This window comes from Humulus lupulus, chromosome 2 (assembly GCF_963169125.1).
Source record: "Humulus lupulus chromosome 2, drHumLupu1.1, whole genome shotgun sequence".
NCBI classification, from domain to species: Eukaryota; Viridiplantae; Streptophyta; class Magnoliopsida; order Rosales; family Cannabaceae; genus Humulus; species Humulus lupulus.
The window spans coordinates 240333768-240404718 of record NC_084794.1 but is presented as its reverse complement, the minus strand read 5'-3'; the positions used below and the strand labels follow the sequence as shown (position 1 = coordinate 240404718).

Here is a 70951-nt window from a genome sequence, read left to right as displayed (position 1 = left end):
TAGAGAAGAACTATAAGAATCAATACAGAAAGGAACTAGAATTAGGAATACCTTGAATGTTTCTATGACCGAACTATACCTCAAAACCGAAATACACTATAACCTTACTTCCCAAGTGTTTATTACTCTATAGTCTCACTAGCACCTGGAAGGCTCTGATCAATGCTTGAATAATGAATGAAAATGCTTGGTGCTAGGTCCTATTTATAGAGTTATAGGAATAAAAATCTTCTTTTTGGCTTTGAATAAAAATAATGAATTTAATTGAAAATATTTTAATATTCTTCAGCCAAAGGCTTAGGACTTGGTCAAATTATTTAGAGAGAGGTTTAAGGAGTCAAAGCTTGATTTTTAAAACAAAAATAATAAAAATAAATAGAACCCTAACTTCTAACTCCCTAAATCTCATAACTCTAAACTTACCTACAGTAAAATCAATATATCTAGAGTTTTAGAACTCCAATTTAGACTCTCTTTATAATGTTAGAAATCTAATTCAATTATCTACAACGTTTTAGAAATAATATTTTTCTAAATTCATAACATAACTGGGTCAAAAATAGGTCGGAAGTTACAGTACCCTAAAGTTACGAAAAATTTATTTACAACCTAATCCATAAATAAATAAAATTGTGGCAAATGTCATGCTCCTAACAGATTTTGGTGAAGACTAAGTCTTATATTTCCCTTATTTTATCATTAAAATAATAACTCCTTAATGATCATGCATATGACAAATGTCATAATCCTATTGGCTCTATCTAAACCTTAGGTTATAATAATTGTCATATTAATAACCAACAATATTAATCAAACCTTATGTTATAATTAATATTCTTAAACTATAGGTTAAACTTATAAAATCTATAAGTGTTACTACGAGTGTCCAACTAAGTCCCGACTTGAACCAAAATCCACAGTCATAAACATACTACAACAACTACAAGCAATTACTATTACTACTACTATCTAACTAGCTAAGTAAAGTTCTTGGACTCTACACATTCCCACCTCGAGGGGGAATTTTTCCAGGCTAAGCATTATTGGAGCTCGCTTTCTTCCCTAGCCCGCCATGGACTAGGATTGTCAGGCTCACTAGGGTGTTGAGCTCCTACCTCGAACGAATGGAGCTGCTACGCCCCAGGAGACAGTCGCCCCGACCATAAATTGAAGCTTGCGGCTTGGAGCCACAAGCACATGAAGGCGGGGGCCTTGTTGCCATTGAAGTCCTTTTATAAGGACTTTCTGGATTTTATTGGGCTCGCGCCCTTCCAACTCCAAACCAACTCATACAGGGTCTTGTCAACCCTAAGGTCTCTATACCACGAACTGAAGTGGGAAGGATCTTCGCCAAGAGAGATCCTGTATCTCTTTTGCCTAAAAAGCAACCCCTCCCGAGCTCGGGGAGGAGATGGCTTCTACTACCTATCGAGCTATCCCAGGGAGAAGAAGATCTTCGAGGACATGCCCAACCATCCTCCTAACTTCAAGTTGGCGTTCTTCTGGACAGATGGCCTGGCTCCCTCAAAATACTACTCGTTCAGAAAAATTCGTAAGTATATGATTCCCTTTCCTTTCATGCTCGATTTTTGCTCAAGCTCGAACCACTCCTAATGTATTCAATTCTTCAGCCAACTATCACGTCCTACCCCCACAGACACGATGAAGGAGCACAAAGAAGTTTTGCTCCAGCTTCCATACAGTAGGCGCTCCCTGTCTTATCTTCTTCACATAGATAAGCTTCGAGCCTGTGGTCTTCTGGAGCAGGACCAGTCAACAGATGATACTGCCTATCGGAAGTCTACCAATTGGGAGCATGTGCCACTCCCCACCGATAAGCCTCCTTCGAGGCAAAGCTCGAAAGCATGATCTCCAGCTCGCCGTTGCAGGAGTCCGTGTTCGGGGAATGATGCCAACGACGAGGCCTCGAGCTCAAGTGACAGAGGTAAGGTCATTCTTAGCTCGCCCTTGTGGTCTCCTTCCCTACTTAAGCATAAACCTGTCACCCTGATCTTATGCCTAGATGATAGGGACAACTTTTATGTATGTTCTTGGGTAGATGACAGGGTCCATAGGTCTGATAGCTGGCTAGGGAAATACGACACAATGTACAGTCTAAATGAGTTTTGGGATGGAATAGCCGTCCAATACGGGACAAACGACTATAGGGACTTTTTGAGGTTGACTTCCATGTATAGGGAAGGGACTCCCCCAGCCTCCTCTGAAGATAGGGGAATTACTTGGTCGCCGAGCACGAGCTCGAGGGAGAGTTCTAGTTAGTTTTCTTGTCACTTTTCTTTGTTTTCTTTAATTGTTTGCCTTACGCCTTCTTTAGAATTTTTAAGCTCGTTTTCTAATGTGATTTGCTTATTCAAGCGCTATGGATTCCGACCTCGAGAATCTGCTCACCAGTGGCTCGAGGGCCAAGCAAAGCAAGCGCCCGAGAGCCTCACAAAAGATTGGTCGACCCGCTAAAGTCCCTAAAAGCACCGAGGTGACTCCTCCTCCAGCTCCTCTTGCTGCGACCTCCACTCCCCAGGTCAAGATTCCTGCGATAGATGCTCCTTCTCCGCCTCCTGCAGTCCGAATCCTTCCAACCCTTGGCCCAGCTCCGAAGAAACCAGCTTCCACTCGCGAGCACCTGTTGTCGATTTCTACTCATTCTGATGAGTATGTTATCGACAACGCTGCCAGGACTCACGGGGCCACCCTCGGTTCGAACGTCCTGTCCTGAGTAGGCCAAAGCTTCAGCAGTCTCGGGGCTCCTCAATGGCAATTCCTGGTCAACGCTCATGACTCTAATGTCCTTTATGACAAGAATTCCGAGCTCATTTCCTCGATAATTTCTCTTACTTCGCTATTTATTGTGATTTTATTCGGAGCATGCTCTTATTCGATTTGTTTGTGTGTTAGGCTCTTGATGCAGTTGCTCAGCTAAATTACAAGCTGAACAATGAGGTTCACGCGAGCATGTCCTATGCTCAGGAGTCGAAGGATCTCCAGCTCAAGCTCGCTGATGATTTTAAGGCTGCAAGGTCAAAGCCGGAGGCTGAGATTAAAGAGAAAAACTCCAGGATCGAGGAGCTCAAGAAGCTAAATGCCAAGCTCGAGGAGGAGAAAAAGGCCACCTTCGAGATAATAGAGGGTGAAAAGGCTCATCTTCTCGAAGAGTTCAAGCAGAGGAAGGATCGAGCAATCGACATGGCCATGTACAAGATCTGGGCCAGCAACCCCGATCTCGACACAAGCTTCTTAGGCTCTTTTGAGGACGAGTTTCTGGCCAAATGGCAACCTCGACTAGAGGCAGAGGAAGCTGCTCGGGAGGATGCTGAGAAGGCTAAGGAGGGTGCTCCTGCCTACTAAATCTCGATCATGGGCTGTATCCTTCTGAAACTTTTGTAATAGTTTATAGCTTTTTTTTTCATGCCCTTGGGGCAAAAAAAATTTACATCTCGTAAAAGAGCTATTTACTTTTGATATTTTTAATACCATGTTTGACTTGACTTTAATATTTTTGCTTTACATCTCTCAGATCGAAATATATTAAGCAATTTATATTAACAGTTTGCTTTTATGTTTGTTTATTCAAACAAACACATGTTGGATTTAAGCTCGAGTTTCCATGTATTCTCGCATAGTTTGCTCGATATATCCGTAACCGATCTCATTATTTGTCAAGGTCGAAACTTACTTTTACCATGCACTCGAAAGTACTTATATGGCGTGTAAGATAGGTAGTTTAGTTATATCCTGCTTTTCTAGTTACTTTTCCTCATCCTCGGGTAGCTCCCCAAAGTTCTGAGGTCAAAACTATCTTTTTGCAAGATATTCCAGCCTCAATCTCGACTTAATTTGAAGCGGGTTTATTTATATTCCATCTTTTTGTCGATTAGTTTTAGCTCGTGTCTGGTTTGTAATCCATACACTTTCAATTTTAATAATCTAGTTTTGTCCAAACTATTTTAGCTCGTGCATCTGGTTATGTCCAGACACTTTATTTTTAATAATCTGGTTATATCCAAACTACCTTAGCTCGGGCATCTGGTTATATCCAGACACTTTTAATTTTAATAATCTGGTTTCGTCCAAACTATTTTAGCTCGCGCATCTGGTTATGTCCAGACACTTTATTTTTAATAATCTGGTTATATCCAAACTACCTTAGCTCACGCATCTAGTTATGTCCAGACATTTTATTTTTAGAATACACTTTTAACTTCTATGCCAGGTTAACGGCCCAGATATTTGCTAGTTTTTGTGTATGCTATATGGGAGTTATTTATTTTTTCAAACCAATGGTATATATACCACTGATGCCCCCTTAATATCCTATGAGTGAGATCATAGGTTATTAAACTAAGAGAGTTTGCAAAAAATTTAACACACTGAAATAAAAATGACTTTCAGTTGGAAATGAGCACTTTTTTAATAAAAAAATTTGTAAAAAACAAAACGCTTGGTTACAATGAGACATCATTCCTACACTATTGATAGTAAGGTCGTAGATGTTCGCCATTCCAAGCTCGTGGTACCAATTTTCCATTTAATCTTGCCAATTTGTAGACGTCAGGCTGAATAACTGACTCGATTTGGTAAGGTCCCTCCCAATTAGGCCCAAGCACACCAGCGGTCGGGTCCCTTGTAGCTAGGAACACACGCCTTAACACCAAGTCTCCCAATCTGAATTTCTTATCCCGAACCTTTTTATTAAAATATCGGGTAGCTCGTTGCTGATATGTTGCATTCTTCAGTTGAGCTTCATCTCACCTTTCTTCAATAAGGTCCAGACTTACTTCTAGCTAGGACTGGTTCGAGGCTTGATTATAAGCATGCCCACGTATAGTGGGTATTTCGACCTCATTTGGTAACATGGCCTCGCATCCATATGCCAGAGAAAAAGGGGTATGTCCTGTTGAAGTGCGAGTTGTAGTTCGATATGCCCACAAAACTTGGGGGAACTCCTCAAGCCATTTTCCCTTAGCTCCTTCCAATTTATTTTTCATAGAAATCTTAAGAATCTTATTTACTACTTTGACTTGGCCATTTGCTTGGGGATGGGCAATGGAGGAGAAGCTTTTTATTATCCCATTTTTTTTCACAAAAGTGGGTGAACAATTCACTGTCGAATTGGGTACCATTATCTGATACTATTTTCCTTAGCATTCCATATCGGCAGATGATGCTCTTTACCACAAAGTCCAAGACTTTTTTTGAGGTAATCGTTGCCAGAGGTTCGGCCTCGGTCCATTTTGTGAAATAATCGACTGCGACTACTACATACTTAACTCCACCTTTGCCGGTTGGCAACGAGCCTATCAAATCGATTCCCCACACCGCAAATGGCCATGGGAAGTCATCATGGTTAGCTCGGATGGAGGAGCTTGTGGAATTGTAGCAAACCGCTGGCATTTATCGCATTTTTTGACATACTCGAATGTGTCTGCTTTGATAGTGGGCCAGAAGTATCCTTGCCTTATTATCTTCTTTGATAGGCTATGCCCCCCAGTGTGGTCTCCACAAAATCCTTCATGAATTTCTTCTAGGATTTTCTTGGCCTCAGGTGGAGTCACACATCAGAGTAACGGCATAGAATATCCTCTCCGATATAACCTTCCTTCCACAATAGTGTATCTGGGAATCTGATACATCAGTTTCCGAGCCTTGTTCCGTTCTGCTGGGAGAATGTCGGTTTTGAGGTAATCAATTATCGGGGTCATCCATGTTGGTTCGAAGTCTATCATGCATACATCTTCCTGTTCGACGCTAATACTGGGTGTTGAGAGGTACTCAATTGGGACAACATTCAGCGCATCGACCTCATTGGATGTGGCGAGCCTGACTAGGGCGTCTGCATTTGAATTTTGCTCCCGGGGAACCTACTCTATCATATAGAACTTGAAATGTTCGAGTGTTGTTTTTGCTTTTTCTAAATATGCAGCCATCTTTGTTCCACGAGCATATTACTCCCCTAGGATTTGGTTGACCACCAATTGCAAGTCACTGTAGCAATGAATTGATTTAGCCTTGAGCTCCTTTGCTATTCGAAGTCCTGCCAATAGAGCTTCATATTCAGCCTCATTGTTAGATGCTTCGAAGCTGAAACTCAAGGCAGAGTGAAATCGACTTCCAGTTGGAGTGATCAATATGATTCCTTCCCCCGATCCATTTTCGTTGGAAGATCCATCAACATAAAGTTTCCACAGCTCACGGGCTGGGGTTATAACTTCGTCGTCAGACACTCCTGTACACTCCATAATGAAGTCTGCCAGGGCCTACCCTTTTATGGTCATTCTCGGATGATAAGTGATCTCGAACTGTTCGAGCTCAACAACCCATTTTAATAATCTACCTGAGGCCTCCGGTTTAGACAAGACTTGTCGTAGTGGTTGGCCAGTCAACAAGTGGATGGGGTGTGCTTGGAAGTAAGGTCGGAGTTTTCGAGATGAGTGGATCAGGCTGAGAGCTAGTTTTTCCATTATTGGGTATCTCGATTCTGCCCCCAGTAACCTTTTGCTGACAAAGTATACTGGTTTTGTACCTTTTGATCTTCTCGAACGAGCATGGTGCTGATGGCGTGCTCGATTGTAGCGAGATAAAAATATAGGACTTCTCCTGTGATAAGTTTCGACAAGATGGGAGGTTGCGCGAGGTGTTTCTTTAGCTCCTGGAATGCGAGCTCGCATTCCTCTGTCCACTCAAATTTTTTGCCCCCTCTCAAAAGGTTGAAAAATGGTAGACATCGATCTGTAGATTTAGAGATAAAACTACTTAATGTCGCCATCTGTCTAGTTAAGCTCTGGGCATCTTTGTGCTTTCGAGGTGAGGGCATGTTGACCAATGCCCAGATCTTGTCAAGATTAACCTCTATTCCTCGCGCGTTAACTATGAAGCCCAGAAACTTTCCCGAAGACACTCCAAAAGAGCACTTTTGTGGGTTGAGCTTCATGTTGTATTTCCGTAACACGGCAAAGCATTTTTCGAGGTCGTCCACATGGTTATTGGTATGTTTAGATTTGACTAACATATCATTAACATACACTTCCATGTTGTTGCCTATCTGCTCGGAGAACATCCTATTTACAAGCCTCTGGTACGTCACTCCAGCATTTTTTAGCCCGAAAGGCATGACATTGTAACAGTACAACCCTTTATCTGTTACAAAACTCATATGCTCTTGGTTTGGTGCATGCATGGCGATCTGGTTATATCCAGAGTAGGCATCCATGAATGACATAAGACCGTGCCCAGCTGTGGCATCTACGAGCTGATTGATCCGAGGTAGGGGAAAGCAATCCTTAGGGCATGCCTTGTTGAGATCGGAGTAGTCGATGCAAGTTCACCATGTTCCGTTAGGTTTCGGAACCAAGACCGTGTTGGTGACCCAATCAGGGTAGAAGGCGTCTCGTATAAACCAGTTCGCCTTTAATCTGTCGACTTCTTCCTTCAAGGCTTTCTTCCTATCATCATCCAGGAGTCTTCCCTTTTGCTGCTTCGGGGGGAAGCTCTTGTCAATGTTAAGTGCATGGCTTATCACATTCGGACTTATTCCTACCATGTCCGAATGTGCCCATCCGAAAACATCCTGGTTCTCCCTCAAGAAGCAAATTAATTGTTACTTTGTCTTTTCTGAAAGGTTTTTCTCCACCTTCACAATTTTTGGGGGATCAGCTTCTTCGAGCTTGACTTCTTCGAGCTCCTCTAGAGGCTCGAGGTCAGCCCTTTCTTCTATTCTAGGATCGATTTCTTCATCTATTTCAAATATTTTCCCATCCTTATTCTGAAATACAACGAGTATTTGTGCACTTGTCTGTTTTTTCCCTCTAACGAAAATGTTGTAGCATTCCCTCCCTGCGAGCTGGTCCCCTTACAGAGTCCCGATGCCATTAGAAATCGGGAACTTGATGGCTAGATGCCTAATGGACGAAACTACCCCAACCCTACTAGGGCGGGTCTCCCGAGCAGTACATTATAGGCCGATGGGAGATCCACCACTACGAACTCCATCATCTTGGTTACTGAGACTGGGTAGTCTCCCAAGGTTACAGGGAGTTCGATGGACCCCATACAGGCAATCGTTCTCTTGAAAAGTCGTACAACGTAGTTGCACAGAATTTTAGGTCGCGAAGCGTGAGTTTTATCTTTTCTAAAGTGGCTTTGTAGAGGATATTTACCGAGCTCCCGTTATCAATCAGGACTCAGTGTACCCTCTTGTTCTCGAGTTGAAGGGTGATGACTAGGGGGTCATTATGAGGGAATTGGACATGAGACGCATCTTCTTCAGTAAAGGTTATGGGCTGTATTTCAACCCTTTGTTGTTTCGGATCTCTTGATTCGGGTTCGTAGGGAGAACTGTCACCAGTTTTTAACTCATTGACATATCTTTTCTAGGCATTCTTACCTGAGCCTGCGATGCAAGGTCCCCCCAAGATGGTTATCACATCCTCTCCATCAATCGGAGGGGGTTGCTCATCCTCCCGAGGTCGGGAGTTATTATTTTGGGCAGGAGGTAAAACTGCTGCCCTCTAGCTGGCGGAAGCCTGGTTGGGGTTTTGATTTCTTACATACTGTCTGAAATATCCTCTCGAGATCAGTCCTTCAATCTCATCTTTTAATTGTCCGCATTCATCGGTCGTATGTCCGATGTCTCGGTGGAACATGCAGTACTTGTTGGAGTCTCTTTTCGCCTTTTGGTTCCTCATGGGATCAGGTCGTCTGAAAGGGACCTAGTTTTCATTAGCCAGGTAGATATTCTCCCGAGACTCATTGAGCTCGGTATACACCTTGTATACGGAGAAGTATCTTTCCCATTTCTTCTTCTTTCCCCCACCCGCCTCGGGATTATTCCATTCATTCTTCTTTCTTTTAGAAGGGCTGTCCCCGAGGGTTTTTGGTGTCGTAGGATCCACCGAGGTCGAGGCAGAGTATGTGTTTGTTGTTGTAGTTATGGGCTGAGGAGGTCATATTCAATGCTGACCTCGCCTCTTCTACATTAACAAACCTCTGAGCTCGTCAATTGAACTCGGTTAAGGACTTTACGGGCTTTCTTTGCATATCTTCCCAGAGAGGACTTCCAGGCATCACTCCAGCTCGAACAGCCATTAAATGACCACTATCTTCGACATCACGAGCTCGAGCGACTTCCAAGTTAAACCTTGTGAGACAACCTTTCAGCGACTCATTTGGCTGTTGTCGGACATTAGTTAAGGCAAAAGCCTTGGGCCTAATGTCAACCATGGCTTTGAATTATTTCTTGAAATCTCTCGATAGTTGATCCCAAGAAGCAATCGAATACCTTTTGTATTTTTCGAACCAGATTTTTGCTGGTCCCGTGAGAGAGGCTGGGAACAGCATACACCTGAGCTCGTAGCCCACATTACTGGCTCGCCTGATCGTGTTGAACGTGCTTAAGTGACTATATGGATCTGAATTTCTGTCGAATGGTGGGACATGAGGAATTCTAAATCCTTGAGGAAACGGGGTGCTAGAGATATGCGGGGCAAAGGGCTCGAGTTCTTCATCGAACTCCTCGTCCCGTTCCCGGCTACGTTCGTTTTGCAAGAGCCTGAATGCTCTTTCCCACTGTTCGATCCTTTCTTGGACTGGATCTACGGGAGGTCTGGCCTGAATCAGGGGGAACTGGTTATCATTGATTACAACTCTAGTTCCCCGCCTTGGTGCGGGATGCTTGCATCTGTTGAGATGATCTCTCAGGTCTGGATTCGGGGGATTATCACATCCCTGATTATGGTTTAAATGCTCCCGTAAATCTGGGTGATCTCCTCGATTTCCAGCATTCCTAGGCTCCGGGTTATATATACTCGCGGATCTAGTTTCACTCGAACTCTCGCTGACATGGCTCGTTGCATGATTATTTCGAGATGGGTTTCCTGCTAGCCTCCTTGTCTCAATAGTTTGAGATTGAGACAATTGGCTCCTTGTGGGATGAGGACCCCTACGCTCCCTAGCAGTTCCATCATTCCCACATCTTCCCCCAGCTCGCCTTTCCCTGTCGCGATGGGCCGGTTGCGCATCTCTCCGAATTGGCGAAGGATGCCTTATTGGCGATGGTGGATGCCTTATTGGAGAAGGTGGATGTTGTCTATTACACGGCCTAGAAGGCCCTGAATTTGCATGATCAGGCTCTGGCACATTCTGCGTAGCACCAGGATTTCGGGTCTGAGCCTTTGAGGGGGCTCAGTTATTCCCTACTCTTGCTGGTGCTTCTGCAGTTAGGTTGGCAGCAGCTTCGCCCTGGTTACCTCTCCGGGGTCTTGGTTGGACAGGCTGCCCTGTTGGCGGCGGAGGTTGCTCCGCTCTTCGGGTGGTTGTGTTTTTGCGCGGCCGTCCCTGAGGCCTACGCGGTGGGACGTGAACGTCTTACGGAGGCGGAGGCAGAGCCTGGGCATCTTGCAGAGGTGGGGCCTAAGCCGCCTGCGCTTCAGCAGCTAGTCTGGCGATTTTCGAGTTCCATGATTGGGACATATCTCTCGGGATTGTAGTACATGTCCTTGTCGGCCCTGGGAGTAGGTGGTCCTTGAGAGTCGGATGAAGCACTTCTTTCATCAGGATCAGGACTCACCATAGGCTGCTTTCCAAGGCACCGGGGGTACTCATCATCATCTAAAATTTACTCCTCAAGAATATTGGGATCATTTGCAGCCATTGCTAATTCGAGAGGCTTTCTGACTAAACAGATTCACGCACTGTTTAATGGCTCTCAATGAAAGCACCAAGCTGTTGACGCCGCTTTTCGTCCACTTGAAAAGGAGAGCAATTAAACAAGAAGAATATTAGAGGAAATGAAAGAAGATGAATACAAGATATTTTTACGTGATTCAACAGTTAAATCTGCCTAGTCCACGAGTCGTTGTTATTAGCACTTGGGAGTTTTCTGGAAACTTTTCAGAGAATAGTTGCCCAGAGTTTTTTCTCAAGAAATCAGAAATCGATCCCCTACAAATGAAGTCTCTTTCTCTATTTATAGAGGAGGTTATAGAATTCATTCCCACATATTTCGGGAAGATATTCCAGGAATCAATTAACATAATGCTATTTAATGCATTATTCCCTACGTCCACGGAAACGTCCCATAAAATGTGGGATCGGATAACAAACTTAACAATATCCCTTAAACATTGCGATTGTACAATAATAAATGTGTTCGCATGCAACTGATTAATTTAGATATGGGATTCATTACATCTCCGAGACTATTAGTCGATTCGAGCTCGTCACTTAACTTCGCCAATGCTCAGAACAAGTAACCCCTAACGAAGTCATCTCATTCGAGCCTACACTTCCCGAGCTCGAATCATTTCTTCAAAAGGTAAGATATGTATCAGGGAAATATATGCGTCCAACCATGGTTATTGCGAGCTCAGAGCATGTTCGAGTCTACATATCCTTGAGCTTTTCGAGGTCGTTATTTACTACAAAGAGGTCCGACTGAAGGATCATATGACGACCGTGTATATATCAAGCTTACACCTAACGAACCTAGATTTTGGGATCATAACTACCCATCTCGAAATCTGGGTGTAACAATGTATCTCTTCTATATAAAAAGTGTGTAGATAATGAAAATTCTTGATTTTAACGGTTTTTTATTTTTTTTCGTTAACTTTAACAGAATATTCTTATATTTAATAGAATATTCTTATATTTAATGGTAAATTGAAAACCTGACTTAAACTTAAATAAAAATAAATAAATAAATAATTAAACAAATTAAAATATGATATTTTTTAGATATTTTACCACGATGATTATTTAAAAATAATACAACCATATATTTAATAGCTTAAATAAAATTTAATCAAACTTAAACTTAATATTATATTAAACATATAATATATTATTTTTGTTGTCACTGCCAAATTCAAAAACTAGAACAAACATAAACTTAAACAAAATAAATTAATTAAAATAGAATATTTTTAAGATATTTTATGATCTTTAATTAATTAAATCATATTTATTTAAAAATAATAAATGCATACACACTACAAAAAAATAGTGTTTTAGCTACCAAAAAACTGGTAGCAAACTATGTCTTTTTGGTAGCTAATACCCTTTTTGCTACCAAAATTTTATGGTAGCTGGTTCGTAGCTAAAACCCCGTCGCTAAAGGTTTCTTGCTACCAAAAAAAATTGTAGCTAATTATTCTTATTTGCTACTAATTTTTTAGTAGCTAAAAATATTAAATCTAGTAGCTAAAACACCACTTTACGGGACTACTAGATGTTTTTTGATACTATAATTTGGTAGCCAATTGCATTTAAATTGGTAGCTAAAGAATTTGTGTCATTAAAATTTATTTTATTTTCAATCCACCAAAATCATTTTACTACCATAATTTGGTAGCAAACAATCACGAAATTAGTAGCAAATTATTAGTTTTGTACTTGAAAATTCAATACTTTTGCTACTAAAATTTGGTAGCAAAATTAATAATAAATTAAATAATTTTTTTAATATATAATTTTATTAGTTTTTTAATTTAATTATTTTATCAATTCTATTTTTTATTATAATATTTACAAAAAATACATTAATAAAATATCAAAATTAATTTTTATAAAATAGATAAACAAAATACAAACTAAAAAGAAAAATATTTAGTACAAAATCAATATAAAACATAATACAAAAATCTATACACGTCAAAAATTGTACAGTTCATATTTACATATATAAAGAAGTTGGCAGCAATTCCACTTCATGCTCCCTCTTGAAGTCATTCCTGAAAATACATCACAAGCATTCAGAATTCTAAAATATTAATTTTGTGGACAATTGCAAAGAATTGCCATCCAATTTCCCACAAAAGAACTGAATTTTGACATAGAAAAAAAACTCAAAACCTCTCTTAAAGCAGATCTGAGTAAGTGGCTCTTGGTTTTTCACTTGAAAATAAACATGGATTATGCATATATATATATATAGACACATTAAACTAAAAATATACAGTAAATTAGATGCCAAGGTATAAGCTAGCGACTCAAGATCATCCCGACGGCTCCCTGTTCTGCCTAAATGAGCATGTACACTCGCATAGCGTACAGTTCCCCTATCAAAAGTCAGAAATTATATCAGGCTTCCAAAAAAAATCATGTTAAGTGAAACAGACAAGTGGTTTAGCTTTCTTTCTTTCTAAGAACCATGTTACAACCTAACCATTGACCATGCCTAGCCTTACTAAAGGAAGTAGTACCTGAAAACATCCGACTTTTGGTCATATTCAACATGACGACCAGATGATGAATCTCTCCATTTTGATGCTGAAGAAGAAAATTAAGATTAGTTTGGTGCAATAATTATGATAGGTACAAAAGCAGATTGTCATGGTTTTTCTGTTGTCCTATTGATCCTATACATGTTCACCAGCAAACACTTACCCAAACCAAGATCAATAAGATACAACTTCTTCTCATTAGGTGTCGGGCAGACCAAGCAAAAAGTTTTCAGGTTTAACATCTCCATGCACAAAACTGGAGTCCAATTAGGAAACACAAAAATAATTAGAGTAGGATAAAGTAAAAGAAAAGATAAGATATAAGAATGATTAACAATGTACCCTTTGAAATGAAGTTGTTCTATAATTGATATAGCCTCCACTGCTATACAAGCAACTGTATCTTCAGACAACCTTTAAAAAGAGTAGAAATTTAGAAATAATCAATGTAAATACCAAAAGGTAATTATTCAAATATCTTTTTAGTTGGGAAATATGTGTGTATATTAAGAATAGATAATAAAATCTGAAACATTGGAAAGAGTAACTTAGGAGGAGGAAGAAAGAACACACAATTTCTTACATTTGGTTATTAGTGTTCCAAAGATCCCATAAACTTGGGCCAAGCATGTCCATGACCTATTTTCAAAATCAGGAAATCGTTAGTCATGAATATTTACTGGCAAAAGAAATTTCAAAACAACTAAAAGAATCACTACAGATAGAATGGAAACTGACTAAGATATAGTAGTCTCCTTGCTGGCCTCTATAATGGACAGAGGGAATTCCATAACAATAAGGTCATGATCGGCAAGACCCTTTATGACTTAAACTTCAAACACAGAATATCACACCAGCATAAATCAGAAAACAAACACTTGATGATCACAAATTCGGGCTGAAGTTAAGACCTTTTGTACCTATTGAGCAAAACCATGAAACACACTTAAATTGCTAGATGATTTCAATATTATTCAGATATGGCAAACAGACGCTTATGATGACCATTCTACATGAAATGCAGATTTAGTTGTCACCCACAGTTTACATAGTTCAGTCACTTGTATCAAAGGAAAAAAAACCCACTAGATTCCCTGCAAAAATATACTGCATTCTACGATCATCGTAAAAGGAGGAGGACACAAGCAGCATAATGTCTCAGAGGAAGCATCAAACTTTGAAGATTATTTAAGGTAATCTACTGTCATCCATGCTTAATTATCTATACTTAAACAGGTTTACGCATTAATGGGAATACACCAGAATTGAACAGAATCTCTACTAATCCTTGAATTAGAATTTAAAATAAAGCCTAATTGGCTAAAAATTATTATCCCAATAGTATAAAAACAGAACACATATAGCCTATTTTCTATCCAACTACTCAAGTTCATATGAAGAAAAATTGGACCTAAAAGACACCCCATAACTTAAAAAAATTCCAACATAATGCACTCAATGCAGTCACTTTATTCTTGTCCGACCAAGTTTCAACAAAGTACACATAAACCAGAACAGAACACCCAAAATCAGCTTTCTTAAAACCCAAGCTACCAAATACTCACTCACTTGTTCCATTACATAGAAAGAAGAAGTAGAAAACAGATGAAGAAATTTCAAATTAAAGTTTTAAGAAACTAATAGAATTGCCATCTAATTTCCCACAAAAGAACTGAATTTTGACACACAAAGAGAAAAAAAAACTCAAAATCTCTCTTAAAGCAGTTCTTCTCAGTAAGTGGCTCTTGGTTTTTCACTTGAAAACAAACATTGATTATAATACCAATAATGAAAAAGATGTACAAACAGAATCCTATAAAGTTGAATTCAGGAAAGCAAAAAAAGATTATCCTCTCTTGATTAGCAAGAAAAAACTATTAAGCTATACAAACCAGGGTGGTACAATAAGTCTGACAACTGAAATTTTACCCAGTGCATGGAGGAGCTGTACTTCTGCCATCACAACCTTTCCCACTTTCACCATGCTTGTAAATTCTTCTGCAGACACAAACAATGAAAAGCATGTAAAATTTTGGTACAAGAGAAATAAACTACATATATGCATTCCTCTATATTGATCTTTTTTTGGAATAAATATTCTCAAGATAATATTAATAGTAATATGACGAGCAATAAGAACTGAAATTAGAGATCGACGTACAGTACCCAAAAAAAATAACAAATACAAAATTATTATGAAAAAAGGGTATATTTCTTATAAGACGTGAACTACCACAATCATAAGACGACTTCAAACATCAAATGTGCTCCACAGAAAGTAAATCCAACAGATCAGTTGATAATCACAAGACAACTTCAAACGTCAAGCCTTGTACTGAGAACCAAATGAGCTCACAAACAGTTGATGTCTTGCTCTGCATACATCAAAAGTTGTGGGAAAATAAACGAAAGATATCAATCAAGAACCAGATATCTGACCTTATACTGAGAGCATCAAACCAATCCAACCGTACGAGTTCACAACTGTATGTTAATTCATGAAACCAACATTCTTACAAAAAGAATTTACAATATTGCTTCAAATCCAAAAGAGTAGCTTATTCAAATGAAAATTCAAAGATTCGGGAAATCAACTCAAAAGCTATAATACATAATACCCCATCGTGGCAATATCTAAATCCAGATCTCATAGATAATTCAAAAATTGGCCTCATCTGCATTAATCATATAGATAACCACAAACTATCCGTAGTCAAAATAAACTATCAGATACCAACACAACACATGAAAGATACCAAACAGAACCTCTGAACTTCTACTACATGAATGTAGATACTAATCCGAAGTCTCAGCTCAGTGTGCCAACCAACAATCGACAATGTTAGTGCTGGAAAAACTTTAAACCTTACAGTCAACAATCAATTGGTGACTGTAAGCCACAACTAGTAAAACTTTAAACCTTACAGAAATAAGCAGCCTCTGCTTCTTGAATCTTGAATAATTCTTTATACACATTCAACAACAATTATTTGACAATACAAGTGAACGAAAAACCAAAATCCTTGTGGACTTTTCAAACTCATCTTTGACATAAAAATTATGTTTCTTGCTTTGAATGTCTAAAACTCTAACCAAGTTTATAGGATTCTGTTTGTACACCAGAGAACCAAAAAAAGAGCACAAAAAAACTAAGTAAGAAGCATAAAGAAGAAGAATACTCTGTTCTTCTTCTCAAGCTTCAAGATTGATTTTTGAGTGAGAGATAGAGAAAAAATTGATAGAGCTTTAAATCAAATGGGAATTTGAGTTTAATGGCCTGGAGTTGGAGGGGAACTTTTGCATCTTCTGTGGAGCTTTAGAGATAAAAAAATCAAACCCACCTACTAAAAACTATAAAGCAAAGAATATATTCTTTTTGAGAGAGAAACCATAGGGAGAGTGACTCTCTCCACAAACAAAGAAAGAGAGCTCAGTAAGAAGATGATCAACAGAGAGAGAGAGTGGGCTAAAGCCTAAAGAGAGAGAGAGAGTGCATGATTTTTGTTTATGTTCCGATCAAGTTTTGCTTTGGTGGGTTAGAGTGATTACAGCCAAATTCAAATATATGACTCAGCAAAACTGATTCCTATGTATGGGTCAATAATACAAATATCTTTAACATAATTTAAAAAACTAACCTATTATATATATGCATATTCAGTTTTTTAATAATTAAAAAATATTTTACTTAACTATAACCACATATTTAGGAAACAACAACCATTCAGTATAAAATTTAAATTTAGTTTTAATTTTTGTAAAGTAGGAAATATAATAAAAAATTATTATAAAAAAACAATTTAATATTTTCAAATTTTTATTTCATTAAATATACATATCTCACGTATAATCAGCACAAATATAGGAAATGAAAGCATTAATTAAAAAAATTACAAATAACTAGTTTGAAATTTAAATTTTAGTTTTTCAGGGAGGATACTATCTAAGAAAATTAATATATATAGTAAGTATCTCTTTTTTTTTCACTAGTTCATCGACATTTTGTTGAGGTATGTATGGTATATACTGATTAAATATCATGGCTATATTGGTTTGATTGTTTAATTAAAAAAATTTCTTTAGGTGCTTCAACTGGGTGTAAGGAGAAGGTATTGACAAACAGGTTTTTATTCTCTCTACCATATTTCACGAAAACAATATGCATTGAAATTAACTTGGAAATAAAAACATTGATCATAGATATATACATCTCTTTTTTCTTATGAATGTTATTATACTTTCTTGAAGATTCATTAGGTGTTTTCTGACATTTTGATCAAACAAATCAAACACTCTTTGATGGAAATCTATAATCAAAGAAAAAAAAATACAAAGAACAAGTAACTAGTTCTTAAATCTGTCCGTGCAGAGCTTATATGTTTATAAATATATATATAATAAAATGTCAATTATTACTGCAATATAGAGACACTTCTATGGCTTTCATAATTCTCTATGATTAGAACAGATCAGAAAAAAAAAATTAGAACCAAATCCAAGCCTACCCAAGAACAAAACAAGAAAAAAAAAACCAAATTCATACCCAAGTATTGACTTAGTTCTCTATGATTAGAACAGATCAGGAAAAAAAAATTAGAACCAAATCCAAGCCTACCCAAGAACAGAACAAGAAAAAAAAAACCAAATTCATACCCAAGTATTGACTTAGTTCTCTATGATTAGAACAGGTAACCTCAGATAGATGATAACGGACCCAAAGCAGTTCTCTATGAATCATGTTCATTAGTTTCAGTGTATACTTCAGGAATAGATGATATATACCAGCAAGTAAGCAAACTATACCATTTACCAAGTCAAATGTCTAAAGATTTTACCGTGGGAATTGTTACAATAACAAATTCTGTTGAATCAATGTCCCGAAAAATCTCCTGCACTTTGATCATCCTCTCCCTTAGTCGCTCCAGTTTGTCAGTCTGCACCATAGATAACCTCAGATAGTCGATAAACTCGTGTAAAAGAAAACATAACGGCAGCTAGAATGCTTACCGCATCCTGCTTGGGCTGTTCTTGGCCAAAAACAGATTTGATGGCTGAGGTGGCTGAAGCAATCTTTTGCTTAAGCTGTAATAGACCATATGAAAATAAAGGATTAAAGTTAGTGAAATTTCAAGATGTTCTTTTGCATTGGTAAAACAAAAGAACCTTTCTAAAAGGTCCAGAGCAAAAGACAATGAGAAAAGGGGGAAATATATAATATTATGAAGAAAAATAAACAAGAGAGGCAGAGAGAAGTGGACATTCAAACCTTCAATAGCTTACCTATTGATCGAGTGAGAGGGAGACAGGAATACGAGAGAGAGGGGAAGAATAATGGGGTCTGGGGTTTGATTTAAACTGAGAGATAGAGAGATTAGAGTGAGAGAGAGCTAGGGATTTGAGAGTGTATAGGGGAATATGAAGAAGAAAATGAAATGGGGCTTTTCTTTTCAGCTGTACAAAGGGGTATGTCTACTACTGTCTAGGTCTGAGCGCAAGGCTTTTTTGCAAAGTGAATGGACATCATACCTATGATAACTTTCTCACATCTGCAAGATAAGATGTATCTGGTGCAGTAGCATGTTCCTCGAGGAGTCTCTGTGCCCTCTATTTCCCTTAATATTCATGTGCACAGAAGTATGGCTGCATGATAAGGAGACCGACAGATGCATGCGGTGAGGCATTTCAAATGAGGAGAAAATTCGGTGAACAAAATATTTGGCATGAATATTTGGCATCATCATATGAGAACAATCGAGCGAGTGAACAAAATTCGGTGGGAAAGCTGTTCTCTGCCTCCTGACCATGACCTAAAACATTACAGAAATCACATTTATTTAAGCCTTAAAAGCACTAAACATTTTCGATCTTTCCTTTATTTCATTCTCTGTTTATAAAAATGTATGTTTTTTAAGAAATAACTAATATTTTGTCATAAACATGTTAATTAGTTGAAACACAACTGAGAGATAGAGGGATTACGGAGAAGAAAGAACCTAGAATCAGAGACAAAGAGAGCTAGAGTGAGAGGGAGACAGGAATACGAGAGAGAGAGGGGAAGATTAATGGGGTCTGGGGTTTGATTTCAACTGAGAGATAGAGGGATTTGTGAGTATATAAACATATATAATGAAACTAACTAGCTAATTACCTGAGATGTGGAGAAGGTCCTAAGCATTTCAAAGGAGAAGCTATGATCAGTGCAGCTTCCACCAGACCTTCTTAGGGCTTGGAGATAGTCACTGTACAACTTGCTGAGGAAAGAGTTCGTTGCACTGAATTGGAGTAGTGTGAGATGGAGCTAGGGATTTGTGAGTGAGATGGAGCTAGGGATTTGAAGAAGAAAACAAAATGGGCTTTTCGGATGAGGTGCTGAAGCCCTTTATTTTAATTTAGAAATTCATCTCAAAAAAAAAATTAGAAATAAAATTAAAAAGAAAAATAAAATACTTAGAGAAAGGAAAATCACCACTTACTAATTTAATATTAATTTAATAAAATTACTTATTTGCCTAGATAACATAACACACTTTATATTCCATTAATAGAAATACCCTATTTGAATTCATAAAATTTCAAAGTTAATTATGTGGTGGTACATTTTTTCGATTGTGGAATGAGCTTCTTTATTATTAATTTTTCTAAAAAAGTATTTTATATTGTGTACAAACTTTATCAACTTTACTATTGTGAGACATTCTATTAATTTTTCCTTTCTTTTTGATAATTTTTTTAATTAAATTTGGAATTTAAGAAATCTTCTAGTGTTTGTAAAAAAAAATTGCAGTGAAATTACCCAATATTTTTTTATTAGTTTAAGTATTCAAGATTTTTTTTCGTTGAAACTACTCACGCATCTAAAAACTGAGATAGTAGTCACTCATTCTGGAATTGAGATAGATTTAATACTTGTTGACTGATTTTTTTGTCAATTACAAATAAACCAATAAAGCATAAAAAAAAAATCAAACACGTACGGGATTTAGGTTATTAATTAGTCCTAGTGCACGGGTTAATTATATTGAGAAATAAGAATTTGCAAAACTTAAGTTCTTTAGAGATTTATTAGGTCGCATTTTTGCATGCACTAAACAAGTGATACTCTAACCTTATTTATAGGCAGTTGAGAGGATTAAGCTCATTAGTGTCTGATTAGAATAAAATTCCGTTAATGGGTTTAAGCTTATTATTTTGGTTTTAGTATCATTGAACCTTATATATCTATATATTTAATTATTTTAAATTTGAATTTATAGTAGGATTTTCTAAAGTTTTTTGGTTTTTTGGTTTTTATTTTTATTTTACTTTAGTAATTGTTACCCAAAAAATTGGCATTGATGACGTGGCAAGTGATCCCTGGATACGTGGCTGACACCTGGAGGAACTCTGCTAATGTATCGACCAGAAGACGTATTAGAAGCAGTAAGCAGCCCAGTCATACCTGCGACCAGTCTGGTCGATATTTCCGCATACAATGTAATATTACTGTGAAGATCTTTGTAAATCCCGAATTTAACTCGCATAATCTCCTGAGTATCTGATTATTCAGGAGAGAATATCTGCAACAATCTTATGTAATCCCCCTTGAGCCTATAAATAGAAGGAGATAGCTCAAGGAAGGGGGACTTTTGGTCTTTTGAATTATTTGAGATTAGAGTAATTCACCTTAGAATATTGTATTGTTCTTCAGAGGTTAATGAAACTCATTGAACCCTTGTTCTTTGATCACTCCTTTGACTCTTATATCAATAACAATCTAAGTGGACGTAGGTCATTACCAAATCCTGGGGCCGAACCACTATAAAATATCGTGTTCTTATTACTTTTCGTCATTTGATTCTTGTCAACATATCCATTCACATCAAGCATATTCTGACTCTGTGTCAGTTGACCAAAATCTGGGTCAACATTCTAGTGCTTTCGTTGAGAGCTTGATTTATCATTGCTGAGAAAACTAATGGCGAAAACTGGAAGGAAAGCTGGACAGGCGGCCGCTGCTGCGCCATCAAACCCACCTCCTCCTCCCCCTGCGAGCGTGGCGGAGGATGAGCCACATCTAGACTTTGAGGAGGAAGAGATGGATGATGCAACGCTGAAGAGTACCTTGGGGGCGTTGCAGGAGGAGCTAGCTAGTCTAAAAGCCAGTCAAGAGACTGCTGCCAAAGTTGTGGCACGGCAGCAGCAGGAGATTGAACGCCAGCGCGCGGAATTAAGCGAAAGGCAGGCGGAGATGGACCGCCGCCAAAGCGAAGCCATGGCAGCCCTCGAGGCGGCCTTGCAACTGGCAAGGAATCAGGCTGCACCTGTTTCGCCGCCTGACCAACCTGTCAATGGGCCACCCCAGAGGGGTCCTAATCCCAGCCCACCGATCCAGCCTTCGAGTCCGCAAAGGCCCGAGCAGCCTCAGGTGCCCCATGACGATGTCCCGCTGGACCCTGAGGCACAACCACCATCCCAAGCTGGTCGCGGCAATCCCCCGCAACAGAGGCAGAATAGGGCTGAGCATCAGCCTCGTAGTCCTAGACGCCGTTGGGGCGATGAGCCAAACCTACCGAACAGAGGTCAGTATCCCCCTGGTAATAGGAGGGACTCAGAGTTAGGCTCTACGGTCTGGGGTCCCCCACGGCACGATAATGCACGGGGACGCCACGACCAGCGTAGGCTGCCCTCTAACGTTCGGAACGTTTCATCCAGGGATAGAAATCGAGGGAATAGTCAATCCCACCATAGCCAATCAAGGTTCAGAGATGGCCATGGATATAATGAAGCTGACTCAGGCAAGGGAAACGCTGGCCGAAGGAATGAAGAAAGAGGTAAAGGCAGAAGCCAGGTACCTCAAGACAACCAGCCCAATGGACGGGACGCTGGGGGGCAGCCCCAGCAAAATAATGTCTTCAACCGGCTCAGGGGTAGCGAGCAGCGGAGAAGAGACGAAGATTTGCGTGACGTACTCAACGATCGCCGCAAGCGGCATGGCGAGAACGTCCCCCCAGCAACAGAGGCCACAGCGATTCCTGCCGCTGTACAGGCCCAAATAGATGCCCTCAACCAAGCAGTGCAGCAACTGGTCGGGGGAAGGACGTCATATATCGACCACGATAGGAGGAAAGGCACTCCTTTTGTACAGAGGATAGCTAATGCAGAAACTCCAAGCAAGTTCAAAATGCCTACACTTCCAAATTTTGATGGGTACGGAGACCCAGTATCTCATGTCAATAAATTTGAGATACAAATGGACATTCAGAAAGTGTCCGAAGACGCTCGGTGCAGGATCTTCCCTGCAACACTTTCTGAAGCCGCCCAGGAATGGTTTTTTAAGTTCCCTCCTGCAAGCATAGTTTCCTGGGAAATGTTCGTAAGGGAGTTTTACGGACAGTTCTATGCAGGTCCTGTGCATCCGACCGAAGCAAACCAGCTGGTTGAAATTCGCTAGCAGGATGGAGAATCAGTGAAGGACTACATCTAGTGCTTTATGCGAGCGGCGGCTGGAGTGAAAACGGTGGGGGACGAAGGCAAAATGATGGCCATAACTGCAGGGGTTAAACGTCATTCTCCTCTCTGGAAAAGTCTCCGAAAGGAAGGAGTGAGAACTACCCAGGAATTTTTGGACCGGGCTGATCGCTACATCAAGCTCGAAGAAGCCATTGCCGACGATGGAAAACCCTCAAGCAAGGATAAGAAGGCTCCCGAACCCGCCAATGGGTCCAAACCTAATGGCAACGGCAAAGGCAACGGCAATGGCAAGAATGGTGGAAAACGGTCGTATAACGAGCCTTCCACCTCCAACAATAAATGAGCCAAGGGTAATCGTTATGAACCTTGGTTCACTAACTACACTGCCCTCGTTGAGTCTCGGGGAGAGGTTTACCAGGCCACAAGTTCTAGTGTGCCTTATAAAAAACCTAGCCCCATTCGAAAGGATATTTCGAAGAGAGACACTACCAAGTTCTGTCGTTATCATAACGACTACGGACATGACACCAATGAATGCAACCAGTTGAAAGACGAAATCAAGTTCCTAATTAGACAAGGACACTTGAGAAGATATGTACGGGCCTCGGGAAATTCCTAACAAGAAGCTCCGGGTAGCAACGAGCAGGCGCCCACGCACCAACGCTCGCCACCCTTACAGCCTGCCCCCGTGACTGGCACACTCTTAACCATCTGTGGAGGCCCGCACCTCGCGGGAAATAGCGGAAAGGCCAGGGAATGATATGCTCGGACTCTGCGCCACGACCAGGACATCGAGATGATGACTGTGGAGGACCGTGTACCAAAAAAGGCTCGGGCAGAGGAAGGTGAAATAACCTTCTCTGGCATCGATGCCCAACATGTCCGTTTCCCACATTTCAATCCGCTGGTCGTGGACATACAGATGGCCAACATGATGGTGAAGAGAGTGTTGGTCGATACAGGAAGTTCAGTGAATATCCTGTATAAATCAACACTGGAACGCATGAAATTGTCCGTTAAGGACTTGGAGCCCTGCAACCAAACGATATACGGCTTCTCTGGAGAAGGACTCGCCCCCTCCGGATTGATCAAACTACCAGTAATGACGGGTACAGCGCCTGCAACAAGGACATTACTCGCCACTTTTGTAGTGGTCGATTGTCCTTCGGCATACAATGCCATCATTGGAAGGCCTATACTGGTTGATCTACGGGTTGTCATCTCTATGTGGCACTTGTCCATGAAGTTCCCAACAGACGCAGGGGTAGGACGCGCGTTGGGGGACCAGAGGGAAGCCAGGGAGTGCTACAACGCCTCAATCACAAAGGCAAAGAATGGAACGCTGAAGAGCACTACCTCAGATAGGTTGTAGATGGCAGTTGATACACAAGCCCAATCCGGTGATGGAGTCACCAAATAGGGCGTTGCCCAAAGTGAGGATAGAGACTTAGATCCTCGCTTTGGGGATTTTGAAGAAAACGTTGGACCCGTCGAGGACCTGGAGGAGGTCCAGCGGTGGTCTTTGCGTTAAAAATCTGGCGCCATTATCTTTATGGAGAACGGTGCGAGATTTATACGGACCACAAAAGTTTAAAGTACTTCTTTACTCAGAAGGAGCTCAACATGAGGCAGCGCAGGTGGTTGGAGTTAGTAAAGGATTACGATTGCGAAATCCTATACCACCCGGGAAAGGCGAACGTAGTAGCCGATGCACTTAGTAGGAAGAGTTATGGGAATTTATAAGCCTTATCCGGAATAGAAAAGCTGCTACAGCAGGAGCTGATCAGTGCCGGAATAGAAGTAGTTATAGGCAAGCTGGCTAACTTGTCTATCCAATCAAATCTGCTAGAGGACATACAGATTGGTCAGAGACATGATGACACGCTAGCAGCATATATGGATGCAGTCAGAGAAGGCAAGACTACAGATTTCTCAATATCTAGCCAAGGCTTATTGAGATATAAGGATCGGGTATGTGTACCAAATGATCAAAGTATTAAGAAGACAATTCTAGAAGATGCGCACAACACCCCGTACTCAGTTCATCCAGGGTCTACCAAGATGACTCACGACATCAAGGCAATCTACTGGTGGCCAGGGATGAAGAGGGACATAGCAGAGTATGTATCTAAGTGTCTTGTATGCCAGCAAGTGAAAGCGGAGCATCAGCGGCCTGCAGGTTTATTGCAACCGCTTAGCGTACCAGAATGGAAATGGGACGACATAGCCATGGACTTCGTGACGGGTCTGCCAAAGACAAATAAGCAGCATGATTCCGCTTGGATAGTAATAGATAGACTAACCAAGTCGGCTCATTTCCTACCTATTAAGACTTCATACACGGCAGACCAATATGCAGACATCTACATCCAAGAGATTGTACGATTGCATGGAATCCCCAAGACGATAGTATCAGATAGAGGGTCGGTTTTTACATCAAGATTTTGTGGAAGCTTACAGCAAGCTATGGGTACTAAGTTAAGCCTTAGTACAGCTTTTCATCCTCAGACAGATGGGCAGTCCGAGCGTACGATTCAGATTTTAGAGGATATGCTACGCGCATGTGTGCTTGATTTCGGAGGATCATGGAACAAGTACTTGCCACTGATCGAGCTCTCGTACAACAACAGCTACCAGTCAACAATCAGGATGGCACCTTATGAGTTGCTGTATGGAAGAAGGTGCCGATCACCGTTGCACTGGGATGAGGTAGGAGAAAGGCAGCTTCTAGGGCCCGAAGCTGTTAGACAAGCTCAAGAAGCAGTAGCGCTTATTAGACAGCGTATGCTCGCTGCTCAAAGCTGTCAGAAAAGCTATGCGGATACCAAGCGACGCGATGTGGAGTTCCAAGTTGGAGATCAAGTCTTCCTGAAGATATCTCCTATGAAAGGTGTCAAGCGATTCGGGAAGAAAGGCAAGCTTAGTCCCCGATTCATAGGTCCTTTTGAGATATTGGACAAAGTGGGACCAGTTGTGTATAGACTAGCCCTACCGCCAGCACTAGCCGATAGTCACAACGTGTTCCACATTTCGATGCTACGCAAATATGTGTCAGACCCATCTCACGTCCTCAAGTACGATACGATAGCACTCCAGAAAGACTTGAGTTACGAGGAACGACCGGTTAGCATCCTAGATAGAGGGATGAAGCAGTTATGGTCCAAGAGCTTTCCTATAGTCAAAGTCCTATGGAGTAATAGTTCTGAACGAGAGGCAATGTGGGAGTTGGAGGAGGACATGCAAGGCCGGTATCCGGAATTATTTGGTAAGTAAATTTCGAGGACGAAATTCTTTTTAGTAGGGGAGAATTGTAGAATCCAAGAACTTTACTTAGCTACTTAGATAGTAGTATTATAGTATTTATAGTATTATCTTTATAACTTGTGGATTTTTGGTTCAGACCGGGAATTATTTGGACACTCATAGTAGTACTTGTAGATTTTCTAAGTTTAACCTATAGTTTAAGAATATTAATGTTAACCTAAGGTTTGATTAATATGACTGATATTAAGGATAATATTTATTATACTATAAGGTTTAGATAACAACCAATAGGATTTTAAGCACATGTTATGTATGGATGATTAAGGATTAAGTATTTTGAGGATTTAATTTAATAAGGGTAAAGTTTGAATGCTTTAAGGTCAGTCAGCAGCTTTGAATACGTTGAGGGCTTAGTCAAGATTGTTTACTCCATTCAAATTTAGCTAAAAATGTGTAATTTCGTGTTCAAATAATCAGCGTGTGCCGATATATCGCAGCTATAGGGGGCGATATATCACAGCACGTAGATACGGAAAACACGAGACGATGCACGACTGCCTCGGGCATACTGGCCCAGGCGATATATCGCCTACAGGGGGCGATATATCGCCTCCTTCAGCTTATTTTGAAACATTTTGAAATCGTTTTCCATTCAGCCCTTCAACCTCTTGATAAGTCCAGCACCTTTTTGAACGAGTCTTCAGCCTCTGTTGAACGATAATTCAAATTATTTTCACCTAAAAAGCTATTATTTTTATTCAAGTAAAATTAAGATCCTTTCATTCCTAAACTCTATAAATAGGACCTAGTACCCAGCCATTATTCATCTTTTGCTCTAAGTTAAGAGGTTGCAAGTGCTAGGTGAGTGTGAGAGTGTAAACACCTGGGTTGGGAAATCATAAGCTTGATCATCATAAGCTTATCAAACACTTGGGGAAGTAAGGTTGTATAGTATTTCAGTTTGAGGTGTAGATTGGTCTTACAAGTCTTCAAGGTAACCCAAAACTCTAGTTCAATTCTGTACTTTTCTTTTAATTTCTCATAGTCTTCTACTCAGCCTCTAACCTTAATTTTTATTTTGGTTAGGAAATCTAAGTTCTTAAGCAAAAAGGTTTTGGTAAGTATGTTTCTCAAAGGTTTAGTCCTTCCATTCCTTTCATTTCTTTTTCTTCAAATCTACTCACCCTGTTATATATGGTTTTAGGAGTGTTCCAAAAGTCCCAACTCTGTCCTAAAATCCCGGTATTTTGGTAAGGAAAATAGGATAGAATCTATATGTTATATGCTTATGTTATCTTATGTTTTATGCTATGAAATATGTTATAAAATATGTTATGAAATATGTATGTTTGTAGGCTTGGGCATATGACCCATTTGACTAACAAGCCCCAAATAGATTATGGGCATATGACCTACTTAGCTAGTAGGACCCCACTAATCTAATGGGCATATGACTTGATTAGTCTATGTGACCCCAAGTAATAATGGCCATTATAGTATGTGCATGATATAAGTGTTATGTTAAGTTTTTATGTTTCTTATGAAATTTATGTATATGAACTATGTGTTAGATTTTTCCTTGCTGGGCATTAGGCTCATTCCTTTTTGTTTATATGTGCAAGAAAATAGCTATAGTGGCGGTAAGGTTCGTGGATGCTTGGGGAATGTGTATCGGTGGTGAATGGATTCAAGGAGTCGAGAGTTCGATTTTCGAGGATGTAGTCTTGTTTTTATGGTCTTTATATGTATTTTCCGCACTTATTATGTAATCCCTTTTTATTATAAATCATGTTATGTTTTGTTTTTCAAACAATGGGATCCCATATCCTACTTGACAATTTATGTAAGTAACTCTTATTTTTACAAGTTCCTAATAAAGTTATGGTATTTTCACAATGTAAGTTTTATTAAGGATTAGTATGTTTAGTTTTCGTTAATGGTCCAAAAGTCTAGAGTAGTTGGGTCATTACAGTACGAAACCATTCATGTATGTGAGTATGATTGTGCTTTATTTTGGAAAGAGAATAAAAATGCTGAAAGATGTCCTATATGTGGTCATGAACGATACAAATTCCAAGGAACTAAAGGCAAGAAGATCCCACATAAAAATATGCAATATTTTCCTATAACTCCACGACTACAGAGACTTTTTATGTCACGCCATACATCATCTGATATGAGGTGGCATAAGGAAGAACGTGTTGATACAGAAGGTGTACTTAGACACCCGGCAGATGCAGAGGTTTGGAAGGATTTTGATAGACAATATCCAGATTTTGCAAAAGAATCTAGAAATGTAAGGCTTGGATTTGCAACAGATGGGTTCAATCCATTCAGTGATTTATCAAACTCGTACAGTATGTGGCCAGTGTTACTAATGCCATATAACATGCCGCCATGGAGATGCATGAAACGAGAATTCTTAATGATGGCATTATTGATTCCGGGACGTCGTGCTCCAGGAAAAGACATAGATGTCTATTTACAACCTCTGATCGATGAGCTGAAAGAACTATGGGAAAATGGTGTACGTACTTTTGATATTATTGATAAAGAATATTTTATAATGCGTGCAGCAATATTGTGGTCGATCCGTGATTTTCCAGCATATGGTACTATATCTGGGTATAGCACTCAAGGTTATAAAGCTTGTCCTGTTTGTGAAGATGACACATCTTCATTTCGAATAAAAGGAAAAACATGTTTCATGGGTCATCGTCGATATTTGTGTCCGAACCACCAATGGCGCAATGATATGGAGTATGATGGTACAATCGAACGACGTTCACCTCCAAGAATTTTATCAGGAGATGAAATCTTAGATAAATTAAAAGGTGTATGGAAATGTAGGGCAGGTAAAAATGATAAGATCATTAAGGAAGATAAGCAACAAATGAAGGACGCATGTTATGAAAATAACACGAACTGGAGGCGAAAAAGTATTTTTTGGGAGTTAGAATATTGGCCTAAATAAAAACTAAGACATAATTTGGATGTGATGCATATTGAGAAAAATATATGTGATAGTGTAGTTGGTACAATATTTAGTATTGATGGGAAGTCTAAAGATACTGAAAAGGCAAGACTTGATTTACAAGATTTAAATATTCGTAAGCAGCTACACATGAAAAAGAAGGGGAACAAATGGTTCAAACCAGTAGCATGCTATACATTATCAGCGAAGGAACGACAATAATTTTGTATGTTCATAAAGTCCATAAAATTTCCTGATGGATATGCTGCAAATATTTCTCGGAATGTTAACATGAAAGATGGAAAGTTATTTGGGTTGAAAAGTCACGATTGTCATATTTTATTACAGAGGTTGTTACCTATTGGTTTAAGGCCATATTTGAAAAAGAAAGTAATGGATGCTATTGCTGAGCTGTCGTTATTCTTCAAAAAGCTATGTGCAAGGACATAATATGTGAAAGACTTAGACGAATTGGAAAAGGGCGTTGTACTCATACTGTGTAAATTAGAAAGTATCTTTCCTCCTGCCTTCTTTGATGTGATGCTTCATCTTATGGTTCACTTTCCATTAGAAGTTAAGTTAGGTGGTCCAGTACAAATGCGATGGATGTATTCAATCGAAAGGTAACAAAATCTATAACTTAAGTTTAAAAAATTAAATAATCATCGAATACAATTCTTTATTACTATATATTGAAAACATAATTAATTTTAGGGAATTAGGTCATTTGAAAAAATATGTGAAAAACAAAGGTCGACCTGAAGGTTCTATTGCAGAAGGATACATTATTACTGAGGCACTAAACTTTTGTTCAATGTATCTTCGTGGAATGGAAACACGCTTTAATTGTCCTGAGTGCAATCCTGATTGCCTTGGAATTAGAAAACAATCGACACTGTCAATATTCAACATGCCTACAAGACCATTTGGAAGACAATCATCCATCACACTAACTCAAGATCAACAAACCCAAGTTCAATGGTACATTTTGAATAATTGTCCTGAGTTGGAACCATATTTAACGTAAGTTTATAATTTTATTTTTAAATTCTAACAACATTTAGGTTTTAGCATAAAAATAATCTTTCATAATACTTATTGTGAACACAGAGAACATAGATTATTCTTACAATCTCAAGGAATTCTGGATATCAATCAAGTGCAAAAAAATGAATTTTCAACATGGTTTGAAAATAAAGTAAGTTTAAATATCAATGTTTGATATTCTAAATTTTTTATTTGTCTTGATCTTACATTTATAATTTTATCTGCCATCACAGATAAAAAAAATGAATGAAACAATATCTGGTAAAGCACAGGAAGATTTGTATGCAATTGCAATGCAACCAAGTTTTTTGGCTTGTACATATGCTGGTTGTATGGTTAATGGAGTTTGATACCATACAAAAAGTCGAGATGAAAGACTTTTAACTCAAAACTACGGTGTTCACGTTGAAGCAGAATATGATGGAAATATATGTGATTTTTATGGTGTCATCAATGAAATTTGGGAAGTACATTACCTCTATTTGAACAAAGTTATATTGTTCAAATGCTCTTGGTACAATACCAATGGAAGTGAGAGAATGTACTCTGAGTATAACTTTACTAGTATCAACATCAACTCAGAATGGTTTGAAGATGAACCATTTGTTCTTGCCAATCAAGTAAGTTTGGTTTTTTATTTGGATGACATTAAAAAAAAGTAAAGATAATAAAGATTGGAAAGTGGTAGAAAAAGTAAATCATCGTCACATCTGGGATATACCATCAAAGCCAATGGATGGTGAATTTGATGATGAAGATCCAACTATCAACAGTTCTGAAGCATATCAAGAAGAATCTTCGAATGACATTGGCGTGAATTTTGATTCAACGACAAATGATACTAATCTTATTCGGGATGATATTGAAGATATAGAATGTGATAATCATCAATTGTTCAATGAACTTCAAATAAATCATAATGATCAAGTTCAAAGTGATATAAACAGTGACGATACCGATGACGAAGCTTTACTCGATGATTCTGAAGATATAACTTTGAGTGATGAAATTGATTAACTATAAAGTGTGTTATTATTTTTATTTTTTGTAAAGTTTTGAATATGCAAATTTATTATATGCTAATAAAAAATTTATATTTTTTAGATTTTTAATCATGACAAATGAGAAGTCTCTCGATCCACCAATAACTACTAGAAGGGTGTTTGGCCGTAAGAGGACGCATATTAACTCTTCATCATCTACACAGTCTCCTCCTCGTTTGCCATGTTCTTCCAATGATGATTCAATAACACCATTAAATGATGAAACACACAAGTCCTTAGAAGGTATAAATGGTTTATGTACAACTTATGATAATATGATAATATATACATTAAAAATTTATGAAAATAGTTATGATTATAAGTAATATAACAATTATTTGACAGAATCAAGGAAGATAACTCGTGGCCCTACTCATGGGGATGGTGTCAGACGCTTATTAAAGGATGATGCAAGTAAGTTAAAGATTTCCTATAAAAAAGGAGAACTTCGAGTTCATGGGACGCATGCCACTGCATTTGCGAACATTGTTGGTGTAAATGTACGCCATCATGCTCCACTTCAGTATAGTGGATGGGTTAAAGTTCCTCCAGAAGATAAGAAAGTCGTATATGCTCGTATCATGGTATGTTTATGTTACCATACTTATTTTATAATATTTTTTGCATGACAATTTATTTTTTGAAATTCTTTTTGCAGGATGTATTCGAGATGGATTTTAAAAAAGATCCATATCTTGAAACTATTTGCAATCACTATTGTTCAGAGCGCTATAAAGATTATCGTAATAATTGTCACAGAGAGTACAAGAATATAATCAAAGAAGGTAAGAATCCATTGGAAAATCGGCCTGTGAAATTGGTGCTAAGAGATGAAGATTGGCAATGGATGTGCAATAAATGTTTCTCTAACGAAGAATGGAAGGTATCCTACATTTCTTGAATTATTTGTACACATTTCATAATTTGTAATTCTTAAAACTCACATGAAAATTATTTTGTAGAAAAAGTCAATTGCAGGCTCAAAAAATAGATCAAGTGTTTCTTGTATGCATTCTGGTGGAACTAAGTCATTTATTCAGTATTTATATGAGGAGGTAAACATATATTTGGCATAATATTATTGTAATTTTATTATATTTAATGTTATTAATTATTTAAATGCATTACAGAAATCAAATCAAATAATGGATGACAAAGTACAACAAGAAACAATGAAGTTTGGAGAGATTGAAATGTTTTGAAAAACTCATTGTACAATTAAGAATGAGTGGACCCACAGAATAGCCGAGGACAAATATGTATGTTTGACTTTTAAAAATTATGAATTTTTACCTTCTAAATTTTGTAAAACTATTACACTATTATGTTGTTGTTATTGTAGAAGGAAATGGTAGAGTTACGAAAAGAGAAACTCATTCAATTTGAAGATGGATTGTTACTAGTAGTGGATGAGGCTGCTATATACAGGCAAGTTTTAGGCGAAGAAAAATATGGTTGGTTACGAGGTTTTGGTCCTATACCCGGAAAGAAGATGTCAACCCAGTTATCATCCAAACGTGAAGAGATTGAAGATGAACGTTTGAAGAAATTAGAGAAAATCGTTGAAGATCTTAAAAACGAACAAAATAACAACATTGCAAGAATTGTTCAAGAGAATATGGAGAAGTTCTACGAATCACAACAAAGTCGATTATTAGAACAAAGAGCATTAGAGTCACAAATCACACCTCCTCCATCAATGGTTTCATTAAATTTTAAGTTTTAAATTTTAAATTTTAAATCAAATATTACATATAATTTATGATGTTTTTTTCTAATCAATTATTAATTTTATATTTTGTTTCAGAATAAACAACATAGTCTTTCACCGCAACTGGAGCCATGTAAAGGAAAAGATCAACCTTCTTCTTCACAAACTCTCAATACATCCTCCACAAGTTTAAAGGAAGTGCAAAAATCTCCAATTCAATTTGAGATGTCCAAGGATGCTCCAAAGAGTGTAAAAGTTGTATTACTAGCTGTTCGACTTTATGAACCTTCACACACATTTCATATTGCCATGGACCCAGAAATTTTGGATAGTGATCAATACTTATTTATTTCACCTGAAGATGTGATTCACCTTAGCACCATGACAGAGATTGGAGCTCCTTGTATAACGTTTTGGATCAGGTAAAAAAGAAATACCTTTCACATAATTCTCATGCACAAAATAACATTATTTGTCTTACAAATTCAATTGTAATATTTAGGATCTTACATCGAAAGTTGGAAAAAGCAAATCGAGCACAATATTTTCGTTTCTTTCATCCAACTTTGGCTTTGGATTCGTGTCAAACACAAAATGCAATATCAATGGCAAATCGCTTGGAAGACACAGAAACAGGACAATTTTGGTTGCTTCCTATTAATATTGGGTAAGATTTATTTATTTATTTAACTAATTACATTATCAATATCTTAATTTATATACAATATCATATTTTATGGTTAGCAGATATCATTGGATGCTAGTAATAATTGATCCATTGTGTGATACATGTTATTGGCTTGATCCAATTAGACTACCCCCACGAAACGAAATTAAAAGTCTAATGACAATGTAAGTTAAATAGTGATATGGATTAGTCTTATTTAATTTTTACTTTAAATTTATTATTAAATATTTTATTTCTTTATTAGGGCTTTTGATTACTATAATACCTTCAAAAATAGGCAACCAAAAGAGATTACATGGAAATCTATAAATGTAAGTTATAAAATAATATCACATAATATATATTACATTTGATAGTTACTTTAAAATATTACAATATAATATTGTATTGAAAATTTAAATTATCAATATCGTTTAATCTTGTCATTTACATTTTATGAATTTGTGCAGTGTCCTCAACAACCATCGAATATTGAGTGTGGATATTATGTAATGACATATATGCGTGACTTTTGCATGAATCCTAGACCTATAAATTGGTTAACTACTCATGTAAGATGTATATAAATACTATTGAAATAGAATATTTTGTTATTATATTATACGATTGACTAATATTCATTATTACTTATATTTATTTATTACAGTGCAAAGAGAAGATGAAAGATTACACAAAACAAAATATTGATCAAATTCGAGTGGAGTGGGCTGACAAATTCATAGAATTGGTTGACTAATTCCAATGAGCAATACTATAGTTCCTTCTCCAATTTTCATTTTCAAAAGTTGTATCCAAAGAGTTTTGTGGTTCTAGTTTTTTATTTGAATAGTTTTATAGTCACTATGCTCTTTTTTCCCCCAAGAGGCTTTTTCCCATTGGATTTTCCATTTTGCGTTTTTTAACTGAGGCTTGCCATAGGTTCAATGCAATATTTTTGTTTTAGGAAAATTATATGCATCCCTGTACATGGCTTATGTAGTTTCTTACTTTTATTTTCCTTCGACTTTGTTATTGTACTTATGATATTTTTAATTTTATCTTTTGATTTTGTCCATATATATTTAGTTAGTTTTTTTTTACCTTGATCTTATTTATTAAAAAATAAAATTATTTTACGAATTAAAATATTATTAATTTGTTGAGAGTCCATAACACAAATCTAAATTTAATTACTTTATGTTTGGTATTCTTATATATTTTTTACATTATAATTTTTATTGTGTACTTTCTCTACCAATACTTTTGTAGCAAAAATACTACTACAAGAAATATTTCATTTGCTAGTGCCAAATATGATATAATTTAGTAGTAATAAATTTATTTCTACTACCAAAGAATTGATCACTAAATGGGAAAAAAACAGAAATAAAATCATATAAAATGCATCAATTTTATATTTGGTGCTAATATTTAATTTTAGTTACCAAAAAATATTGGTAGTTGACAATATAAATATGCTACCAAATATTTTGGTAGCAGACGAATTTAGTATAATTTAATTATAATTTGCTACTAAATCATTTTGCTACTAAATCATTTTGCTACCAAAATTTAGTAGCAAATTTATTCATTGGTGCCAATAATATTAGCTACAAAAGAACATTGGTAGCTGAAAATATAAATATGCTACCAAAATATTTGGTAGCAGTAATATGTATGATTAGAATTTACTACTAAATCATTTTGCTACAAAAATTTAGTAGCAAATGGTAATTAACTGCTACCAAAAATATTTGGTAGCTAAAACTTTTGTAGTTAAAAACATTATTTCTTGTAGTGACATGTCATTTTTTTATCTTATAAATTTGTCTGATAGTTTATTTTTTATCAAGTGATTGAAGCTCTTTTTCTTCATCAAATTCACCAAAGGACATTGTCAGATACGTTAGAAACTAAAAATAGTTGATGCATGTATACTACTGTCTACACTATGACTTTTTTTATTCCTATTATTAATTTCTTTTTAAATATTATTGTATTATATATATATGTCATGTAGCCATGTAAATATATATATATATATATCTATATCAACGTTGTGTTTAGATGTCATATATGTTGAGATTATTGATATAAATATTTATATATACTATAGAACTATAATTAATTCTATTATATATATATATAGGGAACGAATACAACACATCCTCTTTTTTTGCAACACCGGTACATCCTTTTTCTATTTCGGCACCTGGATAGATATAATTCAAAAAAAAATTTATATGACGGTGTACATTGTAGGTATTTAGAATATCCTGCAAATTTTCAAAAAATTCTAAATAGTTTATGGTACCGAAACAGGGTCTTAACTGCATGTGCACGCATGCCTATTTTTTTGTGTACGATTGTAAAATTTGACAGTTTGAACTATGTTTTCGGCTTCGTAAACTATTCATAATTTCTTGAAAATATGCAGGATATTATAAATACCTACAATGTACATTGTCATATAATTTTTTTTGGGATTATATCTATCCAGGTGCCGAAATAGAAAAAGGATGCACCGGTGTTGCAAAAAAAAAGGGATGCGTTGTAGTCGCTCCCAATATATATATATACATTAAAAAAAACAGTGAACTAATTTTTATTAAAATTATAAACAATGTTTACAACTTTACAACTAAGCAAACGTGCATTGCACGTTGCTTCTACCTAATACACTAGATACAAGCAACATGCAATGCACGTTTGCTTAGTATTATTTATAGAATTTATTAATTATTTTTTATTAAATTTGTATCATTGTCATATAAATTTCAATAAATAAATAATATTATATATAAAAGAATGACATAAATATATTAACGAAAAATCAAACCAAAACATTATTTATGGTTTAAAAAAAATATAAATATGATATGATAACTTTTTAAATATAAATGATAATTTTTTTAATAAAAATAAAAATGATGTGTTATATATTATTGTTATAATAATATTTTATAATATTTAAATTTATATTAATATAAGTATTAAATATCAAGTCTTGTATTAAATATTATTATTATAATAATATTTTATAATATTTGAATTCATATTAATATAATTAGTAAAAAAATTAGGATTATATATTATTATCATAATAATATTTTATAACATTTGAATTCATATTAATATAATTATTATATATCTTGTATTATATTATTATAATAATAATATTTTATAATATTTGAATTTAAATTTATATTAATATTAATATAATTATTGAATATATAGTCTTATATTAAATATTATTATTATAATGATATTTTATAATATTTGAATTTATATTAATATAATTAATAAATATCTATTTTTAATTAATTTGAAAATATATTTTGTTAAAGTTAACAGAAAAAGTTATTTATATATTTTTTATATAAATAGTTATATTTATAATTATTTTTTTATTTATTAAAAAAAATTAAAGTGGAAAGAAATCTACCGGCAAAGAGATGATATATATTTTTGAATAAAATAAGACAAGTGGGCAATAATGTAAAAGTTATAAGATAAACAAGATCTCTCAATAAAAGTGAGGGAGCTAAGGGGTTAATTGTCTTAAAAAAAACTCTTATAAAACATTAAATCACAAATTAATTGCGTTATAAATTATAAATAAACTTTTTCTTCTTCATTTTCTTTTAAATAAAACTATGACAACTAAAGCCTTCTAAAACAAGCAATAGAAGAAAATATACACACAGTTCTAAAATAAACTCCTTTCTTCCAAAAAAAAAAAGAAAGTAAACCCCTTTAAAAAAAAAAAAACCTTAAATTAAACAAATAACATAAATTAAGGTAAATAATCTTCTCTTTGTAATTTAATTTATCATAAATATATTTATTTGACAAATTTTAATTTATCATATTTTACTCCGAAAAAGATTCCTCGTCCAAATTAGATATTTATTTTTTAAAATAAAGTCCTAGTTGGATATTTACAAATGCAAAAGTAATAAAATTTAAAATTCACTAATTAATCGAATATTATTGGCAATAATCTCTTTATTGAAAAATTATAAAGAGCTTTAAACTGTCGTATTTTCTTTCACTCTTTCTCGACGGTTTGTTTCTTTTTACTTTTGGCAAAGCCATTGAAGAGATCCCATTATTATCACCATTCACAGTCCAGTGACATGCCATGCAATTTAGTCTATGTTCTTCTACATAGGCAACTGAGCTATCCTACTACTGCCTACTCTGTCTTCTGGTATTGTGTTTTTTCTTTAAATTTGTGAAAAGCTCACTTCTCTCTTCTATAAAAAGGAAAATAATTTAGCCAATAAAGCCAAATACATGAAACCCAATTTGCTTTTCTTATAGTATTTTTGTTTCTCACTCCATTAAGCTTTGAAAATTTTCTTTTTCTCGTTTCCCTTTTTTGGGTTCTTTTCAGTATTGACAGCCATGGTTTAGTTTTTTGAGCAGTGAAAGAAAGGTCCCTTCTATGCACTTATTTTCTGCCTCTATATTGATCTGCATTGAACCCTTTTTTCCTCTCTTCTCTCTCAGGATTCCAGGCTTTGAGATTTGATCAAAGGCGGGATTTTGTAATCTCAAGGATTACCCTTTTCCTCTGATGATTTTCACTTTTTTTTTTTTAAATAAATAAAAATAAAATAAAATTTTCCCTAATATCTTCTTCATTCTATCTTTTTGCACTTTGTGTGGATTTGATTGAGTTTCAAGTACAATAATGCAATCTTATAGATAAATTTCCAGTGAACTTGTTTGTTTGTACTGTTAAACTTTTGTTGTTTTTGTTTTTCTTTTGGCTGAAAGTACTTTGAAACCTCGATTTATTCAAATCTCCTCATTTTACAATCTACAATGGTTCTTCTATTAGACATTCTGGGTTGTTCCGATCTTTAACCTCATTGTTGTCTAAATTTGATTCAGCAATGTAGGCTAGTGGTTTCGTGTTTTGTCAGAAATTTTTTATGTACAAAAATCGAACCACTCCCATACATAAAGGAGGAACAAGCTAGATTTTTAAAGTCTTTTTAAAGTTCTTTAATGGGATATTCCAAGGGTCAAGACTTAAGAGCTAATGTCAGTAGAGTAGACGTTTGGTTTTTCATTTTTGGTTCTTTTGATTGGAGAACTTTTACTTGGTTTGTTTATCCTTGTAATCTATGTTCGTGTATTTTAAGTTGAATTATACGATTCTGTTCTGTCACACAAGAACTCTAGATTTGTGTTGAGACATAATTGTGATTGGGGGAATCAAAACTGTTACTCCCTTTTAGAGTTTTGAGAAAAATCTCTATGTTTGAGTTGAGGTTTCATGGTAAAATGTTTTATAATATAGTTGTTTCCTCCTTTCTCACTGCAGCGTATGTTATTGTTTATCTATTTTTATTCTCTTGTTCTTTTTTATTTATTTTTTCAGTGAAGAAATTAGAGATTCAGAAACCTTTATAGCTTTTTATGTGAATTGAATTCTTAATATATTTTTTTAAGCTCATACTTTTTTTTTTTTGCTTTTTGTTTTTGACAACATCATAGTCTCTAGTAAGGATGAGCAAAGTTGATGACTGGGGGGATGAATGCTCCGTCATTGGAGATAAAGGAGAAGTTGGTTTCATTGACTATGAAGATGACAGGTCTGTTTGTAGTTACAACCCAGAGGAAGAAGGTCCAATTATTGTCTCTGTTCCTTTCCCATTTGTGAATGGGAAGCCTCAATCAATACTTGCAGGACAAACAACTTCAGATTCAATTACAATAAAGAACACGACCACTGAACCCGTTGATCTCTGGGGTGTAAAGATTTATGCCTCAACCCCAGAAGACACGTTCACGATTTCTCTAATGGAGCCTCCGCGGGCAGATTCTGATGTAAAAGCCATACAAGCATTCCTTGAATCTCATTCCTTGGAAGACAGGGTGCTTCAGCCTGGTGAGACTTTGACTGTATGGCTTTCTTGCAAACCCAAGGAAGTTTGTATGCACACTGGAATAGTGCATTTTGATATCGATAATGATACTACAGAAAGAGTCGTTTTTCTCTTGGCGGATGATAAGATTTCTCAGACACTTGCTTCCAGGAATCCTTACTCAAAAAACATTAGAAAGAAAAAACAGTTTACTGTGGATTCATATGTTACAGCTCCACGTCCTTCTAGAGGGAATCGCCAATTTGTAAGAAATAGGCTTCCGCGATATGATATTCCAAGAGAAATTAGAGAACTTCTTCAAGAAAATCAGATCCCTGATTGCGTTCATGAGGGGCTTACTAGTAGAAGAAACTATTCTTCTTTCTTTAAAACTTTACTTATTATGGAAGAGCTACAATTGGAGGTAGCTTGTTTATTTTATAAGATGTGTAACAGTCAATCTTTCTTTTTCTTTTTGGGTGCTAAAAGTTGGCCATTTGTTAATTCAGGAAGACATGAGGACCTATGACATGGAGCGTGTCTGTTTCAGGAGAAAGGGAAACCAATTTTTGTCCCTTGAAGTCCCTGGGCTTGCTGAGAGAAGACCATCACTTGTCCATGGGGATATTATTTTCACTAAGCTTGCCTTTGAAGATGCACGGAGTCCCTCATATCAGGTTTGATTGTACTATAATTTTATGACCTCGTTAAGTTGATGTAGCATGGACTATTGGCCATCCATGGAAGTAATTTCTTTTAATTTGTATTCAGAGGAAGGAAATATATTTGAACGAATGCTCCTCTTTATTATGTGAATCACTTTCTTGTTTTGTTTGTCTAATAAAAATGAGAGAATAGGAACAAAAGGCTAAAGAATAGAATTTTAACTAGGTTGATATTATACTCGAAACCAAATGACACTCTCTCAATATATTAATAAAGGAAAGAGAAACCAATACAAAGAGTATCCTAAAAAGCTAACAAAAAGAAAAACACAAATTAGAGTGAAGTCTCTTTAAAATCTTCCTAGTTCAAAACTACTAGGAAAAAAACTCATTGCAAAAGAGGACAACATTTTAACAAATTATCTTAAATTGTTAAATTCTGAACCATAAAATTCCTAGAAATAAAAGAAGATAAAAAATTTGGACAAGGAGACCACCAAGAAGATAAAATTCCTAGAAATAAAAGAAGATAAAAAATATGTGAGTTACTATTAATGTGTCTCTTTGAAACTATATTTATTTTTGTGGAATTCTTCCCATAGATATTGTTTATAATTTGTGATATAATTGAAAAATTCCCACAAATATTTCAGACATATGACTGGTTTTTTTCTTGTTAATCCAAATTTAGGGTTGTATCCACCGAGTTGAGGCTGACGAAGTGCATTTGAAGTTTGCCCCAGATTTTCATTCACGGCATAGAGATGATAATAGCTATAATGTACAGTTTACATATAACCGAATCAACATGAGAAGGTTATATCAAGCTGTTGATGCTTCAGCACAATTAGAGAAAAGCTTCTTGTTTCCATCTGAGGCCTGTGAAAGAAGGCAGATTATAAGGAAGCCACTTGTCCCTATATCTTGTGTGCTTAATGAGGAACAAACCCGTTCCATTGAAATGATCCTTGGCTGCAAAGGAGCCCCACCTTATGTGATTCATGGCCCTCCAGGCACAGGCAAGACAATGACACTGGTGGAAGCAATCCTTCAGCTCTACAAGACTCAAAGACATGCTCGGATTCTTGTGTGTGCACCTTCTAATAGTGCAGCAGACCACATAATGGATAAACTCATTTATGAGAAGGCTGTTAAGCTTAAACAGAGTGAAATATTCAGACTCAATGCATCTGCCCGTCCTTATGAAGAGATGAATCCGGATTATATTCACTTTTGCTTCTTTGCTGAAAATGTCTTCAAGTGTCCTCCATATGATGCCCTTGTGCACTATAGGATCATTGTATCCACATATATGAGTGCCTCTCTTTTGTTTAGTGAAGGGATCAAGCAAGGTCACTTCTCTCATATTTTCTTGGACGAAGCTGGGCAAGCTTCAGAACCAGAAACAATGATTTCAGTAGCAAATCTCTGCAACAAGAATACTGTTGTAGTTCTTGCTGGTGACCCTTTGCAATTAGGTCCAGTTATATACTCCAAAGATGCAGAAACCTATGGTTTGGGAAAATCTTACTTGGAGAGGGTGTTTGAATCTGAGCTTTACAACGATATGGATGAAAATTATATAACAAAACTAGTCAGAAATTACAGATGTCATCCACAAATTTTACATCTACCCTCATTACTGTTTTACAATGAAGAATTGATTCCATGTAAAGACGGAAGAAGTTCTTTCATGGAAAAGGTGGACTTTCTTCCGGACAGAGAATTCCCTGTTCTTTTCATTGGCATCCAAGGCTTAGATGAGAGGGAAGGAAGTAATCCATCATGGTTTAATCGATTTGAGGCAAGCAAAGTGGTTGAAATCATAAGAAAACTGACAGCACACGGGGATTTGGATGATGAAGACATTGGGGTTATAACACCATATAGACAGCAAGTGCTCAAACTGAAGAAAGCTTTTGAAGGTTTAGAGATGACTAATATAAAAGTGGGGAGTGTTGAACAATTCCAAGGGCAAGAGAAGGAAGTGATCATAGTATCTACGGTCCGATCAACAATTAAACACAATGAATTTGACAAAAACCACTGCTTGGGATTTTTGAGCAATCCAAGAAGGTTTAATGTGGCTATTACTCGTGCTATATCTTTGCTAATCATAATTGGAAATCCACATATCATCTGTAAGGTAAAGCTTTCTACTTATTGACATCTTGCCTACTTTTAAGTGATCACAATCGACAACTTTTGGAAAATGGAAATCTGTTTCGCACAAAGGATTTTGGTGCCATGCATCCCTTTACATTTAGCCTGATTCAATGATCTTTCTGTGTTTGTTTTCCAGAAAAATAGTTCTTTCTTCCCTTATAACTTTTGGTAATTTAGCATTCATTGTTTGGGAGCTAAACTGACAATCAACAAATATCTCATCAATCTTACAATTTTCACGGCTGCACAAGCCATAATATATTCAACAATCATGATATGTTCATTAAAGTTTTTGGTGATATTTACTTCTTCTGCCTTCTTCTTTCGATAAAAATATGAAAATGCTTTTCCATTTGTTCATCTCTCTAATATTGGCTTATACCGTCTAGTTGGATTTTGCCCTTCACTGGTTTGCATCATTTCAATGTCAGTTTATTTGCATTTGGCAGGATACATACTGGAACATGCTTTTATGGCGTTGCATAGACAACAACTCATATCAAGGTTGTCCCCCACCTGAAAGGCAGGAGGAGTATTTTGACGAGGAACCTTTGCAAGAATATGGATCAAACAACGTTGTTCAGGGTGAAGAGCCCTCACAATCAGAGCTTCCTAAACCTGGTACTGACGAAGCTGAATGGTCTGATGGATGGAAGTGATTACGCACAATATTTGATATTAACAAGGCATCTCTTTTTGGTGTGTTTGTTAGCTGTAGAACTTCGATACACATAATAGTTTTTGTTAGTTGGTGATGAGCAATTTACTCTAGAGATCTGAGTTTGAAAGCAAAACTGCAAGGAAAGCTTTCTTGGTATATAGAAAAGTTAAATGACATTTTACCACGTTAATGTTTTGTTTACAGTAATATATTGCAACAAGGAAAGGACAGAAATATTATGTGAGTGAATTTTAAGTAACTCTGAACGAAATTGTTTTTGCTAAACCTCAGCTGACAGTCTCAAAGAATCAGACAATTATTTCAATTCTTTATTCAAAAGAAAGAACAGGCTAATCTAATTTGCTAAAAATTAAAGATCAATGATGGAAAACAATGTTTAAAAATGGTTGTATGCTGATGTATGCATGATGATGAAAAGAAAAACCAGCAAGCCCTTTTGAGACTTAGAGTTGAAGTTGCCGGACAACTGATCTGCAACTACTGAACTTGGTGCCTCTGACGGCGTTTGTGGCCCCTTGCCGATTTCCACTGGTGGACTTGCTTTTGTACTCGAGTTCTCAGAATCTAATGGAAAACTTGATGGAGTTCTTGAGTTATTAGATTTTGGTGGCAAGCTCGGAAAGGGGGTTGACTGGTTATTATTAGGACCTGCACCGCAAATTCATATAAGTTAAGGTTACGCTATTATCACCATTTCACATTGTTTGACTGACTTAGCATTTAGTTTTGATCATATAAACTAAGAATCATGATAATGTTAACTATGAGAACCTTCAATACTAAATTGGGTTTAGAGATTTCTTTAATGAAAGGTTAGTGATCAAAACAGTTTACCAGGGTGAGAAGAGTTTGAAACCCCCGATACTGTTCCATTCTGAAATGGTGGCAGTGCTTGAGAAGACCCTGTCCCATGAAGACATATAAATTACATACATATAAAACCAATCAATTATAGATGAAACAAAGAAAATAAAATGGAATTTTTTAAAAAGTTGATTCATTTAAAATAGTAAAAGAAATCAAGTACCGGAGCACAGCGCCTGCAAATTGCCTCTCCTGGAGGACTCGTCGGGATAACATAGCGAAGACAAAGAAAGAACTCTGTTCCCATTGACTGGAAATCCAAGCATTCGAGGCTGACGTAGAAGGTAACAGAGGCACGGACCGTCGCCGGAGTTCATCGCCGCAATGAACGCATCGCAGCACTTGGATGGGGCAGTCTTAGAGAGGTTGTTCGGCGGGGACGAAACAAAAGATAGGCATGGAGAGAACAGGACCAACTCACCAACGCACCCCGGAGCCCGTGGGGATGGAACCGAAGGCGACGATGCCTTTGCCGGCGGTGGTTGAGCTGCTATGAAGTGAAGGAGCGCTGATATCACGAGTGGCGTGATCAATGCCGAATACGCCGGAGAAGCCATGGCAGTGGTGGTGGCCACCGTGGATGAGTGCTTTTGTGTGTGAGGGAGAGAGAGAGAGAAGGGGTGGGGATCTTGTCTTTCCGTTCGGGATCCGGTTACGGTTAGGACTTGTCCGTTATTATAACTGTGAATGGCGGGAAACTAAAACTGGGTTCCCGAAAATGCCCTTTTATTCAATTTTATTTCGACATAAAGAAAAAAAGTAACGACAACATTTATTTTGCCGTTTTAGGAATAGCTGTTGACTTTTCATGGAAATTAATTAAATTTTTCCCCTCCCCTCTTGATAAAAATTAATTAATAAATAAATAGTGAACAGAGCTATATAGCATGGTATAAATTTAAGAATAGAAGTTACATAGGCTAAGGTGAAAAATTAACAATGCATCATAGTGACATAATTTCATTTATTATTTGGATAAATGTTATATTATGCATCAATGCATTATGCATTAAAAAATTGAGTGCAATAGAGAATTTCTTTAACACTAATTTTTTAAGCAACGTGCATAGCAGACACATGTTTGCTTAGTTTTATTTATAGATACTATTAAATATATTTATTAAATTTGTATCATTGTCATATAAATTTCAAATAAATAAATAATATTATATATAAAAGAATGACATAAACATATTAAATGAAAAATTAAACCAGAACATTGTTTATGATTTATATATATATAATATGATAATTTTTTTAAACATAAATGATAATTTTTTAATAAAAATTAAGATTATGTATTATATATTATTATTATAATGATATTTTATAATATTTAAATTTATATTAATATAAGTATTAAACATTATTATTATAATAATAATTTACAATATTTGAATTCATATTAATATATTTAGTAAGAAAATTAGTGTTATACCCAAAAATTGGAGAATGCATCCTAGGAGGCTAAGGAGAATGCATCTAGGAGAGTGCCTCCTAGGAGAGCTAAGGGGAGTGGTCCTAGGAGACTCCAAGGAGGATGTGGTCCTAGGAGACCCCAAGGAGGGTGTGGTCCTAGGAGACCCCAAGGGTGTGTAGGAGGCAAGCCTCCCAAGGTTTTCTAAGTGTTGGCTCGAACGTGTCCAAGGTAAATAGCTAAGGAGGAGGAGTCTCATGCAAGAGAATGGAGACTTAGACTTTCATAAGGAAAGTCTATACAATGTTCGATCGGACATGTTTGGGAGATGCTTGCCTCAATGTTGTCCAAGGTGAGGTTGCCTCAATGTTGTCCAAGGTGAGGTTCCCTCAATATTGTCCAAGGTGAGGTTCCCTCAATGTTGTTCAAGGTGAGGTGCCAAGGAGGTTGCCTCGGACCACCTTAGTCCGAGGAGAAGCCAAGGAGATTGGTTCAAGGAGGAACATGGCATGCTAGAGGAGAGTGCATGTTAGAGGAGAGAAGTGCATCTCCTACCACCATGCACGTTCAACCTACCACCATGCACGTTCAACCAGCCCTTGCATGGGTAGCGAGTAGGAGGTGGACCAACTAGCTAGAGGAGACTAAGTCAGATACAACTTCAACAACATGCGCGGGAATCTCTCATTCTTCCCACAAATGGGGAGTTTGTTACATTTTGAATGTTGAATGCTTATTTGTAATATAAATATAATAAATATAGTAAAATATCCCTATTATAAGGGGATATCAGTTGAGGATCCCATCTCTATAAATAGAGAGCTTATGAGATGAGAGAGGGACTTCTTCTGCTTATTTTTTCTAGAGAGATAAAATTGGGTCTGTCTATTCTAGAGAGAGAAAGTGCTGAAATTAGAGAGAATTCTTGTATTTTCACAATTTATACTGAAGAAACTCAGTTGGCATAGTCCATCTGATCTTGAGTATAGATTTATAAATCACAACTCTAAGTGGATTAGGCTATTACCGACAATCGGGGCTGAACCACTATAAAAATCTCCTGTGTTCTTTACTTTTCTTGTTGATACCGTCTGTTGTCGTTTTGATTTCTCTTGAAGGCTTGTCGTATTTGACGTTCTCACGTCGTTGGCTAAAAACGCGGTCAACAATTAGGATTATATATTATTATCATAATAATATTTTATAACATTTAAATTTATATTAATATAATTATTAAATATCTAGTACTATATATAATTATAATAATGATATTTTATAACATTTGAATTTATATTAATATAATTATTATATATGTATTTTTATATTAAATATTAATATAATATTAATATTCTATCATATTTGAATTTATATTACTATAATTAATAAATATCTATTTTTAGTTAGTTTTAAATATATATTTCATTAAGTATTTAGAATATTTAGTCAAAGTTAACAAAATAAACTCTACACACTTTTTATATAGAAGGGATATGAAATTCTTCACGGTTATATTTGCTGCACAAAGAAAATCAACGACCAAAACTCAAAATAATAATTCAAAAGGGAAAACAAAACTCAATAAGGTCAATAATTCAAAGTAGGGAAATCTATTTATCCTTAAAAAAATAATTAAAATATTATAATATAAAAACTAAACTTCAAATATTTTTTTGCAGGACTTGTTAAATCAAAATATACTAAAGCTAGATTTTTATGTCAAGTTTTAGGTTTAGGTAACCCACTTCAATAATTTAAGATTAGATTATAGTTTGCCATCTTAACCTACTTGATAGGTGGAGTATTTACCAACTACATTTTAAATACATTAGTAATAAATGAAAGGCTTTTTTTTATTGTTAGAAACAAAATAATGAAGAATTCATTGAAAAAAATAATGTATATTTATTTTATACAAAAATCACCCAATATAACTCAACTATCTAAAGTAGCCAAACAAATTAATAAAACACACATACAAAATGAAACTAAAATTTGATTACAACCAATGTAGTTGTATATTCATGAACAATATGACTCTCAATGGTGTGAAATAGCCCAATAAATAATAATCTAAACCCCAAAAGAATCTCCAAATACAATAGATGGAAATAATTGACAACATATGATGAAGATTGTAACAATCTAGTACAACTTCATCACTAGACATCCCATGGCAAATAACAAAACAGAGGAGGAGACACTATATGAAGGAGTGGCAGCTGATGGAGGCAGAACAGAACGGCTTCCAGTAGTTGCTGTTGGAGCTTCAGACCCACCAGTTGTAGTTGGAGGAGTTAACAACGGTGTTGTGTCGGATTCTGGTGACAGCGCCGGCGAAAATGGTCCAACTGAAGAGCCTGCTCGAGTAGTACAACATGTTAAAATGTTTGAATATGTCATTTGAGTATGTATTTGTTTAGATTAAAGATGCCTAGTCCAAGGCCGAGTCCTGCTCAGGCTAGGTGGCTCTCACTTATTGGGTCATGTTCCCATAAAGTGAAAGCCCAAGTGGCTTTCATTTATGGGACCACGTGACCATAAAGTGAATTAGTGAGAATCGCGTAGTGTTGCTCTTATGTGTACTTTGATGTAAAATATTATGAAACAAAAATGTTTTGTAGTCGGGACGAGTTATGTAGCACTCTCTCTTACGAATAGGACTAAAAGTTACCTGTAGGACTAAGGCTAGCGGATGGTGAAGCACCAGGAGATAGAGCTGGGCCAAACGAACCTGGAGCTGCCATTGATGATAAAGAAAAATTAATGATCGGTATGAAAGTTGCATATTTGAAGACAAAACGAATGTCAAAAGTTTGAGCTGAAAATGGTACCTGGAGCAGGAATCGGGCCACCGCTTGCTGTAAAAAGGAAGACCAATTTCACTCGTTAGTTTACATATATTGAAATGACAATGGGAGTAAATAAAGAGCTTAGAGAATGGATTTCATGTAATTGACCTTTGCATTGGACAGGGACACCGGCCATGTTACATGCCCGGGGGAGGGATATGGCGACAGAACGGTTGATGGGGACTTGGAAAGGAACGCTTCCGGTAATAATGAGGCACAAGCATTCCATGCCTGAGCTGGTGAAGTTTTTCAAGGCGTTGCAGCAGTCTGAGGTTGGGGAAGTGCCACTGGAGCTGCTATTGGTCACAAAGTTCATGCAGGGTGTGAAGCTAGCGATCATTGAAGCACTGCAGGGCGTGCTGATTTGGCCGAATGCTGGTGTAATCAAGACCGCAACGATTGCCAGTGCTGCCACTAGTAAGCGGGGAAGATGGACTAGAGACTCCATGTGAATCTGGTTCGATTTTGTTGTGTTTTTGAGTTCAGAAGGATGAGATAGTGAGTATGTTTTTGGTGCTTTAAGACTCAAGAGATAGTGTTTGAAAGAAGGAGATGATGAAGGGGGTATTTTATAGGAATGATTGGTGGAATGAGATTGGCTCAAGTAGGTTTTGGAGCTGATAAACTACCTTAACAAACTTTTATGGAAAAAGGGTGTTTTTTGAAGTAGGTGGAGATGACATCTAGTGATATCTATGGACCCCATATTTGACTTGGGTTTTGGCTGACCTGGCGAGCTTTGATACGTTCTAAAGTGATGTTGTGCTACTTTGTGGCTGGTCAAGAGCTCATGTCAATACCTAATAATTCATCACCCTAAGCCAAGGGCTCAAAGTCTTGGGGGTTCATGTGTATTATGCACTAGAAGATCCTTATCACGGCTGTGGTACTATTGTATGGTCATGTATCAATCACTTAAGGCTGATGAGATGGCATATTTTGAAGTTTGGTTACCTGAAAATCACTTGGCCTTCTCATTGGGATTTATCCTTAAAACGTATGCAAATCAAGTTCGGTAAGAATACTTGACCATGATATTTATGCCACCTTCAAAAATTGGCACGTTACAACTTACAACATCATATGATATCATATAATAATAAGTGCAAATACAACCTCATCTAGACTACTATTCTAGTTTACCAATGTTTGAAACTAAAAAACTTATATTAGTAAATTTCTTTTATATAAACAAGTTCACTTACCACACTATTGTCACCAGTACTTCTAGCCAAATAGCACTATTTTGTTGGGTATTGAAGTTTAGGGCAAATGATTTCTAAAGTGACTAACATGGCTCTTGTAGTGCTGGTCCTAGTGACCATGCTTTGGGCAAGGACAATGGCTCAACAGAGCTGCACCAATGTTCTAATTAGCATGGCTCCTTGCTTGAACTATGTCACTGGTAGCTCGTCGACCCCATCGTCTTCTTGCTGCTCGCAACTCTCCAGCGTTGTCCAGAGACAACCACGGTGCCTATGCATGGCGCTCAATGGCGGTGGGGCCTCATTGGGTGTTAACATCAACCAGACACTTGCTCTTGCACTCCCTGCTGCTTGCAATGTGAAAACTCCCCCTGTTAGTAAATGCAACGGTAAAGTTTGAAACTTAAAACTCAAGTCTTTTGAGTTTCAATAACTCTAGTACTACTACTAGAGATTGTAATAACAAATTTGTGGTATTGGAACAGGTGGAACAATGGCTCCTATTGGTTCCCCTGATGGCTCACCAGGTAACACTTGAAATTGAACTAGTTAATTATCAATTAGTAATGGCTGATTTGCAATGTAGACTAACAGAATTTAATATTGTCTCTATATGTATTAGTGCATGGTCTTAAACATCTTATGTCGAGTATCTTTCATTAATAACAGATCTTTATTAGTTCAAGGATAAGTTGTTAGATAGTTTCAAACCTTACTTTTCTTAGTACCTAAGTAATTAATATATATTTCTACCTTGTAAATTTTAACCACAATTAGTGGTGGAGCCAAAAATTTAAATCAAAGTTAAAAGAATATAATAATAAATAAGATGGGACAAACATTGAGTTTATAAATATAAAATATTAAAGTTTTTTTATATGTAATTATTTATTTTTATAAATAAATAAATAATTCAGGTAGGACAATTGCCTACACTTGATTGTGTGTGGCTACGCCTCAACCCGATTGGAGTGATATTTAACAGTAATGTTTACATATCTTGATGTGATTTCGTATATTCACATACATTTTACACATAAGTGATGCAATGATACATGTGCACAATTGATGCAGTTGTGTACACAACTCCATAATCATAATTGATTTAACTTTTGTGTTATGGTAAATAAAATCATTAGAGATATTTTTATGTGTTACTAATTGTAAACAAGGATCCCAAAATAATTTATCATGAGTTATTAGCTAGCTATGAACAATAGCATATTTTCCAAGTAACTTTTAGGCATTAGATTAAAGATTAGTCCTGATCAACCCAAAACTAAAATAAAAGGAATGACTGTACATAATCACTTCATATTATCTTGCTTGATTAGTGTACTTTATTGCCACGATCAAATTGAGTACATAACCCCATAATAATGTAAAATTAGCCATAGTCATGTAATTGTGTTATTAAGGAATAAATTATATAAATATTGATATGCTTGCATTACTAATAGTTTAGAAAGAGACTACTTCACTATCTTGACTAAATAGAATGGGATTATACTAAATTTGCCCTGTATTTTAAAAAATTACTTGATTGGATCATGTATTTTGTTAAATGATATTTTGGAGCCAGTATTTTGCAAAACATATAAAAATAGTACCCTAAATCTAATTTTAGTTAAAATAATTTTAAATATAATCTTCCATTGTCTGTTATTCAACCATCTTCTTAAATTCTATGAATCTATCGCATCGTCGATGACCCAACAATTAATTTTATATTTTAAATTAATTTGACTAAAATTGGGTCAAGAGTACTATTTTGATCAATTTTGCTAAATACATGATCTGAAATGTAATTCAACAAAATACAAGGTCCAATCAAGTAAATTTTGAAAACACATATAAAATACATAATTAAGAAGTCTAGAATAATTAGTGAAAACACATATATATATAATCTTATTTTATTTTGTAAAGTGAAATATTTTTTTAATATAATTCTTTTTAAATAATCTTCTTCCAAATATGATGTTGAGTATTTTTGATAGGGTAGTGCACTAGACAAAATATGTGTAGAAAATTATTATGCAAAGTAACAATAATAATAATAATAATAAAAGTTATTTTGCCCTGCGGCATTATTGACAAGTACTGTATTTTAATGGCATGAACAGGTACAATTCAAGTTAGTGGGGGGAGCTCTTTCACTGAAATGAAGCTGACTCTTAATGTCTCTCTTCTAGTGTTGCTTATAGCAACCTATGCTTCTAGTTACGGCAGCCGCTTCTGAGAAGTTCAATATTGAAATTGTACTACTACGTACTGCTAGTACTGCGTGGTGCATGCATGTGTGGTGTCTTGCTACTTTTATCAAGTTTAAATTATATGTTATATACTTGTATGTAAGTGTGGTCCTGTGTGTGTGACTGCAAGGTTTGTTTAATTAATGTGCCCAAATATTCTCACTAGAGATATATCAATATCAATTTAATAAATAAAATAAAGGTTTATATACTTGTGATGGTCAATGGGGGTTTTTCATATATTTTTTTTATATTTATTTTTCATCTTTCATTAGTTAAAGTTGTAGTGATTCAATTTAGTGTTGTACCGTTTTAAATGAAGAAAGATGCGTGTAAGAATTTCTTGTTTGACATTTAAATAAAATAAACGTGATTAGTGTTGAGTGTTTTATACTGATCTAAACTATATGTATTGATTTTTTTTAGTAAATGTTAGCATTTGGATTATTCAATACTTCAAAACTTATTTTAATGTTTTACTTATTTATATTATATATTTTATTAAATATACAAATGTGATTATGAATCTAAGTATATTTTTCAATGGATATATATAGGTCTTTTTTTTCGTTTGTTGGTTAAAATTCTTTAAGTTACAATGCTTATAATATGTTCTACGCGCTATAATGGCAAGTCTCATGCCATCACAACTTGATTTTAATAATTTTCTTTGCAAGGAAGTGATAGTTAGAAATAAGGGTTTATACATTTTTAAATCTTGTATTTTTTTTGATAATTTGTTTGGACCCTGTATTTTAAAAAATTTATTTTTGGACCCTATATTTTGTATAATAGTTCAAATAAACTTATAAACTCAATTTTTATGAAAAAAAAATGAATATAATAATACATTTTTTAAGCTGAATGAATTTATTTTTATGTTATTTGTGATTTCAATTGAGAAAACTTTGACCAAAATCGGGTTTAGGGTTCTATTTGAACTATTTTACAAAACATAAGGTCTAAAAAATAATTTGTCAAAGCACATGGTCTAAACAGGTACCCAATAAATAATTTCCCAAATCGTGTTATGTTATTTTTGGAAAATTATATGCCAAGTTATGCATCCCAAGTCTCACAAGTAAAATGAAAATAGGAAAATGAGCCAAATATTACATTTTCAAAATCAGAGTTAAATAACTTAAAGATACAAAATCATGGCATAATTTTTTTGAAAATTAACCCCAAATATTCTCTCAAGATTCAGCTTTAGTGAAGCTTTATTAACCACTGATGTTTTGTTAATACACCGCATTCTTCAGTGAAAACTATCTTCTTTTATTTGAAATCTCATTTCGCTGATTATGTTACTTATTAAACAAAACATCTTCATCAGCAGCAATCACAATTTATAAGTCTGAATCTGAACTAAAATATATAGCACCATTGTAAGATGGTTCTCATCCAGTCTTCCATAAACAATTTATCTTAATTATATTTAGATTTAGAGCATTATAGAGTACTATGGTGTCCAATACATTTTTGATATTTGATCGGAGCAATTTAGTACCAGATACAGAAATGAACCCATAAATTTTGTTTACCAAGAACAAAAAGATTTTTTTAAAAGAAAAACATAAATTTGTTAAAAAAAAATTGCAAAAAAAGACTGAGCTGTACAAATCTATAATTTGTTTAGAGTAAATGATGGCTAAAATACCAAATGTTTTTAAAAAGTTGTATTTTTATATCCAATTTTTTTGTGAGATAAATATACTCAATATCTTCAAAATATTACACTTTTATACCCAAGTACTCAATGTTTTTTTAAATATTGCACTTTTATAACTATTTTTTCTTATTTTGATAAACAATAAAAAGTGATGGAAAAATGTAAGATTTTAATTATTTTTAAAATTTTAAATTATTTTCTCAATCTTATTCTTTCTCAAAATAATTATTTTATATTGAACATCAATAAATATTTTATTAAAATTAATGAAAATGATTTGAAATAATTAAAAACTTATATATTTTCATCAATTTAAAATATAAGTTTTTAAAAAAAAATAAAGGAAAAATATAAGTTTAATTCTTTTGATTAATTTTACTAATTTTTTTTTTTTGAAATATTCATAATTATGATAATAGCTTCAACTTGGTATTACTTTAATGAAATAGGTACCTTCAAATAAAAAGGTTTTTTTTTGGAAGCTCAAATAACTTTAACTTGGCAATTTGCCCCATCGAGACAGGACACTGCACCGCCCCTAATGGGAACAAGGGTTAGTGCACCCGATGGAACCAAGCCTAGCTGGAATGCTCTTACAGGTGTCTAAGATGATTTGATACAAATCAAACGCTGAGAAGTCAATTTTTAAATTTGCGTCTGAAGCAATCAAGCAGGGACAGATGTCATACTCACAAGGAGCCATGCAGCATTCCGGACGGGGTAAGTGCACCACCCTTCTATCTGCTCTATCCATCTTCTTAAGATTCTTTCTTGACTTTAACTAAACATCCAGTTTGTGGCTCAATTTACCAAATTTCTCACATTTTCATTCTAAAATAAGTCTACAAGCTTTGAATTCCATATAAACTTTAGAATAAGTTGTTCACCAGCATAACCGACCATTAAAAAAAACACAGATTCAATGCTTGGCCACGCAAACATATCCAGTCAAATAAATTTACCTTGGAAGAACACCATTTTGTGAGCTTTCAAACAAACACTAGTTTAACAGAAGTAGCAAGAGTTGGTCACCAACATACCTCATCGTTCCTTTTGTCTCTTTCCTCTCCCCGTTTCCCTACAAAAGGCACACACTTCTCTTCTAATTCTCAACCTAAGCAAGCCAATCAAACACTAGCAAAGCATACAACTCCTATTCATTCCTCGAGCTTTTTCTATATTCAAGAAAAAACATTCAAAAAATGGCACAGAGAAGTTTCTTCATCCTTGCTGTTGTGCTAGCCACATCATGTTGGGCAATGGTGGCTGCGCAGCAGAGTTGTACTAATGCATTGGTGGGCATGTCCCCGTGCCTGAACTATATCACCGGAAACTCTTCCAACCCATCTTCAGGATGCTGCTCTCAGCTTGCCACCGTAGTCCGCTCTGAGCCACAGTGCTTGTGTCAGGTCCTCAATGGCGGTGGCTCTTCACTAGGAATTAATATCAATCAAACTCAGGCTTTGGCGCTCCCTGGTGCCTGCAATGTCCAGACTCCTCCACTTAGCCGCTGCAATGGTGGTGAGTGTTAATATAAAACAATAATCTGTATGATCATACCATGATAAATTATGGCACCATAATTATTATAGTAATCTAATACTAACATGTTCAAATCATGTGTGACAGCTACTTCTCCATCAGACTCTCCAGCAGGAACGCCAGTTTCAGATTCTCCGAACACTTCTTCAGGTACATAATTGCTCTTGAAATTTTTTTGCTGGAGAGAAGTAAAAAAAAAAAAAAATATTCACGTTTAGAATGATGGGAACTCATTTATTAAATCAATACGTAGGAACTGGATCTAAAACCGTACCAGCTACTGATAACGGCACATCAGACGGAAGTTCCATCAAGATTTCGACTCCACTGTTCTTCTTTGCTCTTCTTGTGGCTGCGTACACTTCAGCCTTTGCAACACACTGATTCTTTACAGTTTAGTCTATACTTCAGAGTTCCCAGAACTCTTATGCATAGTTGTTGCGATTGTATTCTTCATTTGTTCTCATCTAGATTTAGAGAGGTGTGCAGTGTTCATTATTTTGAGACCCTACTTAGGGTTTATTATTTTGTATCTACCGAAGAGACTAGCTGATGCATACTCTCTTCTGTATTTAATAAAAGTGTTCTGAAATGTTATAGCTCATCAAATTACAAATAAAAATTAATTGAAGCATTCAGTAATGAACCAACAAAACTAAAAGTTAAAATGAGGGAAATAACCTTAACAAGGAACTACTTTAGGATTGAAGTATCTCATTCCGCTAACACAAGGGCACCCCAAAAACTTGGAAAATGCACTGGGATGCAATGAGAGTTACAATTGGAGAAAATTTGGTAATCAGAATAAACCAATGGCTTATTGATCATGTACTCTGCAACTTGACTCACTCCAACAGATGTGGCTTACTTGAAGTACCAACTTGACTGACGCAGTCAAAGCTTGAAACGGACCAAACAATCTATGAGATGAACTACTTAAGTTTTTGCCAAACAAAGAAAAACGTTTTTGTATAAATGTCCTGGCTCTCAAACCCTGGCTAAGCCAATCTATGTCCCTTGTACCAATATCATGTACGGCCATTTGATACAAATCTTATCATCCATGGCATATCTAATTTCATTGCCCTGGAAAAGTATAAAACATTTTACTCACTATCCCTGATTAGTAAACAAAATACAGGAGTAATGTACAGTCTTCTCGCCAAAACTTGGTTCACATCAAGAATGAGAACGCGATCGCATAAACTCTTCGAGTCTATCCCACACCTCTAATGCCGCAGCTCTATCTTGATGCCTCTTGTTCTTACTAATCTGCACATTTCATAATCCAAATATAAGTGCCATTATAATATAGAAATCAAATTCAAAGAAAGTAAAATGGAACGTAGAACTTCAATGTACTAAAGATCAAGGAAATAAGCAGCTCAAAAGGGGAAACAGAATGCTTACTGAGATAATCTTCACATTCCACTGCTTCACAGTCTTTGCTGATTCCAAACTGTCATCTTCAAAGCGCATAAAAAATCCCTTAACTGCGTAGAAAATTGCTCACATTATCTGAAATGTGATGTAAAAAAGAGCACATAGAAATGCCAATGCAAAACAAAAACCAAAACACATAACTCTCAAAATCAAAACCCAATTCCAAAACTGGAATTCAAACTCACTTTTATTGAAAATTTCAACATGGTCCTTATAAGGCCAGTCTTTGAACTGCCAGTCCTTCCCCAAAACAAAAACAGCCACAACTCGATCCCAATCCTCAGCCTTCAAAGCAGAGGGCTTGTCCCTAACCTCATAAGCAGTCACTACCCTGTCTCTATCCCTACTGAACTTCTTCTGTACCGTTACACAATCGGGTTTCAGTCCCTTCATCTGTTTCGCCTTCACATCAGTTGGTATATAAACCCCATCTTCCAAAAACTCCTTCACATTGTACATCGTAATCAGAGTCTGAAACGCACTCGGTACTAAAATTATCGGAACCCCTTCCCCCATTTTGCCTCCCTTCATATGCATCTTCGGTTTCGGGTTCGGGTCGTAACCCATTTCATCGCCGTAGCCACCCATGCCTCTCTCGTCGGCGCTCATAAGCCGGCTCTTGGCCACCAACCCATCTTTCCTCTGCTGCGACTCGATACGCTGTCGTTCCTCCTCGCGCCGCGTCGAAGTCGTCAAAACACTATGAAAATTCCTACCTTTGCTCTCCAACAAAGCTTCCCGGTCCTTCAGTGGTCTCTCACTCGATCTAATCAACGCCATATAGTCGATTCTCTCAGGCTCCCCATAAACCCTAGCTCTATCATCAACAGGGCCAGGTTCAACGACGTCGTTCGAACCAGAAACAACAGCATCGTCCGGGCGGTATTCGTCGATCGCAGGAAGGGGCAAATCGGGAAATCTAGGGTTTTGGGGGACAAGAAATTCGATGGAATCGGAAGTGGAAACTTTACCAGTGAGATAATCGAGTAGGGGCTTTCGATCGGGGAAGGTGACAGTGGGGATCCCCTGCGTGCGAGCGTTCTGGATGTAATCCGTGTGCTTCACATGGTGGTTCTTGATGTAATAAACTAAGGTTTCGAGGGTATAGAGATTGCCTTGTTTGGATCGGTAAGCGGTGGAGGTAGAACAAACGAAGCTATAATCCGAACCAAAACGGAACTCATCGTTGAACCGAATGATCTTATCGAGCTCGCCTCTAATGGTGAATTCTCGCAGAGCTGATAGAGGGTCCATGGTGTGAGTGAGGTTGAAACAGAATCGAGTCTCTACTCTCCGTACAAAGATGAGAGTTTTCTTTAAAGAATGGGGTTTTAGCCATGAGTTTCACTCTTTGTCAATTTAGTCCTTAAAAAATTAGTAATTAAAATTAGTAATTAAGTCTTTATAATTCAATTTTTTTTTTTTATATATATAAAATTCTTAGTTTTTGAAATTATTTATACCATGATATGTAAAAGCATTTGAAGGTGTATAATATTTTTTTTAAAAGGTCAAAATTATCTATAAAGAAACTTAGAATTTTGTTAAAAAAAAAACAAAGGATTTAATTGTTACTAATTCTGAAAATCAAGAACTTGCCAAACAACACTTTTTAAGGACTAAATTGCCAACTAGTAAAAACAAATGGGCGTTTATGACAAAAACCCAAAAAAAAATAAAAATAAAGAGGTTGATGACCACAATTATGAATAACATGATCAACAAGGAAAAGATATGAGTCAGCCCAAGAAACAAGATGAAAATGATGACGGGAAAGGATGACAACTTGCACAATGGAATGAGGATCACAAAAACCAACACTATAATGTCCAACGAAAAGGATAACGTCAACCCAATAAACTAGATGACATTGACCAAAAGGGTGATGAAAATAGTGAGAAACATGGTCGTAAGGAAGATGTATAGAAAACTAGTGATCAAGATGTTGGGAAGAAGGATAAGAAGAGAAGGATGAGGAAGAAGAAGAAGATAAGAATAAATATGACTTTAATGATTTAGTGATATTGTAACGTCATGAATAGCCAAGATCATTAGACTGTATATTTTAAATAGTGCTGGATTTGCTAATCAAGTCATTTGACATAAGCGTGTTACTAGAAGTAATTAACGGATTAGGGTTAAAAATTTCGGCCAAAAGAATATTTACCTTCATTAAAAGTTTAAGTTCGTACATAGGATCCCAAAATAAACATTTCAAAAGTCGTTTACAACTCAAAAGGGTAGTTACAACACAAGTCGACCTAAGCGGCAAAATTAGGGTTTAACCCTAGTTCCTCTATGAAACCCTGACTGTGGTGGTTGAGCAAGATGCATATGTACACACCGTCACCGAAACTCTCAAACTCATGTCTGGTCCAACTTCCCTTTTCTCTTACCTACACCACATAGCACATGTGAGCCAATGCTCAGCAAGAAAACTTAAACTTGCTCATAAGTAGTTAATAACATATTACCAAATCATAATCAGCATGCCTAGTAGTAATAACCCTACTCATGCATGCATTCAATCCAAATAAGTGACTATAGAGTCACACCGGGGCCCATTGCCCTATATAAGTGACTGTAGAGTCGCACCATGGCCCATTGCCCTAGGATAAGTGACTATAGAGTCTCCCAGGGCCAATTGCCCTAGGAAAAGTGACTGTAGAGTCACCCTGGGACCCATTGCCCTATTTTCTATATAACTAGCCTTAGGGATGGCCAAGCGTACCGATGCTTTATTTTCCAAGCAACCATAGGGTCGGTCAAGCGTATACCACGCTCCTGGATAGGCCTAACTATATCGGTCAACGCTCAGCACGTTATTGTCGCCCTTGACTTATAAGTCAAGCCTTTCACCCCGACGCTTAGCGAGTTATTTCCGCCCTTGACTTATAAGTTGAGCCTTTCAATTAGATAATATAGACAAGCATAAATCATTTAATAATTATCAAGATACAGAGCATTCAAGCATGCTTAATCAAACAATCATAGGCATAATCATAATCTTGCTCATTCACAGGGGCCTAAGCCCTAATTATAACCTAGGGTGCAATTTTCTTACCTCTAGTCCAAGCACTAAACAAATAGAAACAACCTTCAAGCATGATCCCCTTCCGAGCCCTAGCGATACCCTAGTCACATCCATGATAGAAGACATCCATCAATATTGAGTGAATAAAGGCTTTCGTACCGTATCCTAGCCTTCAGAACCTCGAGTTCTACTAAACCGGGTAGTAGAATCCTTCCCGAGCCCTTAGATTTGAGTCCCCACAACTCGAAACCTCACTTGGCCATTCTTTCCCATTAGCATCGCAACGTACCCGTGAAGGGCCACGACGCGCCCCAAAGCAAAGAGCCTTGGCCCTGTTTTCACTGGACAAGTGCCGCGGCGCAGCCCACCAGGTGCCGTGACGCTGTGGCGATTCAAAAGAACCCCAACGCCCCTGAGTTCATATGGGCCGCAGCACTTCAAGAACAACATCAGGGCGCAACCCCACGAACCCAGATTCCAACATTTTTCCAGCTATTTCCTTCGAACCAAAACCCATAGAATCAATCCCCAAACCTTAACCAAACCCATAATTGAGTTCTAAACTCATAACAACACATCAAAGATAGCATATTAATATAAAAAAACTAAACCAAAACCTCACCACAACTCAAAATCCCAACGTTGAGTTTAAAACTCAAGAACACCATAACCAGGCTAGAAATTCACAGCAAAACAGAGTTTAAACCTTACCTTAATTGTGTAATTACGACCCCAAGCTTCACCTAACCAAATTTCTGCTCCATTCTTCAAATTCAAGCAAATTCTCCACAAATTCAAAGAACCCAAAAACCAACTAAGAGAGAAAGAGAGAGCTAACGAGAGAGAGGGAACTGAGTGTTTTTGTTTTGTGGTTATTTCTGAGAGCCTCTAGTAAGTTTAAGTCCCCCTTTGGCTTGGAAAAGACCAAACGAACATTTGGTCAAATCATTGCTCCTTAATGCCCCAAGGGCAAAATCGTCTTTTGCCACCATTTCCCGCTAATCTTAATTAACACCTCATAACTTTCCAATTAATTCCAATATCCTCAAGTAATCACCAAATAACTTCCCATTACCCGATAAATCCCAGTAATGTACTAAATTATCAAAATATCCCTAAGCTCACCCCGAGTTGGGTATTTGACCTCGTTGTGACTAAACCTCTAACTTGTTCACTAGGATCACCTCGTGCCAAATAACTCAAATATATCCACATAATAATATGGTCTCAATCATAAAACATATATATTTACAAATATACCATCAACGGGTCAAAATTACGAAAATATCCTTCTAATAAGAAACGGGCCCACATGCATGCTAATACACCTAACACATGCTATAATAATCATATCATAATATTATTCACACAATTCACATAATCATGCATATAATCACATAAACACATAATTAATCCAATTATTGCCCTCCTGGCCCCCTAATCAAGACACTAAGTCTTATTAGGAAATTTGGGATGTTATAGATATACACTTTGGTTTATGGTATTGTTTTTATTAGGAATTCAACCTAACAAGTTACAATTGTTAGGAGTGTGTCCTAAAGGCATGTAAAGACATTTGTTTTTTTAATGAATAAATAAATACAATAGTTTATTATTATTGTTATATTTAGATTGTTAAATTATTGTTTGAATAATTTTGAAAATATCATAAAAATTCCATATTCATTATTGAGGATGTGATATTGTATTAGTACGAGAGAATTAAGATTACATGAATGAATAAAAATAGTCAACAACAACAAATTAAAGTTATGGAATTCTTTAATTGGAGTTGTAAGTACGGTTTACTGAGTATCATAATGATACAAATAATCTAGATTCGGATTATTGATGTGGAAAGACATCTCGGTAAATGTGCTTTATATAATATGATTATATATGACATGGACTGATGTGAATTAAAGTCTTTATCCAAAAACCATTTAACAATAAAGACTTGTAATTCATATCATAACTGATGATCATTTATAGATCAACCTAAATCCTGAGTGTTCATGAACTCCTGTTCATGTTTATTAAATCTTTTGATTCATTCGTTAAGGTCTCTTCAAAGAATGAGGCTAATGACTTTTGTTTTGGAGATTTAATATCATGGATGGCTGGGAACATGTATCAACAATACGGAATCTAATCTTTCCTAACGGATCGTATATTAGTTCCCTTAAGGGTTAATTATGGAACTAAATGATTTTGAGCTCAAATCTATAATTAGATTATAGATTAATTATTCACTAGTGAATTAATGGTACTTAAGGAATAAGAAGTAAATTAGAAAGGTTAAATGGTAATTCTTCCATTCTAATTTATGAACAAATTAATTAGAGGGTTGAACTATTGTAAGATGGTTATATCAATGGACGACTTAAGAAAAATATTTTTGTAAAAGTATATCTATAACATAAAGAGTGCAATTTTGAATTTATAGTGGAGTAATATCAGAATTAATAAATTAACTATTATAATTAAAGAGTTTAATTATTTATTTTCAATTTATTGGAGCTTAATGTTATGGTCCATGGTCCCCGAAATGGCTCAAACAATCACTGTCAAAGGCAAATACAAAAAATGGGCAAAAAGGACTTATGTGATAAGTAAAATATTTTTCTATGTATCAAACATAATTATTGTTTAATTATGTGTAATTAATTAATTATTTGATTTAACAAAAATATAATTAATTTTGAATTAATTTATTTTTGGAATTTTTGGTATTTAAATAATAATAAAAATTGGGAAAAATCACATGCCATCACAGGCATGTGGTACACGTGTGGCACAGTGTGCACTGTGTTACACGCATAAGAGATGGACTCAGTCTCTTGATTCCACAATTTTAGTTATTTAAATATTAAATAAATAATGAGATATTTTAATATGATTAAAATATTATTATTTAAACAAAAATCTGATAACTGATTAGTTATTTTGAATTTGTTTAAAATAACAAATATTTTAATATATTGGATATATTAAATATAGGGTATCAGTTTTTCATAGAACGTAATTTTTTAGGGATAGAAAAATATATAGGAATCTTTCTCAGAGAAAGAACAGTGACAAAAACTAAAGTCATTGTTCTTCACAAAACCTAGGTCTAAACTTTATCAGATCTCATGTGTTGAAAACATCTGATAAATAGTTTATTGCCTATTATTTGTATAGCGAGCCCACACTCGTTCTTTGTGTGTCTGAGAACATTTTGGAAGATCTTGGTGTGAGATCTCAAGGATTCAGCCATACGAAAAGGTAGCAGCTAGGAAGGATCTGAGTTAATTTTTCTATTCCTGTCCTTGATTCAATATGTATATGCATGTGAAGAAGTAGATCTAGAAATTTTATGGGATTAACCTAACAATTTGATTGTTGTTCCACTGCGCATAATCTCTGATTTGATCAATAAAAACCAACAAATGGTACCAGAGCCATCTTCACATATATATGTATTGAATCTGTGGGTTTAATTTTATGCATTTATTTATTTTGATGAATGAATGAATGACTTAATGTGATTGAATGCGTGGGAATGTTGAATCGTTAATTGTATGGTGTTTTTGGGTTAGAATTTGTTTATGATTAGATCATTGTGTAAGCCATTAAAGGGCATAGGATTTATGTAATTTTATTTGGTTTTTGACACCATAAAATTGTAATTCCGATCACACAAAAGTCAGAACGGAGCTCGGGATTCAGAACTTAGCCACCGCACCTCCGAGGCCAACCTCCGAGCTGCTGCCGAACGTCGTACGGATGCCGTACGGACGGCCATACAGACGGGTCCGTACGGTTCCGTACAATCCAGCCCAGCGACCCCGTTTGACGCCACATGTCCCCGTCTGACTGGTCCGGAATTTTTTTATTTTTTTATTTTTTCTGAAATTAATCTGTTATTTTTTAAAAATTTTAAAATGTTTAAATATCCTATTTTTGAAATTTGATATTTAAATGATGAGATATTTTTGTTGTCTTAACAAACTTTTTTTGAATATCTTATTTAAAATTTATTTTTTCAAAATAATAGATTTTAATTTAAATTCATTTCAGTTTTAATTAAAAGTTGTTTTATTTAAAAAGAAAAATAAAAATAATGATTATTTAAAAGTTTGTTTTAATTAATCAAAATAATTTGAAAATTATTTTCTTATTATTATTCTGGACTAACAATGCCACATATCCTACCGACAATAAAGTAAAGAAGCCCGATGGAGATTAAGGCAGTTTTATTTTATTTATTTTAATTTTATAAAGTGGTTGTAAAATTAGAAATACCCAAAAGCACCCGGTTCAACATTTATTGTTTATTTATTTAAATAATTATTTTCATGTGATTAATGTGATTGATAACATATTCATGCATTGTATGCCATACATGAAAACCCACACAGTCATAATCATGCATCTCATTAGTAGAAACATGATTATTAGGATTGTCCTATATGTTTATATGAATTGTTTTGAGAAATCAGTTGCATGTAAATTACTTAGTTTTATTTTGAAAATTTGGTAAAATATCACACCATTTTTTAAGTCTTTATGACTTAATTTCTTTAAACCAACTTTATTTTAAAAAGTGTTTTTTTAGTAAAGTTTAGATGAACATGATTGGTAATTTAAAATTGGATATGGACCTAGAAACTCGCTTTCTTTCCAATTTTAATTATGTTCATAAAGTTTAAAGAAACTATAATTAATTTGGAATTAATTAGGTTAAAAACACTTATTTCAAAATAGTGAGTGGGAGAGGGTTGATATCTCAAACATAACCCATGGTCTCCATTATTAATATAACACCGTGAGATATGAATAGCGCCTTGTGACGGCTTTGTTTTCTTCCCCCTAAGGAAGGTGTCTGGACATATCAATAGCAAGGTTGTATTTCTTACATAGATAGGAACTAATGATGTATTTTAGGCTTGACCGACCCTAAGGCGGCATGTCCTAAGTTAAGTCATAAACTTCGAAATAATGGGTTACACTCACAAAGTTATGATTAAGCTCGTGCAGTGGATAATCATAACTTGACCAAACTAAGCGGTACTTTAATGTTTAAAAGAGAAAATAAAGAGTTATTTTAAGTATTAAACAATAAAGATAAGAATGTCTTATAAATTCTCTAAAATTAATTTGACCGACCCTAAGGCGGCACTTTAATTGTTAGAAAATTTTATCGTGGAAATTATTCTTTATTGTATGTGTTTTAATTGTGCTCATGCATCACGTTTAATTTCCGAAACTTTGATATTTATTTTTCTAAATATAATAATAATATATTTGTATTTTTTATTTTATTCAGAATATGTCTATCTCTGGAAATCCCATCACTGCTTTGATTGCACAAGAAAAATTAACTAGTGATAACTTCATAAAATGGAAATCAAATATGAATCTGTTGTTGGTTAGTGAAAACCACAAGTTTGTCCTGAATGAGGAATGTCCTGAAGAACCTGGCGCCAATGCCCTGAAACATGTTCGGGACAAATTTGATGCGTGGATTCAATCCAATAACAAAGCCAAGTGCTATATGCTTGTAAGCATGAGTGATGTCTTACGAACAAAGCATGAATCCATGGAAACTATTTTTGAGATACTAGAATCTCTTAAAGAAATGTTTGGGCGCCCATCTGATCAAAGCCGTCATGAGGCTACTAGAACCTACATGAATGCTAAGATGAAGAAAGGTCAATCTGTGCGTGAGCATGTTTTGAACATGATCAGTGTACTTCATGAAGCTGAGACGCATGGAGCAATCATGGATGAAAAGACACAAGTAAGCATTATACTTGAGTCTTTAACTCCTGCCTTTTCTGCATTCACAACAAATTATGTCATGAACAAATTGGATTTTAACATGACACAATTGCTGAATGAATTACAAACTTTTGAGTCTTTGAATAAGACCATCTCAAGTCAGGCTGAAACAAATGTTGCTGAAGCAAAACCATCTTCTTCAAAGAAGAAAAGAAAAGGCAATAACAATGACAGCAAACCTAAAAAGGACAATTCGAAAAAGGCAAAGAAGTCATCCAAGGCACCCGAGAACAAAAAGAACAATGACCCCAAACAAAAGGCACCCAAAGGAAAGTGTTTCCATTGTAATGTCGATGGTCATTGGAAGAGAAACTGTACAAAGTATCTCGCCGAGCTAAAAGAGAAAAAGAAAGGTAAATCAGATTTACTTGTACTCGAAGCTTGTATGGTGGAACAAGATAAATTATCATAGATAGTTGATTCTGGTTCCACTAACCATGTTTGTTCTTGTTTGCAGATGCTTGAGTCCGCAAAGCAGTTGGAGCAAGGAGAGATGACTATGAGAGTGGGAAGTGGAGCGTTTGTTTCAGCCAAAGCATGTGGAACAGTCCGTTTAAATTTTAAGAACAATTTTCTAGTTTTGAATAATGTGCTATTTATTCCTGAAATTACTAGAAACATTATTTCTTTATCTTTGTTACATGAACAAAATTTTAACATTTCTTTTAATAATAATATGATTTTAATTTCAAGGAATGGGAGCAATATTTGTCATGCACAACAAAAGAAAGGACTGTACATGCTTAATCCAATATAAAAAACGCTCAATAATTCTGAATTGTTTAAAGTAGTTGTTCCGCAAAGTAACAAAAGACAAAAGGTTTCTAAAGATAATGACACGTATCTATGGCACTTAAGATTAGGTCATATCAGTCTAGATAGGATAAACCGGTTAACTAAAAATGGACCTCTAAGGGAACTAACAGTTGGAACCCTACCGGTTTGTGAATCCTGTTTAGAAGGAAAATTGACTAAACGACCTTTCACTTCGAAGGGAAATAGAGCCAAAGAACCACTAGAGCTAATACATAGTGATGTATGTGGTGTTGGGGTTTTATGCCCTAATTAAAACCCAAATTCTTTGTAATCTCATTTTATTATCAATAAAAGAATAGAAATCATTTTTTGACTTGGTCAATCACTTTGCTCACATGTTTTATTTTCATGATTATTTGTTTAATATAAACTTCTATTAAATCCCGAGCATATAGCTAATCTTATTTATAGTGACGTAATCACAGTGGAATATAAATATGATTATATGTTCAAAATAAGTTAGTCCTAAGATTAGTCAGTGCACCGGATTTACACTGACTTGCCAATATATGATATGATCTACTTACACATTACAATGTTATGTTCTTTCCAGAACATTAGCAAAGTAGATAAGATCGGATGTATATGTTACATCGGACAGGACCGATATTGACAGTTGATAAGATAAGTAAACATGCCGTTATTATCTATTCTAGTCATATCATATAGTTGACCATAGGTCAATTCAATCTCAATTCTGAGTGGTTAGTATTCTAACTGATTGTATTATTTGAGTTCTTTGACTTGTTTGTTACCAGCTTACCCTACGGACTAGCCCATACTTACATCTTTGGAACTCGGTAGTATAATTGAGTGGGAGTGTTAATCATAGATATGAACATCTATAGCTTCTGATGAAGAAGTGAAACGATGGTTTCCTTTTAGTTTGGTTCAAGGTGATAAATGATAGAGATCTCATTTCAGTAATTAAATTAGTTTACTGAAATATCATTTACAAGGAACTAAGTGTTTTAAGGATAAAATACAATGAGGGGTAAAACGGTATTTTAGTCCTATCTCATTGTAGACCGTCTATAGTGGATTGAGTGACAATTATGGTTGTAACAATGGATAATTAATAGCGTATCTATATTTGTTATAGAGCGTTCTATGAATTCAAGAGTGCAATTCCGAGTCTATAATGGAGTCACGAGGAATTAATAAGTTAGTAAATTTATTTGTTAGATTTATGATAACTTATTGGAGCTTGATTTCATAGGCCCATGGTCCCCATTGTACCTTGGATAAAATCATCTAGATAGTCTCAATTAATTGATTTAATCATCAATTAGAATTATCAAAGTTGACCAGGTCAATTTTGGATAGTTTCACAGAGTTGTGTAATTTTGAGAAGAAAAGAGAAATTATGGCAGATTTATTAATTAAGATAAATTGGTATCTAAATTAATAAATAAATTTAAATCAAGGTTCAAATTATAAATAATTAATTTGATAAAGGATTTAAATAATTAAATCAATAGAAAATAATACAGGCCTTGATTTTAAGTCCAATGGACTTATAATCAAATGGGAAATTTCACAGGCCTATAGCCCATGATAATTTCGACCTAGGGCTTCAAAATGGCTGTTATTTTATTGATTTTTTAATTAAATTAAATGGCCTAATTGAGTCTATAAAAGGAGTGCTTAGAGATAAGTCAAAAGATAAGTCACAAGTCAGATTTTCTGATAGTTTTAGATTCTCTCTAAACAAAAGTCCTTTTCTAAGCCTCTTTGTTATTTTCTATTCTTCTCTCTATATCTATCTCATGTGTTGAGAATTGCCCACACTAGTCTAGGTGGTTCTAAGGATACATTGGAAGATTGTGAAGAAAATAGAAGAACGGTTCAGTTTCTTGATAATACTCTGCGACAGAGAGGATACAAGAGTTAGAGAAACTGAAGGAAGGACTCTTTAATTCTGCTGCGTAGACTGTAAGTATTCTATTCTTTGTTTCTCTTTGAATTCAATTTTAGAAACATATTTTAGGCTATCTCGTATTAATTTATTTAATATTAGATATACATGAAAATAAATAAAGTTCCTGTATAAGCTAATCCAACATGGGATTCATCCAAGATCTCTCGTTGGTTATCAGAATCCATCAGAATGCAAATCCGACCCTTGTACTTCAGTAGTCCCATCTCCGAAATAGAGCATTCTCTGGTCGCTCCAGCTAAGACGCTCTCTTTGTGTCCTCTCAATTGGGGATCCTCCCCCTGTGCCTCCTTGATCCTCTCGAGGATTGTAGACTGAAGAGTGATATTGGCTAACTGACCAACCACCAACTCTATACCTGCTCTAGTCACCTCTTCAGTCAACTTATCAGATATCTGCCTCGAACTGAACAATTGTCTTGGGCCCTTCCGACTCAGTGCGTCGGTGTAGAGTCCAAGAACTTTACGTAGCTAGTTAGATAGTAGTAGCAATAGTAATAGATAGTAATAGTTGTAGTATTTTTATGACTGTGGATTTTGGCTTAGACCGGGATTTAGTTGGACACTCGTAGTAACACTTGTAGATTTTCTAAGTTTAACCTATAGTTTAAGAATATTAATTTTAACCTAAGGTTTGATTAATATGACTGATATTGTTGGTGATATTTATTATATTATAAGGTTTAGATAGACCCAATAAGGAAATGACACTTGTCATATGTATGTTTAATGAATAATTAAGTATTTTGAGAAATAAGTTTATCAAGAGTAATATTTGAATATCCTAGGGTCTGTCAGCAACTTTGAAATCGTTAGAGGACTTAGTCAAGACTGTTTACTCAATTCAAATTAGGCTGAAAAAGTGTAATTTCGTGTTTAATATTTCAGCGTATGCCGATATATCGCAGCTATAGGGGGCGATATATCGCCATACGGGGATACGAAAAACAAGTAACTTCGCACGGCCACCTCGACGAGCCTCGGGCATATTAGCCCAGGCGATATATCGCCTACTAGGGGCGATATATCGACTCATTTGAAGGATTTTTGAATGTTTTTAAAACCGAGCTCATTTTAATCTTTAACCTCTTGATAAGTCCAGCATCTTTCTGACCGAGTCTTCAGCCTATGCTGAACGATAATTCAAATATTTTTCAATTAAAAAGTCATTATTTTATTCAAGTTAAATGAAGATCTTTTCATTCTTGATCTCTATAAATAGGACCTAGTACCCAACCATTATTCATTCATCAAGCTAAGTTCAGAGTCTGCAAGCTGCTAGGTTATTTTAGAGTGCTTAAACACTGGGGTTGGGAATATAAGCTTAATAAACACTCGGGAAGTAAGGTTCATAGCATATTTCGGTTCGAGGTGTAGTTCGGTTATAGAAGCATTAAAGGTATTCCATATTCTAGTTCATTTCTGTATTGTTTCCTTAAGTTCTTATAGTTTTCTACTCAAAATCCTAACTCTATTCTTTATTCTTGGTTAGGAAATCTAAGATCTTGAACGTAAGATTTTTGGTAAGTATATTCTCGATGGTATAGTTCGTCCATTATTTTCATCCCTTTTTCTTTAGTATACTCACCTTTATTTGATGATTTTTAGGAGTGTTCCAAAGTCCTAATCCTGTTCTCATATCTCGGTATTTTTGGTAAGAAAAATAGGATAGGATTTTATATGTATTGTTATATGTTATCTTATGATTTATGTGCTATGTTATATGTTATATTATGTATGTTTGTAGACTTGGGCATATGACTTGTATAACTAACAAGCCCCAATAAATTTATGGGCATATGACTTGCTTAGCTAGCAAGCCCCACAAATCTAATGGGCATATGACTTGTTTAGTTTACGAGCCCTAAGTAGTAATGGCCATTATAGTATATGTGACATATGTTTATGATATGTTTTAGTATATGTTATGATATGAATTCTATGTATATGATTATGTGTTAGATTTTCCTTGCTGGGCATTAGGCTCATTCCTTTATGTTTATATGTGCAGGAAAATAGCTATGGTGGCGGTAAGGTTCTTGGCAGCTTGGGGGTTGTGTATTGAGGCAAGATGGAATCGGTGGATTGAGCGTTTGATTCGAGGATGAAGTCGCTTCTTAGTCTTTTAAAAATTATGCTTTATATGTATTTTCCGCACTTTATTTTGTAACCCATTTACTTAAAGTTATGTTATGTTTTTATTTTAAAAACAATGGGATCCCATATCCTACTTTAAATTTTATGTAGTTTAACATTTGTCTTACAAGTTTTAATGAAGTTATGATTATTTCACTTATGAGTTTTGTTAAAGATTAGTGTCTATGTATAGTAGTCATTAATGGTCCAAAGTCTAGAGTAGTTGGGTCATTACAGTCGGCCACTGCATTAGCCTTCCCAAGATGGTATAAAATATCACAATCATAATCCTTTACCAATTCCAACCACCATCTCTGGCGCATATTCAGATCCTTCTGAGTAAAGAAGTACTTCAAACTCTTATGATCGGTGTATATTTCACACTTCTATCCATATAAATAATGTCTCCAAATCTTAAATGCAAATACCACCGCTGCCAACCCTAGATCATGCGTGGGATATCTCTGCTCATACTCCTTCAGTTGTCTCAATGCATAGGCTATCACCTTTCTGGCTTACATTAGTACACATCCCAAACCCTGTCTGGAAGCATCACAATAAACAACAAACTTCTCATTGTCTGATGGTAGACTCAATACTGGAGCAGTGATCAGTCGCCGCTTCAATTCCTTGAAACTGTTCTCACACCTATCTGTCCACACATACTTAGTCTTCTTTCGCATCAATTCAGTCAATGGTGTGGCTATCCTGGAGAACCCCTCCATGAACTGCCGGTAGTACCCTGTCAATCCCAAAAAGCTCCTAACTTCTAGTACACTGCTCGGCCTAGGCCAATCTCTCACTGCCTCAATCTTGCTTGGGTTAACTAGAATCCCCTCCTTACTGACAATATGGCCCATAAATGTTACTTGCGGTAGCCAAAACTCACACTTGCTGAACTTAGCATACTACATATGCTCTCTCAATCGCTGTATTACCAAGCGTAAATGCTACTCATGCTTCGTCTTTGACTAGGAGTACACCAGTATGTCATCAATGAATACAATCACAAACTTGTACAAATAGTCCATGAAGACCCTATTCATTAAATCCATAAAGGCCGCTGGGGCATTGGGTAATCCAAAGGACATAACCAGGAATTCATAGTGTCTATATCTCATGCGGAAAGCAGTCTTTGGTATGTCCTCCTCTTTAATCCTTAACTAGT

At 35.7% G+C, this 70951-nt stretch overlaps 6 protein-coding genes and 2 long non-coding RNA genes across 12 annotated transcripts; 3 read left to right on the top strand and 5 right to left on the bottom strand.

The window, feature by feature from the left end:
- Positions 1–12557: 12557 nt before the first annotated feature.
- On the bottom strand, positions 12558–13465 carry LOC133816604 (uncharacterized). 2 transcript variants are annotated; one of them, XR_009885365.1, is made up of 4 exons: positions 13399–13465; positions 13215–13281; positions 12969–13070; positions 12558–12743 (listed from the first exon to the last, which is right to left on the bottom strand). It is a non-coding gene; the product is annotated as an uncharacterized LOC133816604 (long non-coding RNA). The 2 variants fall into 2 exon arrangements; XR_009885366.1 differs by lacking the exon at positions 12969–13070.
- A 112-nt stretch (positions 13466–13577) lies between these two features.
- On the bottom strand, positions 13578–18326 carry LOC133819113 (uncharacterized). 2 transcript variants are annotated; one of them, XR_009886270.1, is made up of 7 exons: positions 18243–18326; positions 18071–18169; positions 15469–15610; positions 15165–15233; positions 13974–14155; positions 13819–13874; positions 13578–13649 (listed from the first exon to the last, which is right to left on the bottom strand). It is a non-coding gene; the product is annotated as an uncharacterized LOC133819113 (long non-coding RNA). The 2 variants fall into 2 exon arrangements; XR_009886269.1 differs by lacking the exon at positions 13974–14155.
- A 19138-nt stretch (positions 18327–37464) lies between these two features.
- Positions 37465–42968, top strand: LOC133819111 (probable RNA helicase SDE3). 3 transcript variants are annotated; one of them, XM_062252278.1, is made up of 5 exons: positions 37465–37604; positions 38903–39697; positions 39783–39950; positions 40630–42084; positions 42554–42968. In XM_062252278.1, exons 2-5 carry the CDS (start codon positions 38915–38917, stop codon positions 42761–42763), a joined length of 2616 nt encoding a protein of 871 aa, XP_062108262.1. In that variant the 5' UTR covers positions 37465–37604; positions 38903–38914; the 3' UTR covers positions 42764–42968. The 3 variants fall into 3 exon arrangements, with proteins under 3 accessions (XP_062108262.1, XP_062108263.1, XP_062108264.1); XM_062252279.1 differs by having other exon boundaries at positions 37907–39697; XM_062252280.1 differs by lacking the exon at positions 37465–37604 and adding an exon at positions 37641–37832.
- Positions 42969–43099: 131 nt separating this feature from the next.
- Positions 43100–44275, bottom strand: LOC133819112 (non-specific lipid transfer protein GPI-anchored 25). The gene is made up of 3 exons (XM_062252281.1): positions 43814–44275; positions 43621–43689; positions 43100–43434 (listed from the first exon to the last, which is right to left on the bottom strand). The coding sequence occupies exons 1-3, from the start codon at positions 44205–44207 to the stop codon at positions 43163–43165; spliced, it is 735 nt and encodes a 244-aa protein (XP_062108265.1). The 5' UTR covers positions 44208–44275; the 3' UTR covers positions 43100–43162.
- A 2674-nt stretch (positions 44276–46949) lies between these two features.
- LOC133819109 (non-specific lipid transfer protein GPI-anchored 20) lies at positions 46950–48464 on the bottom strand. Its single transcript, XM_062252276.1, has 4 exons — positions 48025–48464; positions 47899–47925; positions 47739–47804; positions 46950–47424 (listed from the first exon to the last, which is right to left on the bottom strand). The coding sequence occupies exons 1-4, from the start codon at positions 48362–48364 to the stop codon at positions 47210–47212; spliced, it is 648 nt and encodes a 215-aa protein (XP_062108260.1). The 5' UTR covers positions 48365–48464; the 3' UTR covers positions 46950–47209.
- Positions 48465–49129: 665 nt separating this feature from the next.
- LOC133819110 (non-specific lipid transfer protein GPI-anchored 5-like) lies at positions 49130–51601 on the top strand. Its single transcript, XM_062252277.1, has 3 exons — positions 49130–49510; positions 49607–49648; positions 51248–51601. The coding sequence occupies exons 1-3, from the start codon at positions 49189–49191 to the stop codon at positions 51361–51363; spliced, it is 480 nt and encodes a 159-aa protein (XP_062108261.1). The 5' UTR covers positions 49130–49188; the 3' UTR covers positions 51364–51601.
- A 2304-nt stretch (positions 51602–53905) lies between these two features.
- LOC133819108 (non-specific lipid transfer protein GPI-anchored 5) lies at positions 53906–55206 on the top strand. Its single transcript, XM_062252275.1, has 3 exons — positions 53906–54569; positions 54678–54740; positions 54844–55206. The coding sequence occupies exons 1-3, from the start codon at positions 54251–54253 to the stop codon at positions 54972–54974; spliced, it is 513 nt and encodes a 170-aa protein (XP_062108259.1). The 5' UTR covers positions 53906–54250; the 3' UTR covers positions 54975–55206.
- Positions 54865–57407, bottom strand: LOC133819107 (protein CDC73 homolog). The gene is made up of 3 exons (XM_062252274.1): positions 56219–57407; positions 56001–56083; positions 54865–55862 (listed from the first exon to the last, which is right to left on the bottom strand). Exons 1-3 carry the CDS (start codon positions 57285–57287, stop codon positions 55770–55772), a joined length of 1245 nt encoding a protein of 414 aa, XP_062108258.1. The 5' UTR covers positions 57288–57407; the 3' UTR covers positions 54865–55769.
- Between the last annotated feature and the right edge of the window lie 13544 nt (positions 57408–70951).

Bases quoted from the DNA above. Each gene is read 5' to 3' on its own strand.
- LOC133819111 (XM_062252278.1), top strand. From the start codon at position 38,915: ATGAGCAAAGTTGATGACTGGGGGGATGAATGCTCCGTCATTGGAGAT. The intron at 39,951-40,629 runs GTTTGATTGTAC...ATCCAAATTTAG, and splicing joins CACGGAGTCCCTCATATCAG to GGTTGTATCCACCGAGTTGA. The intron at 42,085-42,553 runs GTAAAGCTTTCT...TGCATTTGGCAG, and splicing joins ATCCACATATCATCTGTAAG to GATACATACTGGAACATGCT.
- LOC133819112 (XM_062252281.1), bottom strand. From the start codon at position 44,207: ATGGCTTCTCCGGCGTATTCGGCATTGATCACGCCACTCGTGATATCA. The intron at 43,690-43,813 runs GTACTTGATTTC...TTCATGGGACAG, and splicing joins TTTGCAGGCGCTGTGCTCCG to GGTCTTCTCAAGCACTGCCA. The intron at 43,435-43,620 runs GTAAACTGTTTT...TTTGCGGTGCAG, and splicing joins TTCAAACTCTTCTCACCCTG to GTCCTAATAATAACCAGTCA.
- LOC133819109 (XM_062252276.1), bottom strand. From the start codon at position 48,364: ATGGAGTCTCTAGTCCATCTTCCCCGCTTACTAGTGGCAGCACTGGCA. The intron at 47,926-48,024 runs GTCAATTACATG...TCCTTTTTACAG, and splicing joins TGTCCCTGTCCAATGCAAAG to CAAGCGGTGGCCCGATTCCT. The intron at 47,425-47,738 runs GTAACTTTTAGT...CTACTCGAGCAG, and splicing joins CGCTAGCCTTAGTCCTACAG to GCTCTTCAGTTGGACCATTT.
- LOC133819110 (XM_062252277.1), top strand. From the start codon at position 49,189: ATGATTTCTAAAGTGACTAACATGGCTCTTGTAGTGCTGGTCCTAGTG. The intron at 49,511-49,606 runs GTAAAGTTTGAA...GTATTGGAACAG, and splicing joins CCCTGTTAGTAAATGCAACG to GTGGAACAATGGCTCCTATT. The intron at 49,649-51,247 runs GTAACACTTGAA...TGGCATGAACAG, and splicing joins TTCCCCTGATGGCTCACCAG to GTACAATTCAAGTTAGTGGG.
- LOC133819108 (XM_062252275.1), top strand. From the start codon at position 54,251: ATGGCACAGAGAAGTTTCTTCATCCTTGCTGTTGTGCTAGCCACATCA. The intron at 54,570-54,677 runs GTGAGTGTTAAT...CATGTGTGACAG, and splicing joins ACTTAGCCGCTGCAATGGTG to CTACTTCTCCATCAGACTCT. The intron at 54,741-54,843 runs GTACATAATTGC...ATCAATACGTAG, and splicing joins TTCTCCGAACACTTCTTCAG to GAACTGGATCTAAAACCGTA.
- LOC133819107 (XM_062252274.1), bottom strand. From the start codon at position 57,287: ATGGACCCTCTATCAGCTCTGCGAGAATTCACCATTAGAGGCGAGCTC. The intron at 56,084-56,218 runs GTGAGTTTGAAT...TTTTCTACGCAG, and splicing joins TGTTGAAATTTTCAATAAAA to TTAAGGGATTTTTTATGCGC. The intron at 55,863-56,000 runs GTAAGCATTCTG...TGAAATGTGCAG, and splicing joins GGAATGTGAAGATTATCTCA to ATTAGTAAGAACAAGAGGCA.